This window comes from Artemia franciscana, chromosome 9, assembly GCF_032884065.1.
Source record: "Artemia franciscana chromosome 9, ASM3288406v1, whole genome shotgun sequence".
In the NCBI taxonomy this organism is placed as follows: domain Eukaryota; kingdom Metazoa; phylum Arthropoda; class Branchiopoda; order Anostraca; family Artemiidae; genus Artemia; species Artemia franciscana.
In genome coordinates this window covers 1,344,092-1,416,180 of record NC_088871.1, presented here as the reverse complement: position 1 = coordinate 1,416,180, position 72,089 = coordinate 1,344,092, and the positions used below count along the sequence as shown (strand labels likewise).

At 35.1% G+C, this 72,089-nt stretch overlaps 2 protein-coding genes across 2 annotated transcripts; one reads left to right on the top strand and one right to left on the bottom strand.

The window, feature by feature from the left end:
* Positions 1-13,326: 13,326 nt before the first annotated feature.
* On the bottom strand, positions 13,327-35,171 carry LOC136030862 (3-hydroxyanthranilate 3,4-dioxygenase-like). Its single transcript, XM_065709922.1, has 6 exons — positions 35,015-35,171; positions 22,555-22,717; positions 21,194-21,300; positions 17,543-17,658; positions 15,362-15,591; positions 13,327-13,578 (listed from the first exon to the last, which is right to left on the bottom strand). Exons 1-6 carry the CDS (start codon positions 35,113-35,115, stop codon positions 13,426-13,428), a joined length of 870 nt encoding a protein of 289 aa, XP_065565994.1. The 5' UTR covers positions 35,116-35,171; the 3' UTR covers positions 13,327-13,425.
* Positions 35,172-39,132: 3,961 nt separating this feature from the next.
* Positions 39,133-40,779, top strand: LOC136031540 (zinc finger MYM-type protein 1-like). The gene has a single exon (XM_065711209.1). The coding sequence runs from the start codon at positions 39,133-39,135 to the stop codon at positions 40,777-40,779; it is 1,647 nt and encodes a 548-aa protein (XP_065567281.1).
* The last annotated feature ends 31,310 nt before the right edge of the window (positions 40,780-72,089 follow it).

Here is a 72,089-nt window from a genome sequence, read left to right as displayed (position 1 = left end):
CCATTGCAGAGCTTTGGTAGGTTAATATTTCGCAACAGTATTATTGGTACGCCTATTTTTAGTTGTAGCTCATGGGGTGGAAACCCTGGGACATCCTAGGGAATTTAAAAATTCTGATGGATAGTTAACCACTTCATTTGATTCCAGAACTGTGTCGACTGACTTGTAAATGACTGCCTGGTCTTTACTCTTGATCAGAATAATATTGTTGATCTTTTGGAAGTCTTTGTTCTTGGCTGCCAGAGTCGCTCGTTCACTTAGCCATTTTCTATTTTTATAATTGGTTAGAATATTCGGAAATACCTTTTCAACCAAATCATTTTTTGAGGTCACTAAGTTACAGAATTTAGGAGGCAGTCGTATACGTCCTGAAATTGAGTGAACTGGGATCATTCCGCTTCGAATTGCCAGCAATTGATCTGAAAATGTTTCACCGTAGTGATCGTTTTGTAATCGAACACGCATATTTATAGTTTGAATTTTAATGTATATACGGGTGCCCATAAATAAGAGTTTTTCAGGCAATCACTGATTTCATCCACAGGTGTCGATCTAGGAACAAAGGGTAATTTTTGCCTGAAATTTCACGTAAGCAATATTAATGTGCTGGCAAAGAGTTTAGAATTACCTTGCAATAATCGCTCGAGAGCCCCGAGCGATTTTTTTGTGCCATTTTGCACACGTCAAAAAGTTTGCGTTGTTGCAATATTTTGCCCATCCCAGATGATTTGGAAATGTTGCACGTGGGAGTTTATGTAGATTGCATATTCAGAGGCAATTTCAAAGCGGAATGAGCAGTTCTCCCATCACGCAGCAATGTTGTGGCTATTCCGGACGACGCAAGGGCCAACGCTATGTCATTTTTGGATCGAATTGATGCAAGAAGCAATCTAATTAGAAACGTTTTACCAGTACCTCCTGGCGCATCCAAGAAGAAGATTTCTCCAATTTGGTTATCGTCACAATGCATTATCTGATCACAAATGCCTTTTTGTTCAGACATTTACATCGAAGTATTTGTTTGTACATGCGGCAATAAATCAATCGTGTTGTAACTTTGTTCCCGATCCAATTTGTACACATGTAGAAATAGCAGCAATACGATTAGGTGAAGGCATTCCCAAATGCTTGAGAAGTGTGCATGCCATAGATAAGCACAAACGTTCAATCATAACTAAAGTGCAGTTATAAATTTCTGTTGTGAAGTCCAAGGTCATATCTGACCTCTCTAGACGTATTCGATGGAGTTATATATGTAGAAATGTGCAGAAATGTGTAGAAATAGCAGCAATACGATTAGGTGAAGGCATTCCCAAATGCTTGAGAAGTGTGTACGCCATAGATAAGCACAAACTTTCAATCATAACTAAAGTACAGTTATAAATTCCTGTTGTGAAGTCCAAGGTCATATCTGACCTCTCTAGACGTATTCGATGGAGTATATCGTCGTCTATTTACGATTTGTATTTGTCCCATAACTCTGTAGGACATGAAGGAGAGCAAGTTGTCAATATGATTCCAAACAATGCACGAATTTGACTTGGAGTTGACTTTTCGCATGCGTCATTGATGCAATTATCCCAGTGTTGGTCGTTCTCCAATAAATTCAGAGCTTGGCATGCACTACGATGAGTGTCATGTATAGTCCCGTTTACAGTCCTGAAATGCTCAAAGGACGTTGGGCTTGGTACATTAGACAGAAGCAGGCGGAGAAAGAAGAATTCATCTTGATTGTGGTGAATGGTCTTGGTTCTTCTTTGAAGATTTTAGGCTGGCCGTCAACTGACTTACCCCGTTTTTGACGTTTAAATGACTTTTTATTAGCATTCCACGTGTAATATGTAGGCACTTTAGAATACAGCAGTTTTTTTTGCAAAAGAATCATTCTGACACAATGCGAAGAAAGCAGTTAAAATTGTATCCAGTGGATTCGGGGTTCTTTTTTACACGTTGGATTAAAAAAAAACACGTTTACCATTCTGTAAATGTACCGCTAAGTGAAAAACAGCTGGACTTCGTTCATGCATCGGAAATGAAAGAATTCGCTACACAGCTTCATTACTGCTTATGCATCTCCCTGCCTGATATTGTACGACTTCGTCGATATCACTGATTTCCGACTTCAAGGCAACAACTACCATGCCGCTGCCTTGATAACAAATTTACATAAGTATCTGATTGTCTTTACGGAATTACAATATTCCAGGTTTATGTGCGCATTGTATGATTTCGTTAATAAAGGTGAATATGGAACGACCCACTGGTTATCTACTTTGATGTAACGGTTACGTGACTTTATGATTGCTGATTTTCCGCCATCTTCGGTAGTCATTCTTCTATATACAGGGCCTCCATCATTGCTGGTAATTGTGTTAGGTACTAAAAGTCGAGGATATTGCTTTGTGCACCTTCCTCTGTCCGTGCATGGTGATTTTTCATTCAGTTCACCGCAAGGTCCATGTATTATACTTTTTACCACAATGTCATGTAAGCTCCTATCGACATCTACATCAGGTATTTCAGCGGAAATCACATCGTTCAGTAGAAGCAATTTTATCAAATAACCATATTAGTATATGTGCGTGTGACAATCCTCGCTTTTGCCATTCTACTGAATTGTTTTCTTATGAGTAAATATTTGATTGTCGATCCTATTCTTAGTATTGTTTTTTTCCTCAGGGGCCATCGTATAGACTCAATGGCCCTAGAATAATTAGAAAGGGAACATTCTAACCAAAATTAAAATCCTTAAGTGCCCTTTTCAAGTTTCCAATAATATTGACGGCTACTAGCTCCCCTCCTACGCCCCTTTTTTCTCCTAAGTCGTCCGATCAAAACTTTAAGATAGCCATATCGTTCAAAAATATTGAAAACTTCAATACCTTTGAGGATTAAATGACCCACCCCACCAGCTCAGGGGCTCATTTCCCAGGGGATGGAGGTATTTTCCACGGTGAAAATTTTCCATGGGACGGAGAGTTTCCGGGGATAAACTTTCCAGGGGAAATCTTACGCTTGGAAATTTTCCAGAATTCCTATACGATTTTTTTTGTCTTACTTTCTCTTTGCTGACCAAGCTTTACTTGTGGAAATGTTCCGGGGGAAATGTTCAGGATAACTTTTTAGCAGGGCTCTCCGTGAAAGTTACTCCCAAAAAGAAATTTCCCATGGAGAGTTTATCCCTCGGAAAATTGCCTCATGGAGAATTTCTCCTTCCCCATCCCCCCATCAAAAAATCTTCCAGACAGTTCCAACCCTGCAGAAAAGGCCCAGATTCATTTTAAAAAATGGAACTCTAAAGAGAGTCGATGAGCTTCGTCTACTGGGGATTTACTTTCCCACCGATCATCATTGGAGTTCTCTTGCGCATGAGAACTAGGAGCTACGCTTCGCTGCAAGAATCTTTTTCCATCTAGTTCAATAACACCACTTTACAAGTCCTTTATCAGACCCACAGCTGAATAGGGATACCCACCATGTGCTGGTGCCTCAAAACGCTGTTAGCACCACCTTAAAAGATCTAGAATAGGGTAAACAGGGCGGGCTGTGCCTTTACACATTACTCGCCCCAGCCTCTAAATGAAAGTTTTTAGGTAGCGTCGATGACTTTTTCTACAAGTATATTAATGCGAATCCTTCAAACAAGCTCTCTCATATTGCTCCCACCTTTGTCCAACCAAGAATGCAGCTTACTACACTACCAAATTGTTTAAGACCCCACAATGAATAAACGTGCTCGTTTTGCAATAATATTGTTTAGTGGATTAGCCCCCCCTCCTCCAGAAAAATTTTAAAGTCGTTGCGTTGAATTGTTTTTTTGTTTATCCAGGAAATTCAGTTTACATGGGCCTGATTCGTGTATGCCTAATTACAACTGACTAAAATGGGACTAGGTACGTAATTGTAAAATCTCTAGCTTCGACATTAATAGACTAAAACTCGTATCGAATAGACCAATCGAGGTAGAAAAAAAATATTTTAGATGGTAATCATAGCCCCATTTTGCAAAAAAAAGGACTGAACATGTTTAGGCATAACGGCACGGAATTTGCCCAGTTTTTCCGTATAGTGTTTGTTTTTGGGAAGCACACAGACAATTATTTTGTGGGGGGGGGATGGATTTTATGCTGGATAGATTACCAGGGGGACAGAAGTTCTTAAGGGTTTGACTTTCTGATTTTTTTACATGGGGAATTTTCCAAAATTCCTGTGCGAAATTCTTTTTATTTGCTTACTATCTCTTTGCCCATTTAATTGTACATGTCACGATATTAAGTGGAAATGTATGAAAGAGTTACTGAATTGGTATTGTTTAGGGACTCTTCCAGTGGAGGGTGGTATTTTTCCCAAGAAAAATTCTTCAAGGAGGTGGTTTTGCGGGATAAATTCACCATCGGCAATTTTCTGTGGGGGAGGGGGCATATTTGCTAGGAAAAATCCACGGAGGGGAGAGGTTTCCAGCATAATTTGAAAAACAATCAGAAATCATAATCTTTTTTTAAATGAAATTGTGCTAAGGAAATTTTTTCAGCCGTAATCATCCCCAATGAATTTTTGGTGGAGGAAGGGCTAATTTTCCGTGAAAAAAGAATTGTCTGGGGAATTTGCCGTGACAAGGAGGGGGTAGGATATTAAATATGAAAAGAATTTTCAATGGAGGGATTTTTCGCGGGGGAAGGAATTTTCCATGGAGGAAGAGCCGGATTTCCTTGCATCATTTTAAAATTCATAAGGCATAAAATAAAAAAAAATTATTTTTTCAACTGAAAGTAAGGAGCACCATCAAAACTTAAGACAAATAGAAATTATTAGGTCTATTTTTGTTAGTACCCTTCTTCTTAGCACATAAAGAACTTTCTATTCTAATTAATAGGCTCTTGTGTTGGAGGAGCCGTTGTTGAAACATTGGGACAAATAGTCAACCTTTAGCGTGAAAAGCAAGGTATTGAGATGAGGCGAAATTCCTTCATATTCAGAATCATTTCTGTTCGTTTTTAGTTTTAGGGTATTTCTCGGTTTTAGTTTTAGGGTTTTTAGTATTTCTGATCGATTTTCAAATTAATAACAGTAAATCTGGCTCATCCTCCATTGAAAAAATTCCCTTCTCCCCGAGAAATTCCTCCATGAAAAATTACTCCCACGTAAAATAAAACTCGTCATAGTAAAATTCCTTTCGAATGAATTCCCTCCTCGCTGAAATCTCCCTCGTAAAATTTCTTGTGGACAATTCACTGAAAAAATTTTCCTTAGCATACTTTCATTTAAAAAAGACTTTAATGTCTAATCATTTTCCCGGTCACTCCGGAAATACCCCCTTCCGTGAGAGTGTTTTCTGAAAATCCAAACACACTCGAAAGAGCCCTTGAAAAATTCCCCTGAACATCTCCACATGCAAAATTTGTGCTGGAAAAGATAAAGTAAGACAAATAAAAATAATCACGTGTAGGAATCCAAACGAATCCCTTCAGTGTCAATTTTCACCTGTAACTCCCTTCCCCAGAAATATTCCTCCCTAGGAGAATCTTTCCCTGAAAACCCACCCCTAGCACAAAATCCCCTGAAAAATATCTGTATACTACCCAAAAATAAATATTAATTGTAAACAATGGGTAGTTTTCATAACTGACAGGATTCTCCCCATGGGCTCTGAAGGGTTGGGCCAAGTTACCTCTAAAGGGATACTTATTGGATCTTTTAGCTATGCTGAGTAAAATGAATATCTCAATTTTGATCAGTCAATTTTGGGAAAAAAGGAGCGTGGGAGGTGGGTTAGTTGCTCCCCAAACTTTTAGGTCACTCAAAAAGGCTACTAGAGGTTTTAATTTCTATTCGAATGCACCTTTTCCCAACCTACTAGGACTATTTTTCGATATGATTACCATTGGGAAAAACGAAAAAAAATACCACAACAAAAACAAACATATACGCATCCTTTTTCTTTTTCTAGCAAAAAATGCAAAATATTGCATTGTCATATTTTGGAACTTGAAACTTGTGCAGTAGGAGTTGCTGATACACTGAATAGATGGTTTGATTTTCATTAAGATTCTTTGTGTATAAGTATGGTGTCTCCCCCCTTTTTCGAAAATCTGTCAAAAGTTCTCAAGCTACTAACTTTTGACGAGTAGTGTTAAACTTGATGAAGCTCATATATTTGCAATCAAACAATTCGTGGTAATAAACTATAGTAAGGAGCGACCCGGCTCAATAGGAAACGAAACTCGTAAATATTTCCTAAACTATTTCGCTCTTTGCGCTAAAGTTTGACTCTTTCTCTAAAATTTACTGTATAAAACAGTGAAAAACTTTAGAGTGAAAACTGGGGCGTTGAGAAGGGAACAGCCCTTTTCATATACGGAGCAATTTCTGTTCGTTTTAAGTTTTAACGTCACTCCTTTCTTTCAGTTAAAAATCTTGTTTTCTTAATTAGTTTCTGAACGTTTTTGAATTAAAGCGTGTTTTGATTTTGGCTCTTCGCACATGAATACTCAAAAACAAAATTTGTATTTCTTTTTTGGCTAAATGGCTTTTTTTTTTAGTTTTGATCGGACTATTTTGAGAAAAAAAGTGTGAGGGAGGAGGCTTAGTTGCCTTTCAATCTTTTGGCTACTCAAAAAGGCAACTAGAACTTTTAATTTCTTACGAATGTTTTTATTAATAAAAAAATATGCGTAACATCCAAATTAATCTTCATAACGAACTTCTATAATCGTATATTTTATTACGCATATGTAGGAGTTTCCCCTTCTATAATACCTTGATCTTTACACTAAAGCTTAAATTTTGTTCCAATTCTGTACACTTCTCAATAACCATTACTATATAAACTTTGACACTGTCAAAGTTTGTAACTTGTAGCCCCTCGCCCGGGGACCGTGAGGGAGTAAGTTGACCCCAAAGACATAGTTTTTCGACTATGTTGAACAAAATGGCTATCTCAGAATTTCGACCCGTTGACTTTGGGTAAAAATGAGCGTGGGAGGGGGTCTAGGTGCCCTACAATATTTCTAGTCACTTAAAAAATACGCTAGAACTTTTAATTCCCGTTAGAATGAACCCTCTTGCAACATTCTAGGACCACTGGATCGATACGGTCACCCTGGAAAAAACAAAACAAAAAACAAATAAACACGCGCTTGTGATTGGTCTTCTGGCAAAAAATACGAAATTCCACATTTTTGTAGATAAGAGCTTGGAAATTTTTGCTAATCGGTTCTCTAATACACTGAATGCGATGGTGTGATTTTCGTTAAGATTCTATGACTTTTAGAGGGTATTTTGCCCAATTTTCCAAAATAAGGCAAATTTTCTCAGGCTCGTAACTTTTGATAAGTAACACTAAATTTGATGAAATTTATATATTTGAAATCAGTATACAAATCCAATTCTTTTGAGGTATCTATTAGTATCAAAATCCCATTTTTTAAAGTTTTGTTTAGTATTGAGCCGGATTGCTCCTTACTACAGTCATTACCACGAACTGTTTAAAAATGAGATTGTGGCGTAGTATAGCATTTTGGCCTGTGGAACGCAATTTTTCGATGAACCGAAAAGTATAACGCTGTACAGCCAAAACTCAGATTCGAAATTCTTTTAAAAACAGTTATAATACTAATGAACATTTTGCCTTGAAAATAATTAAAAAAAAATTTCAAAAAAGGAGTTTTTCAGAGAATATCAAAGAGGTAAGTTAGATCAAAAGACATATATAAATAATAATTTTATAATTTCATCTTCAAACGAACAGAAACAACTGTAAGTGGAAAGATGAAACCCAAAACTAATCAAATTAAAATATATAATAGTAAGGATAACAGATGGATAAATGAGTGTTAAATGATCAGGAATTGAAATTAATATTTAAGCAAAATATTAAACAAATAGATACCACGAAAATCAAGAGTAGGGCTACCGTCATTAACCCTTATCAAGGATTGATAGACAATTATGCTTTTTAAAAACGTCCTGAATGTCGAGCAGTATGTTTTTTATTCGCCATAACGCCAAGTAGAAAGCAACAAGAAATAATTTTTCAAAGATACCCTAGGTTTACAAAAAAGACTTGGTCTACCTAGCCCCTCCCTTTCCTCCTTTTCAAACCCTTTAAGCAACATGAATACATATAAATTTTATCGAAGCAATTTTTAGTTCAAACAATGTAATTTTTGTTGTCAAAAAACCACCAAAACAACCAACAACAGTAACAACCATAAAAGAAAATCACAGTAATCATCAAAATTGCTGATTCATTGCTGATATTAATTTCTGCTCGATTTTGGATGGACTCGTTCTATATCAGGAACGGCTAAGGGTATTGAGCTGAAACTTTCTGGGATTGCTAAGGGGTATACAAAACTAAACCAGAAGGCACTATTTGCATACAGATCGACAGTAGGACATATCAACGTGTTTCAAGAAAGGCTAAGGGTGCTAAGTTGAAACTCTGAGGGCTAACATTACTATAGCTGCTGCTACCACAACTACTACTAAACATCCTCCTCCTCTTCCTTCTTTTACAACTACTACTACTACTACTACTACTACTACTACTACTACTACTACTACTACTACTACTACTACTACTACTACTACTACTACTACTACTACTACTACTACTACTACTACTACTACTACTACTACTACTACTACTACTACTACTACTACTACTACTACTACTACTACTACTACTACTATTACTACTACTAGTACTACTGCTACTACTACTAATACTACTACTACCGCTACTACTACTATTAATACTTATTTGAATGTTATGCACTATATTTATGCACAAAGGCACAACTATTTCTAAAATTTGAAATTTTGTCCAAAACATAAATATAAAGCCAAAATCTCAGTTTTTGTGATGAAAACGGAAAAAAATAGGAAATATTATCCTATATTAACCAATAAAAAGAATATATTAATTAAGTCACATAAACACCAATTAATAAATCTCCTTCAAGAATACAAATTTTCCAAAGAAAAGTGAAGAGTAACATCAGTCGAGAGCTACACTAGAGGAATGAGCTACACAATTAGCAAGCTTACAAAAACAAAAAAAAACGAGAAATTACGATATTTAACCAAGTCAAGCGTAAACCGAACAGCAATTACTACAAAGAGTTCTAAGGATAGCCCCCCTCATAGGTTCTGGCCTTCTAAAGACCAAAAACTCATCTAAGTTTTACTGAAAACGCACCTGGTTTTTCCTGTTTGTCGTTATTTCAGTTTGTTTTGGGTTTGATTTGGCTATCATTGTAAATTTTCTTTACTATGGGTCTTATATTTTTACTAATAGTGATTTATGGTTGTTTTATACTTGAAGTATTATTTGATTTTTTTTTGGTTTAATATATTCTTTGGTATTCTTTGGTTTAATATAGTTTTTTACCTTTTTGTGATGAACTTATTTGGTTCTTAAAAGACATTTTTTAAATAATAAATTTGTTTTAAGTAAAATACTAAGGACGCTCTAGCCTTTGGAAAGTTTGGGAAACTTCCTCACTTCTTTTTGGTGTAGTTTCAGTTCATTCTAATTTGATTATTCATTTTTCCTGCTATTTTCAATATCCTTCTATTTATCTATAATAGTATATGTTATTTTTATGTTTAGTCTTATCATTAATTTTATTATCCGTTCGTTCCAATTTGCCTTGTGTTTCGTCCCTTCAATCAGTTTGAAAATAATATTCAGGAGTTTCTTTATCTAGCGACCACTATACAAAAAAAAGTTTGAATTTTTTTTAATGCATCAACTTGTAATGCCCGGAAGTGTGTTCATTATGTTCTCTCTGATATGTTTCTAACTTATGAGGTATATAGACAAGGCTAAAAAACCTTAGTGACATATTTTCAAGATGAAATGCATTTATAAATCACACCTTAAACTTGACCAACAAGTGTTTACTCAGATTAGTTTATTTGGAATTTCAGTTAGGTCTTTAAATGTCAGATAAGGCGACAGAAAAGGTGTCAGGTTGCTGAAAACTTAGGGGCTGTATTTATTCTTGTTACCCCAAAGCGGATTAAAAAATATGTTTCCCCTAAATTTCGAAAAAAACTATGATTAAATTGATTCTTATTGCGCATAAATATATTCCATTGTTTACACTAATTTGATTTAGAATTTTGGGCCAATGATTCAAACTTTCGGGCCAAGGAAACGAACACCAAAATTTCATGACGCAGAAGCCTCAACTAAAACGAGAAAGTTTGAAAGGAAACCTGCTTGTAAAGATTATTTACCTCCTATTTTTTAATTCTTATTTTAATTAAGCCCAAAACAAAGCTCTTTTTAAACAACTGACGTAAATAAGGATTTATATATGAAAAGAAAAATGAATAAACTCTTTGAAAAAAAAATCAAATACGGAAAGTTTTTTTTAATAGTATGGTGTGGTTTAGTATGACTCGGTATTCAGGAGTCTATACAAAATGGGAATCAGGATTCAGCTCCACAAAAAATCATAATTTTTCAGATCATCAATCCGTCTCGGCAGTAATCTCCCTCCCCATGTAACCAAACCAGGCAAACGCAACTTAGAAACAATATAAGACTTTTTCCCAGACACTAGAATTCAATTCTTCGGCCCTATGTCCAAGGGCCGTCTTCAGAACTTAATTCTTAATATTATACTTAATTCCCCTTAGAATGAGCCCCTTTAGTTATTTGACGACCCTTAATTCATTATATTATCCCCTGGCAGAAAAACTAAACAGGGTCATCTTGGAAAAAGTCTGATTAAGTCTCTTGGAAGTGATGAAATAGACAGCACAATTCTAGTCAAAGTTGTTCCTTGTTTTTGTCCACTTTTTGAAAGTTTATGAAAATTTTTATGCGTCGAGTACTTTTACGTGGTATTCTAAAATTAACTGAATTTTGGATTCTTGGGGACACGGCAAAACCATATTCTTTTTAATTTATGAATTAATATCAAGTTCCAGTTATTTCGAATTTTTGTTACTATAAGCCAGCGTTTTCTAAACAGGGAGGCACACCTCCCTGAGGAGTCACGGACTAGTCTAAAAGGAGGTGCGAACACTAGCAAGGATGGACAAAAGATCAAATGAAATTAAAACCCCATAGTTGCACTAAATATCTTAACCCTTCCTTCATATTCTACATTACAAGTAGAAGAAGGAACTAATGTCGCTAAGACCACATATTTAATTGAAAGTTTTCCTTTGCTTTGAAGAAGCAAATAATGTAACTGAAGATATTTTTTTTTACAAAGTCATTCCTGGTAAAGCTAAATCCAGTAGGATCCGCACCAAATCTAGTATAAAAATATAAAAACTTAATTACCAATGTAGAAACTTATGAAAACATATTACTTAAATAATTATCCTAAGCTAACTAAATCAAGTTTTGTTTCTATTTACTTCCTTGTTTAAATTCATCATCTTCTTCGTCGGTAAATGGATCCTGTATTCACACATATTTTGTAAAATCAATATCATGAACATAATTTGACATATTTATTAACATGATCTAATAATATCTGATGATACAAAGAGAAAGCATCTGAAGCATCATCAAATGCATCTGATGATACAAAAAGACAGTGTGAAAGCATTCATAAAAACAATAGAGCTCTGTAAGGCAAATTTGGAAAAAAATAAGTTTGTGTATCCAAGATAACATAGAAGCAACATTTATTGAACACTTGGATACAATGTTAATAAATTTGTCAAATTATTTTCATGATCTTGATTTTAAAAATTATGTGTGAATACAGGATCCATATAACCACGAAGAAGATGATGAATTTAAATAAGGAAGTAATTAGAAACAAAACTTGATTTAGTTAGCTTAGGATAATTATTTAAACAGAATTTTTAGAGGGCAGGCCTACCTCTAATTCTATTTCGGCTAGATATTAAAATAAATATAATATCTTGTCAAAGAAAGCTTAAAGAGCATTGATACTGTTCACCAAATTTTATTTATACAAAAGGGGACTTTCTACATTAGGTGAAATGAAACCGAAATGAAATCCTGTTTTCCTTGTTTGTAAATAAGATAAAAATTTTTTAAGTGAGTCCTGGTAAAATGCAGTTTGAAAACCACTGCTATAAGCAGAGGCCCCTCCTTCAACAGGATTTGTGGACACGTAGTATTTGATATGTTTAAAAAAGAACATTAGCACGAAAATGTCTTCATGTACAGCGTACGTCAAATCAATCATCAACAATTCTTAAATCATTAAAAAGTAGAGATTTAATTCGCAATAAAAAAAACATGTAAATAGCTGGAATAATTTGTGTAAGTTGCAGAAATTTTTACTTTCAAGAACATATTCGAATATCACTAGCATCAGATTGATATGAGCCAAACACATTTGGGGAAATAAATTGCAAGCATGTTCTAAATCTTCTGAAAAGGTTGAAACGCAGCAAATGGTATAAGCCAATTCAAAGTACGGTTAAAAGACTCTCATGAGTTGAAAGTAAGGTCAAATTATTTGACCTTACTGTGCAAAACTATCTAGGTTTTATAGGCTTCATTTTAATATATGTAATAATTATATGTGCTTTCTGCCATTATAGTTCCGAAAGTGTCACCCCATTCAGCTGTCTGAAGCCAAAACTCATCCCTCATCCCACCTTGCTGGAAACACCCGAAATGAGAAATATAAGGTTTATTTACGTCTTAGATATTCACTTCAGAAACTCTTACATGGACTTTGTATATAAACCTATCTTCTCAATCTTTATTAGAGTTATTATCTAATTTAAAAAAAAGTTTCGTCTACTATTGAGCCGGGTTACTTCTTACTACAGTTCGTTACCACGAACTGTTTGAAATCCTCCTTAAGTTGTTTATTTTGCTCTCTACTTTGATTTAGTGCAATACATTGATTGGTCGATTGAATTACTTTCTATCTGTTCTAGGAATTTAGTAAAGCGTTGCTTCTATGACAATTTAACAGTGATTTGACGCTTGAGGTAACGGATTGAACTTGTTCAAACAGCCATCTGCCATGCTCATAAACCAGTGTTTAAATGTAGTATATTAAATACTAAGCCTCACAGGGTCTCTATGCGGAGGTTTTTTTTGGATTGGTTGAAAACTCTATTTTGACCTCTATTTTTACTCTATATTAAACTCTATTTTTTATTAAAATATTTTGACATATGAACAAGCCAATAAAACGTTTTAAAAAGTAGTACTGACTGTCTTAGCTTCGTCGGTTCGCAGTTTGCATCCAGTTTCACAGAGACGTAGTTCTCAAATATAACCCTTTCTACTATTAAGAATAAATTGTAATTTCTCTAAAATATTGGCACAGGTCCAAGCTAACTTTCTCACAACACAACAAATTCAAACCATTAATTTATTTTTTAAGGTTAACACCAATACCAACACCATAAGACAGTTACAGAAAAGGGAGGCACTGTTGCCTGTCTGCAGCATGTAATTTAGTTTTGCTCGTTAGGCATTACTATCTGCAAGACCCTGGCACCCTCTTCTCTAGTAATTTTGTAGCGATGACCTTTGCGAATGTAACCTGTATCGTCAGCTTCTAGAATACGAGTCGCTTCTCCAGCAACGTCAAGGATGGATAACCCACGCTAGAAAATTCATAAACATCAGAATTAGAAAGACTACTTCACTCTTATAGATTCCTGTGCCTAATATTTAATTTAGTAGTAAAAATGACCATTTCCTCCAATAAAAAGAATGGAATGAAAAGCTTTTCAGGCGTATACTCGTATGTGCAATCATACTATAGTATGTACAATTGTACGTACGCTTGTACAAGATTGTATGTACAATTGTATGCTAGTTTTTAGTGGGATATGGTTCTAATGAAAAGAAAGGGCAAAATAATTGCTAAGCAAAAAGTTTCTTCTGAGTGAAAACTTTGATTTCAAACAATGGAACTCTAGGCGAGCATGGAATTAGCACCTACGAATTCGGTATATGCGGCTTATATATCGTCTAATTTAAAGTCAAAAGACCTATCTAACATTTGGTATTTTTACAATGGACTAAAAATAAGATACTTGACATTTTTGCAGGAAACACTTTTCATTTGAATATTTAAGTAATGAAAAATCTATAAGACTACAGTGTGAAGTAAATAAAGTAGAATGAATAGTAGAATAATAGAATAATGGCAGAATAATAGTTAAAGTAAATTAAAGGTAGCGCCCAAGGGTTTAAAACGGCTTTTTCTGTTCATAGCCTTTACAAATGTATACTTTCAAGCGTATTACAAATATAAATATTCGTATATCAACCAATATTATCAATTATCAATAATATTGATATAATATTGATATTTGGCCGAGTCACGACGTAGGCAATAATGCTCCTAAGCCAATGAAAAAATTAACACAAATGAATTATTATTAGTTTCAGGTGATAAAATATGGCAATATAACTGAATAAGTGAAATTTAATAATATTTCCAAGTTCATGTACATTATATGCTGACACATAAACATAAGGAAAATGCACAATGCTAGTATATGTTTAAAAATATGTTTCACGCATATATAAGACGTAATCACCTAAGTATATATTTCACTGAAAAAAGTTAAAGTTTCACAAATAGTTTTATTTCGGCATAAATTTGCAGCGGATAATATTCGTAAGTTACTTGCTGAATTATAATTTGGTTTTCAGGGGCATGAACTAGTTGCCAGGAAAATACCAAAAGCAATTACTAGATGGAATCCAGAAGAGAAAGTGTAGGACTTTCTACAGGCAAATTCCTCCAAAAGTATTCTCTTCCCAACTCTATGGCTGGGTAAATGCTTTAACTTTATCCACTATAACAACTTTAAAAATGTATCTTGTAGTAGCCTCTATTATAATTTTCTTTTTATGGTTTTATGATATACCTTGGCTCAGTTATACCCGTATATCTAGCTTGAGCCTCCTTTTCTCTAATGGATCTTTATGAGTGGAGAAGTTTTATTTACTTTTTCCTTTTTTGAATGCTTCCTTACGAGCTGAAAATTCGTATAAATTTTGAAAATTGATTTGCATGGAATGAATTGCGACTGTCACAGATTCGTTTAAGCTAAAACCAAATGACCAAATGGGAGCTGGGTGATCCATTTGAATTTTGAACGAAAATTGAAATGTTTGGGAACATTTAAATTGAAACTATGACCAACTCCCTTATAATAATTTTTATGAATTTATTTACTGTGATTGAGAAAAACATTTTTTTTTTAATACTTTATCTCATAATACTGAGAATAGACCCTAAAATAGACCTCACTGAGGCCCCTATGGACGAGGTGAATATTTGTAATTTGCATTATTTGATGTGTTTTGTGCTGTTTTTTTTATGCGTTTTTCTCTTTATAAAAATGATATTAAAACAAAATTAGAACTTACAAGAGCCCATATAAAAGTGTCTGCGTCTTCGTTGACAACTTCATCCTCACCAGTTCCATATACAATCACACTGCTGTGATATTTTCCCTGGAACAAATCAAGCTTTCCATTTCTAAGCTTTTGACTGTTGCGATCTAGCCACTGGTCAAGTGAAAATGGCTCGTCGATGCTTACTTTCTCGTCAGGTTTAAAAGGAGCAGCCACTAGCTTAGAGTTCGCAGATGGAGCGCCTGAAGTAAGTTAAGAGAATTAGACAAGTAAGTCAATAAGAATATGTGAATATAATGATTGAATAATGATTGAATAATGAATTGTGAATAATGAAACAATTGAATATTGAATAATGAATAATGATTGAATAATGAATGATTGAATTGTGAATAAGAATATGTGAATATAATGTGTAAGTGAATATAGTGTGAAAATAAGAATATAAGTAAGTGAATAAGAATATGAATAAGAATAAGTAAGTGAATAAGAATAAGATAAGTAAGTGAAGTAAAAAGAAGTAAGTTAGCAGGTGGAGCGCCTGAAGCGCCTGTGAGTAAGAACTCACATTAATGAATAGTAAGTGTTTTAGAATAGTATATACAAATAGCACTAACTTACCTGTGAACATTTAATAATCGGACCTACTCAAGCTGGAATGTAACCTTGTTTCAATACAGCCACAATATAAAGACCCTTTGTTTAGAACAATAATTTCCTCTGTTGAGGCATAAAACTGTCCTGTTTGTCGTAGCTACGAAAATTTTTGGCTAAATGTTAAAATTTGTAAAACGCTTTTATCATAATCCAACATTTTAATCAATTAAAATTTATACTTATAATTTCAATATAATTTCAATTCAATCAATTACAAATTATACTTATTTATTTATACACACACACACACACACACACACACACACACACACACACACACACACACACACACACACACACACACACACACACACACACACACACACACACACACACACACACACACACACACACACACACACACACACACACACACACACACACACACACACACACACACACACACACACACACACACACACACACACACACACACACACACACACACACACACACACACACACACACACACACACACACACACACACACACACACACACACACACACACACACACACACACACACACACACACACACACACACACACACACACACACACACACACACACACACACACACACACACACACACACACACACACACACACACACACACACACACACACACACACACACACACACACACACACACACACACACACACACACACACACACACACACACACACATACACACACACACACATACACACACACACACACACACACACACATACACACACACGCACACACACAAACATATATATATATATATATATATATATATATATATATATATATATATATATACATATATATGTATATATATATATATATATATATATATATATATATATAATTTAACAGAAAGAAATAGGGGGTCCATGGGACCGGTAGTCCCCATCGCATCTTGGTTTGGCCTAAAAATCATTAGAAAAACTTTCAGAAATTTAATAAGAAAAAACTTTGTTTCAACTAAAAAGTAGTATCCAAGCTTTAAACGAACAAAAATCATTTAAATCTAAAATATCCTGATAATGCCTTTGTAGGCTGTATCTTAATATTAATTAAATAAAAAAAAGTTAAATGAAAGTAAGGAGCGACATTAAAACTTAAAACGACCAGAAATTACTTCATATATGAAAGAAGCTGTTCCCACCTCAACGTCCCGCTTTTTACGCTAAGGTTCTCTGATGCGCTGAATCCGATGGTGTGATTTTCGTTAGGAATCTATGAATTTCAAATATTCTCAGGCTTTTAACTTTTGATGGGTAAGACTAAACTTGATGAAACTTATATATTTAAAGTCATCATTAAAATGCGACTCTTTTCATGTAACTATTGGTATCAAAATTCCATTTTTTAAAATTTTGGTTACTATTGAGCCGGGTTGCTCCTTAATACAGTTCGGTACTACGAACTGTTTGAATAGTAAAAAAACCTCGGAATAGAACCATGGTGTTCTTTTTTGGGATCGCTTTTTGTAAAGAAGCTCAGTTGCAGATATTTTATTTCAAATGAAAATAAAAGGAAGTACCTGTTTTTGATTCCTCAGCATTATAAAAGTCGTCGATAACCAATTGAATCTGTTTTGGCTCTGTATATTTGAACCACCTCTCAAAAAGAACGCCAGAGTTGTCATTTGTGTAAAATCTGAAAGATTCTTAAGTTGTTGAACATGATTTTATTTTTGACATTGTATTTGTAAATCTCAAAAACCGCTAAAAAATATTCACTCGGATGTACTATTGCATGCATAAGGAAAGAAAGAAGACAAAAAGGTAGAGAGGGAGAGGGAGAAATTGGGGGTAAAGGGGGTCGAAGAGTGAGATAGAGGGAGATAGACAGAGAGAGAGAGAGAGAGAGAGAGAGGAACGGAGAGAGAGAGAACTGTTTTCAAGCAAAGCAATTTAGGGAAATAGTTTAGTCTCGATGGCAGAATTAAATGCATTTTGATATGAATTGGAATCGTATCCCGTATATTTCTTATGTTTAGTCCCGAAGGATTATTTGTTACAAATGATTTAGAAACATATTGGAAGAAAAAATTGATCTGGCTATAAGTCGTATTTTTTTAGATTTTTATTATACTATTGTATCAAGGGACCCAGCATGGACATTAGATCCTTATAATGTATGGATGATTTTATTTTTAATTTGGAAAAAAGTGAAACTTCTTCGGAAAAGCTATTTTGAAGTAAAATGATAAGCTATATAATACACAATTTTGCAAAACTGTAATTATAGAAATGAAGAAATGAAAAAAAAAATAGTAAATGCATAGTCATGTTTTACGCCAAATTCACATCTGACTATTAAGTCACTTATTAATAAGTATTTATAAATAAATTTTTACATACACAATATTTTATAAGTAAGTCTTTATTTTAGTTAAACTATAAAATACAATATATAAAAATGAAAAATAGAATGATAATTAAAAAGGCATATCGAAAAAATGGTGAATATATTTATTTTATTAAGGTAATTCTACTGTGTTTTGTATGCTAAAGATATTCAATTATTTTTATCCGTTCACTTTTGATAATTGTGTTTTCTCATCAGAGCCCTAATCTCAACATGGACACCCATAAGCTGAATTTTAGGATAGGGGGGCTTACCTGGTCTAATCAGTACTTCCAATGCTGTATATTAGAAATCTCAAAACTAAAATAGGAAAATATAAGGCAGCGTCATTCAGCCTTGGGGGGAGGGGCTAATGCCTCTCTCTGCCCTCCTTATGAGTACCCATGAATCTCAACTAAATGCCATTCTTGAATGTCGAATTTAGGTTTCTTTACACTTGTTCTATTGTGTCTTGAACAAACGACACATATCCACACCCGTTTCTGGAAAGCTTGAAAATTTGGCCTGAAGATTGTACGTGGCTAAAATTCACTTATTTACGGCAGAACTCCCTTCCACGTTCAGTCTCATGAACGCCATCTAATAGTCGCATCGCGCGTATCCAATACCGCATATTGTGGCTGATGTGTAAACAGTTCGTACACCTCGTACATTTATACCGTAAATCACTTTTCAAGTTTTGTCTGATTCAGTTTTTCATACCGTGTCATCTGGTTGTAACGAAAAAATTATATATCAAATACTTCTGTGACAAAAAAAAGAAGGAAAAGTCACCTCGTAGTATCATTGATAATTTTAGTCCGTAAATACAAGTTATATGCTGATGGACTTTGTAAGCTCTTTTTAATACGAGGTGTGGGCTTATTGCTATCTGGTAGTAACATTTGGTACATAGTGTGCATACATGATAATGCACAAATGAATGTGCAATATTTGTATTAGCAACATTAGCAACCTCAACCGAGTTAGCTATCTTAGCAACATTAAAACTCAAGACAAACAGCAACATTCCAGTCGTAAATACGTAAATACTCGGTGTGCTTCCGAATCGAGTATTCTCTGCGTTTTTTTTTACGAGTTGTGCCGGCTATCTTTTCATATAGTTTCATCAGTATCATCATCAAACAGTTCGTGGTAACTAACTGCAGTAAGGATCAAACAGTTCGTGGTAACGAACTGTAGTAAGGAGCGACCCGGCTCAATAGTAAGCGAAACTCTAAAAAATGAAAGAAACACATTTTAACGCTGATTTTAAACACATAAGTTTCAGTTATACCCATCAAAAGTTACGAGCCTGAGAAAATTTGCTTAATTTTAGAAAATAGGGGGAAATACCCCCTAAAAGTAATACAATCTTAACGAAAATCACACCATCAGATTCAGCATATCAGAGAACCTTATTGTAGAAATTTCAAACACCTATCTACAAAAATGTAGAATTTCGCATTTTTTGCCAGAAGACAGATCGCGGACGCGTGTTTATTTGTTTTTTTGTTTTTATGTTTTTTCCCCAGGGGCTATCGTATCGATTGAGTGGTCCTAGAATGTTGCGAAAGGGCTCATTCTAACGGAAATTAAAAGTTCTAGTGCCCTTTTTAAGTGACCTAAAGATCGGAGGGTACTTAGGCCCCCTCCCACGCTAATTTTTTCCCAAAACTTACCGGATCAAAATTCTGAGATATCTATTTTATTCATCATAATCGAAAAGCCTAATAACTCTGTTTTTAGAGACGACTTACTCCCCCACAGTCCCCATGGGAGGGGCTGCAAGCTACAAACTTTGACCTGTGTTTACATATAGTAATGGTAACTGGGAAGTGTACAGATATTTTCAGGGGAATTTGTTGGTTTAGGGGAGACAGTTGAGGGGGGATACGTGGGAGGATATTTCCATGGAGGAGTTTCTCATGGGGGAAGTGAATTTCAATGAAGGAAGTGCAGGAAGTTATGAAGTTGTTTGGGCATTAGGCATTTTCGTCAGTGTTGTCAAGTTAAACATTGAAATAAGTAAAAAACATAATCAACTAATTTAATAGAACTTTTTGTCGGTAAATAATAATAATAAAAATCAAAGTCAAGAAAAAAAGTTCAAATCTATTGATTCCTAAAAGAAAAGTCCTTCAAAAAAAGCTACAGCATAACAAGCTGTCTAGTGCTATTTGTTTTGGGTTTTTAACTGATTTTAACTGATTTTTCACTCGTGTCTCATTATTTAAATTTTACACCCGTGATTACCAAAAATTGTATAACTGAAAACGATGCTTTTTTTTAATTAAAGTTGAATTTCCAATACTTTCATTATATTTATGTAATATGATATATTGCATAACTATATGCTATATCAATGATATATTGATATATAGTGTTGCAGTTATGTAAAGCTCTACTTAACCAATCGGATGTTATTTTCGCTGTCTATAGCTTATTAAAGGAAGAGAAAAAATCTACGAAAGAGAGCAACATTTTTTTTTCAAGTGGCATTAAGGAACACCGTACACAGATGTATTGGTCTGAAGTAGTTTGAAGTTGTAATGAATCTTATAAAAATAATCTAACTATTGAAACGAGAAAATTTTCTGGTCTTTGAACTTGTGGTAGCCTGGAGACAGTAATACTTCAAAAGTGGACTAAAGGGTAGTGGTCAACATACTACCAACATACCATCAACATAATATTTAAAGGATGTAAGAAACATATTGGGAAGGAGCATGGAAATTTCTGAATATGTATGGATGAAAGAAGAGCATGTCAAGTATGTTGGTTTCTGGCAGTTTTGTGCTGCGAAGAGTCAAGTAAACAAACAAAATTAGAAAGATAATACCTAACACAGTCCATCTCCTGTCCAACTCTGCTTCTTTCTACACGAAGACCAATTGTGTTGGAGTAGCGCTGTGGAGATTGTGGAATCCTTGGCGGCAGAAGAAACACCTAAAGTGTAAAGGAGTTGAAAGCACTAAGAAAAGAATTTTGCATCCAATTGTACGTCAGAGCATTTTCTGTTTGAAAATAAATATTTAATTTGAAAACACGTATGCACATGGTTGTAGTTTATCTAATGGTTTCATCCGAACATTTGGTTCATAACTGCTTTTTTCTATTCATTTGGCCAAAACTTCTTTTACTGTTGTTTCCAATGTGACCTATTAACTTGTAACCGCACAAAAGTTGCTTTTCGCGGGAAATATTTCTAACTTTGGTGGATACAATAAGTCAAAAAAGTTCACAAACTCTGTAGGAGCCAAACTGGATAGAATAGGAAGGAGGGGGGATGTGAATAGTTCTTTTTTAGCCGTTTCATCTTATCCAATTGCAAATGAATGGAAGGCGAAGAGGTCTAGAATTAATTTTCAATCTTAAATTGTTTTATCAATGTATTAAAGGCTTCACCTTTAAAAGTAGAAAAATTGACAATTCTTCCCCCTCTCCCAACAAAAATATGACAACAGACCTGTACTTAAAGGTATCATACCTATATGCATTTGTTTAAAAATATTATAATCGATTCTTAACTGCTCGTTGTTCTTAATATTTTATTTATTGAAAGCAAAATCTTTTTTGGGGTTAGAATTAATGTGTAAGTTTGTCTGTCACTGGCTTGAAAACCAGATATAATGCTTAAAAAGGGTTTAAAATGACAGGGAAAACTTCGACCTATTGCGTTGATATTGTGAATTACTGGATGTAACACTAATTTTGAAACAAAATGACTCCTTTGCGAAGCACGTAATTGCGCGAATGTCAAAAGTCTAGGGTTTCAGTGTTTAAACGTTCTTTGGACGCTATGGATTAAGGTTCAGTCTAGTCTTAGACCCATTTTTTTAAAATATTACACCGTTGACAGCATCCTAAGAAAAATTTCCCCATAAAGTCATGGCTGAAAAATAATTGGTCCACTGAGTGGATTAAAACCGTAGTTATTTTCAATGCATTAAAACTTTAGGTGTAACCTCAACTTTTCCACACGGAATTGAGGTTATTTTTGTAGGAAGTAGGGAGAAATTATGCTTTATCCTCCATGTCAGACGTTTTACGATTTCAAAGTAATATTTATTCTGTATGATCTTTCCGTTTACTTGAACTTTTCTATCAAATTTGTTTTGATTAAAACGGTTATATTATTCTTTTTAAGTAGTCAAAGTAAAAATATATAAGAAACAGAAATAAAATTGTTTTCTCACTAACCTCTCCTTTTTTTATTGTTATTTTGCGGGGAATCCCTTTTTCCATAACATGTAAATCCATATCACCAGCTTTCATATAGAAGAATTGGTCACAATTGGTTATACGGTAGTCTCTACGAAGCCTTGGACCTCCAACTAGGTAGACTTTCAACTGTTTGTCATACCTGAGAAATGTTAGATTATAAGAAGAGGGTTTGGAATTAAATTACTTGATTAAGACGAACAAGAATAGAAAGTATTATAAATTTAAGGTTAGGTTACCCCTTAGCGTCCCATATTTTTTGTAGAGCAAAATTTACTTTTTGCTCACGAGCCTTGATAATTACACTTTTGGTGCTGCAGTGAGTTATTAGTAGTAGTAGTAGTAGTAGTAGTAGTAGTAGTAGTAGTAGTAGTAGTAGTTCAAAAACTAACTTTAAAGGCTCGGAGGAGGGATTGTGAGTCGCAGTTCTACTGGAAAACTATACAAAGTTAGTAATTTTTCAAAAAGCTGAAGCATTTATTCAATGATTTCTTGAAAAATCACATTAGGAATTTTTTTTTCTTCGCAGGATCTCTAGCTGGTCACTAATTTTTTTCAACTCTAAATGTATTTGTACGCTCCGAAATCATTTGTGACTAAATGAATGTTAACAAATCCGAACATCAATTTAATTTTGTTTTTACAAGTTTTTGATATTTTGCTTTTGTTTTAACACGGATCATAGCAAATTGATATATTAAAACCATCGTTTTACCTTAGTTTGTTCAATGCTTAAATTTATATAAAAATATTCTTTCCTGATATTATCATAATGCATAATTGACCATTAAAACGGTACAACCCCGACAGAGAGAAATTCTGACTCGAAAGTTAACAAAATTTGTTACTTTTGGTTTCCCAAAAAATATAGAAAAAATCGATATCGGAAGATATTCCACAGTGAAAATACCAAAGAGGCTGTTAGTGAGCCGTTAAGGCATCTAGACGATGTAAAGTTTTCAAAGGATAAGGCAACAACAGTTGTAATGGGTAATTGGTGTTTCCAAAATCTAGAGAAGGGGAAAATTTTGTAGTATCTTAAAATTTTCCATCGAGAATGCAGAAAAGAGGCATTTTTCAATGAGGATGCGAAATTAAAGTGTTTTTCAAAATCCAAGTGGAGGGGAAGAAAAATCTAATGGGGGATAAGACCTTCCATCTCCTCTCCAGCCGACGCCTGAGAGGCTTTTTTTTCAGTTTTTCTTTTCAGGTTTTCTTTTCCTAAATACGTTCATGTCAAAAATTCACTATTTTTGTGAACCGTATTCTTTACTTTCTTTGATATTCCAACAGAATCTCAAATGCTGATGTGCACCACCACTGCTATACTAACATCAAACCGACGGCCACGACTGTCAAATTGAGAAGACTGCGCTGGACCGGTCATGTCCTGAGGTGACACATTCATCAATCAAATGCTTTTAGCAGTTTCTTCGCCAGACTGGTGCAGGCGTCCTGGAGATCAATTGAAGAATTGGAGGGTAACTACCAAAAGGACCTTGACAGCTACTGGCTTCTGGTCCAGATGCTGGTTTTCTGATGAACTGGCATAAATTCGGGACAGATAGTAGCCATCCATACGGAGTCTTCTAGATGCCAGGTGAGGCATTAACGTCTGGTACCGCATAAAATATAAGTAAATTGTTTAAGGTACGCTAGTAAGTTTGGTTTAAACTATACACTGTTTCCAAAAATTTTCAGTAATGCAAGACCAGCCAAGTCCTGTGAACAAGGAGAAAATTAAAGTAAATAAGTAGTTACTCTATGTAGATGTTTTCAACCCAAACTTGCAGAAATGACTACTTAATTTACATTTTTACTTAAAATCCAGGGTCCTATTGTATCTGAATTTTTTTTTCAAAAAAAAAAAAAAATAAATAAAAAGTCTAATAGATCATCCCAAGAAAAGAGATTAAAAGAACTTAGAAATTATAAATTCCTAAAGTATTCAAGAAATCAGTGAAAGGATTGCTCTCAGTTTAAAAAAAAAACTTTTCACAACGTCACTACTCCTTAAACGGTAAAAAAAAAAACTTAATACTAATCGAGAAAACCCATTCAGGGGTGGAGTATAGATGAGTTTTATATGCACCACCTCACCCTACCGTGCAGTAGCACTTACGGGGAACCGTTAGATCGAATAAATACCCCGAATTCGCAGGTTGCAGCTGTAAATATTCTAAATTGATACTATATGACAATGAAATTATACAAACCAATATGACATATGACAATGGAATTGTCATTGTCATTAATAAAATAATATATGACAATGAAATTATACAAATCAAAACGTATAATTCAATTCAATAATAATTATACAATCTGTATGGTTTACCTTCGATGTTAAATAAACTGGATAATTATGGCACTTGGTTTATAATTTATTACTACAGTTTATAAGAGTGGCTTTCAAAAAATGAGTGTGGCAGCCACACTCATTTTTTACATCTAAACATACACTCAGCCGCACTCATCTAAACACCACATCACATCTAAACAGTGTATATACATCATAAAAATGTATGCACATCATAAATTTTACATCATAAAAATGAGATGTAAACTGCGGAGCAGATATAGTGACAGTCAGAGAATGAGGTCGCCTTTGAAGGGTGTGTCAAGATTAAGGGTTCTAAAACTGAATGAAGTTTATTATCTTTTTTATTAGATCATTTTTGATCATATAGGATACATTATTAATAAATTTCTTTTGTTAAAGTAAGACAGTTCAAAATAGGGATGAAACCTTTTTATTGACAGTGAACAGATATAAAATTTAACTGGATATTTTGAACACATATACAGTGTTCATCATCAGAAGTAAAACTAAAAGACATGAATAAAAACAAACAAAATTTATACCTAATAAACTAATTACATATAATTTATTGCTCTTATTTTTTTAATGCAACAGCGGAAGCAACTCTCTTTGACCTTTTCGGTTCCGATTCATTAGATTGATCTGGCATATAACGTGGACAGAGGTCATAGCTCTTATGTGAGGTAATATTTACTTTATTTGACCTCAGTAAATTATCATAAATTGAATTCAAACCAAATTCACCTGTATCTCTGTTTATGGAATTATTCTTGAAGAAAATTTGTTTTAATTTGGATTGTTTCCCTGAAAATTTGCTTTAAATCTTGGTCCAAAATCAAAGAAACATTTTCAAACAAAATAAAATGATTTGGGAAATTATATATATGTTCCAAGAGGGCCGACCTGAAATCTTCAGGTTTGGTATTTTGCTTTAAAAATGATGGAATAGAATTATGATGTTGTCGCAATCTCATTTTTAAATTCTGGTTAGTACGTTCCATATAAGAGGTTCCACAAGTACATGGTATTTTCTATTTCATCGTAATTAAAGCAAAATACCAAACCTGCTTCAAGTGCAGCCCTAAGGCTTTCGATTAGTTTTGTGCCAGGTAATGGCAGAACATGCCACTTTGCCGTGGGAAAATCTTCTGGACTAATTAAAAAGAGGAATAGAACTAAAAATTTCTGTTTGAAAGAGCCTTCTCTTAGATAGGGTATTTTCTAAGACTACTGGTTTGATACTATCATCCCTAAAAAAAGAAAAAACGAAAAAAAACGAAAAAAACAATAAAAACAAAGCAAACAAGCGAACCTGTACCCACGATCTCCGCTCTCAAAAATGTTCAAATTCCACATTTTTTAAGAAAGGAGTTTGCAAATTCGACGAGTAGCCTGATATGCTTAAATTTGTAGTTAAATTTCCATCGAGATCACATGGCATTATAGGGTTATTTTTCCATTTTTTGAAAATCAGGCAAGTTTTCTCTACTTTTGATAAGTAACTCTAAATTCTACGAATTTTATAGATTTGTTCTCGCAAGAGAGAGAAAGAGAGAGATAGAGAGAGAGAAAAAATACCACGAACCGTTCGATGAATCGTCTTCGTGAGCTATTAAATGAAATAAAAACAAGTTTTTTTTCTGCTGAAAGTAAGAACCATCATTAAAACTTAAAACGAGTAGAAATACTCCATATATCAGGGGGTTACCCCCTTTTTTTAAGCTTTCAAAAAAGGTTCTGCTTCTATTTACACGGCCCTTGTGTTTTAGGAATCGTTCTTATAGAATTGAGACAAAAGATCAAACTTTAATGTGAAGGAAGTGGTATCGAGGAGGGGTGATCCCCTCATATAAGGAGTAATTCTCTTCATTTTAAGTTTTAAGGCCGTGATTAAGTGAACTTGAAAACATCGAGCTTCAGAATTGAAGTAAGGTTACCCTTCTGTCTTTTAATTCTCTAGAGATCGTCGATTGTCAAAACTTCAAATAGCACCAATTATCAAGTCTTGTCAAAGGTTTTGATTGACAGATTCCTTTGGTGAGATGCTTCAGCCGAGAAATAATAATATATTTGACAGTGTCTTGCAAAGCTTGGTTACCGACCAAGGGAGATTAGAAAATGAGCAAAAGAGCACTATCATTCTCAAGTACAAAATGCCCATGTATATGCAACTGTGACGGCATGCATAGAATGCATTTTAAAATTTATTGTTTTTTCCACTTTATTTCCTAGGGATAGGCTATTTAAAATACCTCATTTCATTAATTCGAAACTAAACAGCGAACTTAGTTGAAAGCTTTCTTCGAGGATTCTTAGAAAACCAAAGTTTTCTTACAAATTAAATTAAAAAAAAATAAAACTGAAAGTAAGGAGTGACATTAAAACTTAAGACGAACAGAAATTACTTCGTATATGAAAGGGACTGCTTCCTCATGAACGCCCCGCTCTTTACGCTGAAGTTTTTTACTGTTTTAAAAAATAGAGTTAAGAGGAAGAGTCAGACTTTAGCGTGAAGACCGGGGCATTGATGAGGAGACAGCCGCTTTCATGTATGAAGTAATTTCTGTTCGTTTTATGTTTTAATGTCACTCCTTACTTTCAGTTAAAAACACTTGTTTTTATTTAATTTAATTTCTTAACGTTTTTTAATCAATGCATGTTTTGATTTATGCTCTCCACAGATGAATAATTAAAACGAAATTTGGGTATTTATTTTTTTGGCTAAATGGGTTTCTCATAGTTTTGACCAAACGATTTTGAGAAAAAAATAGGAGCGAGGAAGGAGGTATAGTTGCTCTCCGATTATTTGGTTACCTGAAAAGGCAACTAGAACTTTTAATTTCTTACGAATTTTTTTATTAGTAAAATTATTAGTAAAAATAAATTTTACTAGTTAAAGACATACGTAACCTACAAATTAGCTTACGTAAGGAACTTCTGTATTCTCACATTTTTATTACATATATGAGGGGGGCTCACCCCCTCAACAGTACCTCCCTCTTCACACTAGAGCTTAAATTTTGTCCCAATTTCTTAAGAATGACCCCTGAATTACAAAAGCCGTAGAATAAATAGTTGAAATTCTAAAAATACTTTAGCGTAGAGAGCGAGGTATTAGGAGGAGGTGAGCCCCTCATATGCGTAATAATTTCTGTTCCTTTTAAGTTTTAATGCTGCTCCTCACTTTCAGTTGAAAAAACTTTGTCATATTTATTTTTTCATTGTTTTTTTTTTAATAATAGTAGGAAATCCTGCGCTCCCTTCATGGAAATTTTCTTCCTCCATGAAAAGTTTCCCCAGCATATCCCTCTCTTCTCAACCCTGCCCCAGACCAAATGAAAACGCCCCTGAAGACGTCTGTACACTTATAAGGATTTAGTTATAAGGATTTCCGACTACGCTGAATAAAATGGCTATCTCAGAATTTTGATCCGGTTACTTTGGAAAAATAATTAGCGTGGGACGGGGGCCTAGGTGCCCTCCGAGATTTTGGTCACTTAAAAAAGGCACTAGAACTTTTCATTTCCGTTAGAATGAGCCCTTTTGCAGCATTCTAGGGCCACTGGGTTGATACGATCACCCCTGAAAAAAAAACAACAAATAAACACGCATCTGTGATCTGCCTTCTGACAAAAAATACAAAATTCCACATTTTGCAGATAGGAGCTTGAAATTTCTACAGTAGTGTTCTATGACTTTTAGGCAGATCACGGATGCGTGTTTATTTGTTTTTTTTTGTTTTGTTTTTTTTTCCAGGGGTGATCGTATCCACCAAATTGTCCTAGAATGTTGCGAGAGGGCTCATTCAAACGGAAATAAAAAGTTCTAGTGCCCTTTTTAAGCGACGAAAAAAATTGGAGGGCACCTAGGCCCCCTCCCACGCTAATTATTTTCCCAAAGTCAACGGATCAAAATTCTGAGATAGCCATTTTATTCAACGTAGTCGAAAAACCTTATAACTATGTCTTTGGAGACGACTTACTCCTCCATAGTCTCCGTGGGAGGGGTTACAAGTTAAAAACTTTGACCAGTGCTTACATATAGTAATGGTTATTGGGAAGTGTACAGGTGTTTTCAGGAGAATTTTTTGGTCGGGGAGAGGGGTCGAAAAGAGGGGGATATACTGGGGGAACTTTCCATCGAGGACTTGGTCATGGGGGAAGAAAATTTCCATGAAGGGAGCGCAGGATTTACTAACATTATTAAAAAAAAACAATGAAAAAATATATATGAAAAAGTTTTTTTTCAGCTGGAAGTAAGGAGCAGCATCAAAACTTAAAACGAACAGAAATTATTACCCATATGAGGGGCTCACCTCCTCCTAATACCTCGCTCTTTACGCTAAAGTATTTTTAGTAATGTCAACTATTTATTCTACGGCTTTTGTGATTCAGGGGTCATTCTTAATTAATTGGGCCAAAATTTAAGATTTAGTGTAAAGAGAGAGGTACTGACGACGGGGTGAACCCTCTCATATGTGTAATAAAAATATGAGAATAAAAAATTCTTCACGTAAGCTAGTTTATAAGTTACGTATATCTTTTACTTATAAAACCATTCGTAATAAATTAAATTTCTAGTTGCCTTTTTTTATTAACCAAAAAATTGGAGGGCAACTAGGCTTCCTCCCCCGCTCTTTTTTCCCAAAATCATTCGATCAAAATTATGAGTAAGCCATTCAGCAAAAAAAAAAAAAAAAAATTCAAATTTTGTTTCAATTATTACTCTGCGGAGAACCAAAATCAAAACATGCATTTATTCAAAAACATTCAGAAATTAAATAAAAAAACAAGTTTTTTCAACTTAAAGTAAGGAGCGACATTAAAACTTAAAACGGACACAAATTACTTCGTATATAAAAGGGGCTGCTTCCTCATCAACGCCCCGCTCTTTACGCTAAAGTTTTTCACTGTTTTAAAAAGAAGAGTTGGGAGAAAGAGTCAAGCTTTAGCGTAAAGAGCGGGGCGTTGATGAAGAAGCAGCCCCTTTTATATACGAAGTAATTTCTGTTCGTTTTAAGTTTTAATGTCGCTCCTTACTTTCAGTTGAAAAAACTTGTTTTTTTATTTAATATATTTAAAATCAGCATTAAAATGCGATTCTTTTGATGTAGCTATTGGTACCAAAATTCCATTTTTTAGAGTTTCGGTTACTATTGAGCCGGGTCGCTCTTTACTACAGTTCGTTACTACGAACTGTTTGATAAAGTTGGAGGACAAGCAATATAAACAAAGGTATTTTATTTCAAATGACAATACAATTAAGTATGTAACTACAAAGAAGGATAGAATGTAAGGAAAATGAATTTTCCTGTTACCGGTACTAGACGATTAATCTTATAAGTACGGCTCTTGTATTGGAACCCCCTGTGGAACTTTGGGATCAAAGCATCAATGAAGAATCCTTTCAGCTTGGGAAAAATCTTTTCGGTCCAAAAGCCTGGATTGCGGTCTATCTTTTCAATGTAGAAGTCTTTCTGGGTAAAAATCATGAAAAAGCAAGTATATAGCTGAGCACATTCAAGCTGACTGATTGTACTTGGTAAAAGTAGTCGTGGCCTCGTTTGGGGTTGACCAGTCCATTCTTTCCAACTTCCATGCAATAGTCCGCCTTAGACTCTTTTCGGTTCTTTATCCACTAGCCTATCCCCAAATTTCTCGCAGTTTCGCAGTTCCATACCTCGCTTTGATTTAATTTTCCCCATGATTTCGGCTTTGTGTGCATAACTTTCCTGAAGGCTCCTGACTATTTCTCATTTCTATGTTTCTTCATTGCATTGAAATAATTTATGAAAATTTCACACTATTAACAAGCAGCTGATTATTCCAGCTTGTCATTTTCGTCTCTAGGGGTTATTATCGGCGATCTGAAACGATTCTTTATGGCAACCGACTTGTAAAAATTTCAGGTAGCTGAAAATATTCTATGGGACTGTTAGAAAACAGGAAAATACATCAAAAAATGGTTCCAATCATCTTATAGGTTATTGTCTTCTGCACATGATAGTACCAATTTTGTTCCAAAAGCAATATCCTTCATAGAGTACACTTGTGAAAAATCCCTAGACATTTTCTAAGATTTCTAAGCAATTAGAGGAAATAGAACAAAATCCTTTCAAACATTTTGTAGCATCTTCAAGAAGCTATGGCCTGATATTAAAAGCGGCATCTTCCGCCAATGAATACTTGAGTACTTTTTAAATATAAATTTTCAATTTAACATGGGATTTTCGAGTTCCATCAGTTCACTTAATCACCCCCTTAAGGGGGTCTCTCTACTCTCAGCAGAAAAAGACTTGTTTTATGTAATTTTTGATCGCTTTTCAAATAATCCCAGGATATCTGCCCCACCCCCCTCCGTGGAAAATTTCTTGTGTGAAAATTCCACCAAAGAAGTTCCTCTAATTTAGGATGATTCTGCCCAAAAACTATCCCCGAGCAATTCCATCCTTGCTGCAAATTCCATTCCAAAAATTTCTTGCTTACGATTCCGCCGGGAAAATACTCCTTAGCATACTTTGATTTGAAGAAAGACTGTTTTTTAATTAATTTCTGATACCGTTTAAGCCCAGGGGGATCCTGACTGTGTGAAAAATATTTCCCAGAAATCCCCCCGACGGAAATTATCTCCCACAGAAAATTTCTTCGTGGAGAATTTCCCGTGGAAAATTTCTCTTGGTTATATTATTCCCATATAAACTTTCTTCCTTGGGAAACACGGTTCCCCAAGAACAATTTTGAGAATAAGAACGTGGGAGGGGGCCTAATTACCCTTGAATATGTTTGGTAATTTAAAAAGAACACTAATACTTTAAATTTCCGTTCGAATTAACCCTTTCTCGCTACTCTAGAACTATTGGTTCCAAACAATCACCCCTGATAAAAAACAAAAAACATTGATTTTGAAATATATATATATATATATATATATATATATATATATATATATATATATATATATATATATATATATACATATATATATATATATATATATATATATATATATATATATATATATATATATATATATATATATATATATATATATATATATATATATACGTTTTTTTCTCGGTGAAACTTTTGGTCATGTTTGAATGAAAAGACTGGATATGTGACACGTTCGGAAGGTGACTTCACTGGAAAAGTTTCCATAAAGATCCTATCCCTTTTGGGGGAAGGTTTGATTCTAATTTCTAAAATTATGACAAATTTAACTTGGAAATAACTCTGATGAGCAGCTTTAAAATTAATATAGGATGTATATTTGGACTCATGATAGATAATAGGTTTTATTACTGTATATGTTGTACCCAAAACATCGTTTCTTATGGTTACGGTTTCTGCTGGCAAGGGTTATTTTTACTTGTAATTTACTATTATGAACTGTTTAATCAAAGGGCTTTATTAAGCTTGAGGATGGCTACTATACCCTTCTTCACTCACCCCAGTTACTGACATAATATTTTAATGTTCGTACAATAACGGTTTAAGAATGATAATAAACCCTAAAATAGTGCGCCCCCCAATACACATTCAAAGAAAAGAGATATATAATATAAAGAGTTAACTAGAAGCTCATCAGTTCCATTTGCATGGTTTTCAAGATGATTTCCTTAAAGATAAAGTTTTTTTTCCATGGATGTGTCCAACGGACACTGACAGGGGAGGGGACGGAGGGCAATACCCTTCAGGAAACAAGAATACATAAAAAGTATATAAATGAGAAAGTGACAAATGTTCCGTTTGAACACTGATGCAAACATCTCCACCTTATATGCCAGGTTGCTAACGAATTTAACTTTTTATGTTATAACCTGTTTCTGCAATAACAAACGGTTTTGTTACAATTTTACAAATTAAATTGAGGATGGCTTTCTGCAATAATTTGTATATTCCCCCCCCCCCCCCACATCGCCCATGTTGCAGGATTAGTCCAAAATTTTCCTTGAAATGAAAGTAAATTATAGATTAGTTTTTACCCCCTCATCATCCCTTCCTAACCTCTTTCTATGTTTATCCGAAGACAGGTTTAGAAAAATTAAGCATAAAAGGGCACTTTTTGAGGCTGATACACCTCCCATGAACTGCAAAAAATCCATGTACCCTCCTAACTTATAAATTGTGCACAAAAATTTCAGTTTCCTTTATAATGAACCACTTTTCGTATTCTAAAGTCTATATTATTTATTCGGTATCATCACCCTCTGGAAAAAGACAAATTAACAGGCATATGTTATCAACCTTCCCTAATTCCTTCCCAATTCCGCTGAATTTAACACGTTGCTCTTTCCATTTTTATATCAAGATCCCTCAGATTTCAGGGATACCCTTCCCCTTTTTAGAACATCAAGTAAAGTGAAAATTGTTGGTGGGTAATGTAAGTTTCAGTTTGTTTTGAGCAACCGATTTGTAATTGTTTTATTCTCATTAACAGTGATCGCTGTGAACCGCAAAAAATGCATATAAAACTGCAACTAAAATTCGTAAAATTGAGGGTGGTATTTCAGAAGACAACATAAATCATTTTTTATAGTCTCCTCAGTGGCAAAAAGAAGAAATAAAACAAAACTGTCTCTGCTGTAAAAGCGAGGTATTACGAGGAGGTAAACCCCTCATATGCGCAATAATTTCGGCTCGTTTTAAGTTTTAATGCTGCTCCTCGATTTCAGTAGAAAAAACTTCTCATATATATTTTTTCATTGTTTTTTTTAAATAATGCTAAAAAATCCTGTGCCCCCTTTTTTTAAATAATGCTAAAAAAATCCTGTGCCCCCTTCATTGAAAGTCTCTGCCCCCATGAGAAGTTTTTCCATAGAAAGGTCCTCCCATGTCCCCTCCCCCACCTTAACTATCCCTCCCAAACCAAAAAAATCCCCCTGAAAACGTCCATACACTTTCCAGTAACCATTGCTATATGTAAACACATATCAAAGTTTATAACTTTAAACCCCTCCCATGGGGACTGCGGGGGATTAAGTTGTCCCCAAAGACATAGTCATTAGGTTTTTCGACTTCGGTGAAGAAATGGCTATCTCAGAATTTTGATCCGGTGACTTTGAGGAATAAATGAGCGTGGGAGGGGGCCTAGGTGCCCTCCAATTTTTTGGTCACTTAAAAAGGGCACTAAAACTTTTAACCTCCGTTAGAATGCGCCCTCTCGCGACATTCTAGGGCCACTGGGTCGATACGATCACCCCTGGGAAAAAAACAAAAGCAAAAAAAAAATAAAAATAAACACGCATCCGTGATTTGTATTCTGGAAAAAAAATGTGAAATTCTACATTTTTGTAGATAGGAGCTTGAAACTTCTACAATAAGGTTCTCTGATACGCTGAAACTGATGGTGTGATTTTGGTTTAAATTGTATGACTTTTAGGGGGTGTTTCCTCCTATTTTCTAAAGTGAGGTAAATTTTCTCAGGCTCGCAACTTTTGTTGCTAGGTAAGACTAATCTTGATGGAAGTTATTTATTTAAAATTAACATTAAAATGCCATTTTTATGACGTAACAATCGGTATCAAAATTCCTTATTTTAGAGTTTCGGTTACTATAGAGCTGGGTCGCTACTTACAACAGTTCGTTACCACGAACTGTTTGAAACATGCCTTGGCTGAGATCAAAGAACAATTATATGTTTCAAAAATATCCCGAGAATACATTATCCCAAAGAGGTCTGCTTTCAAAGCAAAATCATCTCTTATTTGTTTTTTTAACATTTAGTAGAATAGACACTATATTTTTTTATATTTTTTTTTCAGGAGTACCTTTGTAAATTTTTGAAAGATTAGATTTGAAACCTTAGGAAATCATGATATTTCTAATAGTTAGGAAATAAAATAGAAAAAATATTTTTTGTTATTTATCTAAATTTATTACATCACTTAGATATTTCGATAGCAAATATAGTTAAGTACAGAATAGGTATTTTTAGCTTCTAAATTTATTGTTTGTTTAAAATAAATATAAATTATTATTCCCTTCTCTCTGTTGCAACTCCCTCGCCTTTTCTCGGTGGTCCAAAAATTTCTCTAATTTACTATATGTTAATACCCATACAGCCCAACATCAAATGAAATGATATTGTTAATGTAAACTTAAAAAACCCACTTACATCATTTTTGTGCACCAAGCAGGTGACAAAACATCTTTGTTTTCTTTAACCACTTGGTTCAGGTTTTTCTTTCTTCCAGTAGTTTCCATATCAGTGATCATTCTTCTGGTGTTTCTTTTAAAAAAACAGAAGCTACACTGGTGCTTCCTAATGAATGTTGCAGTTTATATATGTATTAAAAAAAAGAAAAAAAAACTTGCTTTGCAACATATAGAAGTAATTACACAACTGGTTTAATTACAAATTAACCAGTATCACTCTAGTGGAAACTCCCGCATGAAACGAAATTGAAAAGACAAATGGATGGAGAAGAATACGTTTTTTATGGCGATTATTAAGTCTAATCTTACAGTGCTATAACAGGCCAAATATTGTTTCTAAGCACCTGAATTAAATGCCAGGTATTTGGTCGTACTACCATATTTCCAAGGTATTGTTAGATTTACATATATGGACCTCCCGCCCTTTCATCTTGGTAGGGTTAAAGTGCAATAGGATAAATTCTAATTGAGGGCTTTAAATGGATTTCCTATTTAAGTATAAATACAGATGTCCTTTATACGTACTAGCCAAGTGGTTATCGTGCTTTGCTTTAAATCCTGTGTGATTGAGGACAGGGGGTTTGAGTCCTAGTATCCCTGGTTATTTGGTTTGGACCAGAGTGCAATGGTGTGACTGAAAGTTTAACCAAGATTCGACCGATATTTTAATGGGTATCTGGAGAAATCTGCGAGAAGAACACGAAAATTATTGGATGAGTTGCCCAAAACCTAACTTAATTAATACTATATATTATGAATCAGCATAAAAAGCCAAGTCTTTTGCTGTATGTTTTGTCTAAAAATTCCATTTTTAGAGTTTTCGCTGCTATTGGGCCGAGCCACTTTTTAATCCAAGTTTGTTATCAAAAACTGCTTGATATATTGTTACCAAAACCACTTTATTGAATTACCCCTTATTGTGAACATTTTTATGTTCTATGTATATGAATTTAAAACACTGAATTTAAATGTATATGAATTTACTGTAAACCTAGCATGTGAATTTAAAACATTTTTCTGCAATAAGAGAGGAACTATTACCCCGTAGAACCTATGTTGAGGCTTAGTTAAAATGAAAACAAACAAATACACAGTAGAAACAATAGGGAAAATCTTTTCAAAAAGGTGGAAATCAGTTCTGTGAATATTTTGGCCCTATGTCTAAGGGCCGTCTTCAGCACAATACGAGAAAAAGAGAAAAATACGTATTTATAAATAAACTTAAAATAAATTGTGAGAATTAAAACTACATAATGTTATTTAGAAACTTTTTTTTAAACAGCCCTAGCATCCTTATTTCAACAAAGTTCAACCAGGACTGGCAAACAGTGGCGCCATTTGGGGGGGCAGGGGGGGCATGCCCCCCTGATTTCTGGAGGGGCCCAATTTCAACCACGTAATTCTTTGTTCATTCGTCCTTGTTCTACTTTTTTCTCTTTTTTTTTTACCGTATTTCTACTGTGAATTATTACTAAATAGCAAATTCAAGATACTCGACGATTATTGCATTTCAAGAAAGTATCCTGTTTTTGCCGTTCTCCCTAATTAATTTATGGTCATCCTTTTGGCAGGGGTTTGTAAAGTCCTTTCTGGGCTCGGAGTACTTCTGTGACATTGAAGTCTCTCCAGTGATTAATGAATCCCGTCAGTCGGGTATCCATTCCAGGGTGTCATTCCAGTTTTGTATTTAGTTTCTCGTTACCCTTCATCAAATAAAGAACCGTGAAACAGTGTTGAGTTGTGTTCAAGTTCAAATCGGATTATTGAAACATGAGTTCATCCGGTGCGAGTGGTGCAAAAAAAAAGGAAAATAAAAGCCCAAAGGAAAGAAGAAGAAATAAAGATGCAACGACGATTGGCTTCGTTTTTCAAACCGACTGTAAGTAAATCTACCACATTTTAAATTTTGTTTCGTCGACCAATCTTACTGAACGGACCAGAACAAGAGCTACGAGCTCATATGGCACTTGTTACGAGTAAGCAGTACAACAAAGGAGATGAGCCCGTCACAAACCACACCCGCCACCCCAAAAATGCGGTTCGGAGCTAGAAATAGAATATGCAGTTTCACTCAAGTCGGTGCATTTCTGGCATCGCCTCGGATCATCTGGAGCAGATGACTGTTATAACTTCCAAGTTTCAGCACAATAAACCTATTCGTTTAATCCCTAGACGTGCAACACGGTTTCCGGTACCTCCTTCCAGCTGCCCCTTTCACGGCCGAATCTGGCTCGGACACTCGTGAACGGATCATCTAGAGCATCTTGTCTCACCACCTATCAAGTTTCACTCGAATCTCAGCATTTTTCAATAAATCCCCCCCTCCCCGACCGTGGTCGGATCTGGTTCTAACAGTAAAATATGTCATCTAGGGCATATGCTTACTTTACATTACAAGTCTCATTTAAATCGCTGCACTCATTTGACCCATATGCGAGCCACACAATTTCCCGGCCCCCTACTGTGGCCGAACACGACTTGAAAAAATAAAAGTCACATCTTTGACATCTCCGGTTCCCGTCCATCAAGTTCGACTGGAATCGGAGCGTACCCTATCCAATCCCTCGACTACAAGTATTTCACGAGTTTCCCGGTGGGCGCCTCCACCCCCCCTACAAATATCGGATCAGATCCAGACTTGACATGGAACAACAAGAGCTAAGAGCTCATATGAAATCCGGACCCCCCCCCCAAGTCCCCCACAGTGCCCGGATCCGGTCCAGTTATGTTAATGACGTATCTAGGACTTATGACTCTTCTTCCGACCAAGTTTCACCCCGATCCCTCCAGTCTATAAGCGTTTCCCAATATTTCCGGTCCCCCCTCTAACTCCCCCGAAAGTCACCGGATCCGGTCTGGATTTGAAGTGGGATGTCTGAGACACGAGGTCTAGATATCAAGTTTCATTAAGATCCGATTACCCGTTCAAAAGTTGCAAATACCTCAAGATTCCGGATTCCCCCTCCCTCCACTCCCCCCACGATGCTCGGATCGGGGAAGTGACTATTTCCAACTTAATCATTTGGGGTCCCTGATATGCCTGCCAAGTTTCATCGTCCTAGCGTATGTGGAAGTGCCCGAACTAGCAAAACCTGGACAGACCGACGGACGGACAGAAATTGCGATCGCTATATGGCACTTGGCCGAAGGGCAAGTGCCATAGAAAAAGAATACTCAGCGACCTATTCTTTGATAATTCGAATAACTATCCCATCTGGATGAAACTTAATAATTTACCAGAGGACACATCCAAGTTGCAAATTTTGTCGAGTATTTAGTAAACTAGAAATATAACTATCGGTGAAGTACTGGTAAAATAAGTAACTGGGACATCACTTTTAATTTGTTTTTAATTAAAACTTGATTACTCTGTAGGATAGTGATGCTGGGACGTCAAGGGACAACCCATCGGCAACCGAAGTTTCATCGACAAACGAGCAGACCCTGGACGTGAGACACATTTCTGAGGAGACAAACCTGCGCGAACCACAAACGGAGGAAATAGCTTCCAGAACGATCAGTACCGATTTGTCCGTGAACCCGTATGATAACCCCTGCCAACCAGTTTTGACTGACTATCCCGCCACTACCATCGGGAATCGCACACGAAAATTTAACAGCTCCTATTTTTTGGCATACCCATGGCTCGAATATTCGAAAGAACAGGACTCGGTGTTCTGTTTCAATTGCCGACATTTCAGTGGATCCTCGCTAAGATCAGGCGAAAGGTATGGAGCTAGAGCATTCATTGACGTAGGATTTAGAAACTGGAAAGACATTTCTGAACTGATACGGCAGCACGAAAACAGCGACCGACACAAAGCATGTACCATTTCTTTGACTCAGTTTAAAGCTATTGAGACGGAGGTGGCCGAATCTGTTGCGTGATGCCTCTCCAAAGAACGCGAAAAGGAAATACTAGAGAATAGACAGTACGTAAAAGCTCTACTAAAAACTACAGCATTACTTGGACGGCAAGGTCTTGCGTTTCATGGCCATGATGAAGGGGAGTCTAGTGCCAATCAAGGGAATTTCGTATAGACAGTACATCTTTTAACAGAAATCAACCCGGACTTGATGAAAAACTCTCGTAAGGCCTATGGCCATTACATGTCACGCGAGTACCAAAACGACTACATTGAGGTCATAGGAAATGAAATCAAAAGTTCTATCGCGAAAGAAGTCAGAGAAGCAAAATATTTTGCCGTTCTTGCTGACGAGACAAAAGACCTCTCGAAAAAGGAACAACTCGCGATCTTAGTGCGCTATGTTCATGACCTGAAAATCAAAGAAAGGGCCATAGGTTGCTACCACATGCGCAAGGTTGACGCTGAGAGTTTGGCCGACTTCATTTACAACGAAATAAAGGGTATCGGCCTTGACTGGTCAAAGTGTGTTGGACAGTGCTATGACGGGGCCAGTGTAATGAGCGGACACTTTTCAGGAGTACAGGCCCGACTCTGGGAAAAAGCACCACAAGCGGTGTACACACACTGTCATTCCAATAGACTTAACCTTGTCATTGGCGATTGTATGCAGAAAATACAAAGAATTTCATCAGTATTTTCAATTTTGCAAACAGTTTACAGTTTCGTCTCCAACAGCAACACTCGATACCAGTTGTTCGTCGAAGCCCAGAAAACTGCCAATGTGCCTGTGCTAAAGCTTGAAAGGACAGTAGTGACACGTTGGTCTTACTGGTATAGATCAGTGGCTAAGATCCTGGTTAGATATGACTGCATACTCGCAGTTCTGTCAGTAGTTCAAGAATCTTCTGACAGGGAGGCAGCGGCAGAAGCTACGGGCCTTAAGAACCAGCTAGAGTCGTTTCCCTTCATATTCAGTTTGCATGTCATTCACGAAGTTCTTGCAGTGATAAACCCTCTTTCTGAACAACTACAGGCATCAGATCTGGTCATCTCAGAAGCTTGCACTTTAATCAGTGCAACAAAGAGCGAACTGAGGAAAATGCGTGATGACGAGTATTTTCGCGTCCTATACGACAAGTCTAAAGAGATGGCCATTAATGTCGGAGCTGATCTGTCGGAAACAAGTGCTCTCTCTTCAGCCATACCTGTTAAATCAAAAAGAGTTCAGAAGATATCCGGAAGACTAAGAGACTATTTGACGACAACAACAATTGGAAAGCACAACATTGGCTGCGAAAGCACAACAACGGAAGACAAAATGCGGAGAGAGTTCTACGAGGTTTTGGACAGAGTGTTAAATGAGTTTGAAGAGCGTTTTTCTGTCCAGCTGCCAGTGCTAGAAGCCACACGTTGCCTTAACCCCAAATCGAAAGATTTTATGGACTCAGATTTACTTCTTGTGATCGCGACATACTTCGATCAGGCGGGAATCGATACTATGCAGCTGAAGTGTCAAGCTTTAATAGCTCGTGCATTTGTGTCGCAGCTTCTACAGAAACCGGCAAGCGCTTTAGATGTCTTCGAACGCCTCGGAGGATTGAAAGAAGCTTATTCTGAGCTTCTTAAGGTCGTCAGGGTAGTCCTCACACTCCCGCTCACAACGTGCTCAAATGAACGTTTTTTCTCTGTGTTGACGTTTATGAAGGACTACCTCCGGACAACGATGGAAAACGAGCCACTTTCGCATTTGCTGCTTATATTCTCTGAGAAAGCTGCAGTGAAGGAGCTCAATTTTGAGAAGCTTGTCGACGACTTCGCAAAAATGAAGCAAAGGAGATATCCATTGCTGAAGTAACTGTACGTAAGTTTCTGATTTATACAGTAAATGTTCTATTTTGGTACTGTTTTTGATCCCTAAATAAGCTGCAAAATGCGAACCCCAAAGGTAGTACGGTACCCAAAGGCATGTTCGAAAATTTTAAAATTTTTAAGGCTGGATGGGGGCCCAAAATCGATTTTTGGCCCCCCCTAAGGTTTTTGAAATGGCGCCACTGCTGGCAAAAAGAATGAATTGAGAATATAAACTCATTAAAACTAAAGAGAACAAAGTGAATAAATGCAACTATTCAGAGTCAACCTTGCTTTTTTAGCAGCCTGTCTCAAAGGCCTTTTCGTAGCTGGTTCAGCACTATTATAATTCGGTTTAGTAAAATATTAAAAAAAAAACAAGTTTTTTCAACTGAAAGTGAGGAGCGACATTAAAACTTAAAACTAACAGAAATTACGTATATGAAAGGGGCTGCTTCCTCATCAATGCCCCACTCTTTACGCCAAAGTTTGACTCTTCCTCTCAATTCTACTTTTTAAAACAGTAACAAAGTTTAGCGTAAAGAGCGGGGCGTTGATGAGGAAGCAGACCCTTTCATATACGAAGTAATTTCTTTTCATTTTAAGTTTTAATGTCGCTCCTTACTTTCAGTTGAAAACACTTGTTTTTTTTATTTAATTTCTGAACGTTTTTGAATCAATGCATGTTTTGATTTTGGCTCTCCGCAGAGGAATAATTAAAACGAAATTTGTATATTTTTTATTTATTTTTTGGCTAAATGGCTTTCTCATAATATTGATCGAATGATTTTGATAAAAAAAGAGCAGGGGAGGACCCCTAGTTGCCCTCCAATTTTTTGGTTAATTAAAAAGGCAACTAGAACTTTTAATTTTTTACGAATATTTTTATTAGTAAAAGATATAATTTTGTCCCAATTCATTAAGAATGACCCCTGAATCACAAAAGCCGTAGAATAAATAGTTGACATTACTAAAATTACTTTAGCGTAAAGATCGAGGTATTAGGAGGAGATGAGCCCCCCATATGGGTAATAATTTCTGTTCGTTTTAAGTTTTAATGCTGCTCCTTACTTCCAGCTGAAAAAAAACTTTTTCATATTTATTTTTTCATTGTTTTTTTTTTAAGTAATGCTAGTAAATCCTGCGCTCCCTTCATGGAAATTTTCTTCCCCCATGACAAATTCCTCGATGGAAAGCTCCCCCAGCATACCCCCCTCTTTTCAACCCCTCCCCCGAACCATAAAATCGAACCATGAAAACGCCTGTACACTTCCCAATAACCATTACTATATGTAAGCACTGGTCAAAGTTTGTAACTTGTAGCCCCTCCCACGGGGACTGTGGGGGAGTAAGTCGTCCTCAAAGACAAAGTTATAAAGTTTTTTGACTACGCTGAATAAAATGGCTATCTCAGAGTTTTGATCCATTGACTTTGGGAAAATAATTAGCGTGGGAGGGGGCCTAGGTGCCCTCCAATTTTTTGGGTCACTTGAAAAGGGCACTAGAACTTTTTATTTCCGTTAGAATTAGCCCTCTTGCAACATTCTAGGACAACTGGGTCGGTACGATCACCCCTGGGAAAAAACAAACAAACAAACAAACAAATAAACACGCATCCGTGATCTGCCTTCTGGCAAAAAATACAAAATTCCACATTTGTGTAGATAGGAGCTTGAAACTTCTACAGTAGGGTTCTCTGATACGCTGAATTTGATGGTGTAATTTTCGTTAATATTCTATGACTTTTAGGGAGTGTTTCCCCCTATTTTCTAAAATAAGGTAATTTTTCTCAGGCTCGTAACTGTTGATGGGTAAGAATAAACTTGATGAAACTTATATATTTGAAACCAGAATGAAAATGCAATTCTTTTGATATAGCTATTGGTATCAAAATTCCACTTTTTAGAGTTTTGGTTACTATTGAGCCGGGTCGCTCCTGACTACAGTTCGTTACCACGAACTGTTTGATTTTGTTAGATCGTTTTTTTTTAATTTGAGTATAAAGAATTCAAATTTAATTTGAGTATAATATTTCATTTGAGTATAATTCTTCTCAAAGAATTTGAGATTAATTTCGATTGATTCTCGAACACTTGTTTTATCCCCAGATCATTTCTACTGAGTGAAGGTTTTCCAAAAAGTTTTGTGTGGGACGGATTATTAAATATATGAAATCCTAAAGCAGAATCAAAGGAGTTGTTGGAACTATTTGAAATTAATGCCTTGTCTTTTTCTTTTTTATGCTGTTGTAACTGTTCTGGTGGGTCCTGCCGAAATAGTAATTTCCACAATCATAGGGTATTTGATAGACCCTGGGTCTTATCTTTACTAGAATTTAAGAAATTAATGATTTTAAAATTATTAATAAAAACTACGTACAGATTATTTTTTGCACAAATATTTTCTTAATTTTGTTGTGATCTTTGGGCTAACGGAAGATAGACAATATTCGAGGGCTTATCAGTAGCCTCACATTGTGAAGTATCTTCTTCGATTTTACAAGAATGTCTTTTTATTCTACGGTTAATTATTTTATTGATAAAAGGAATGGGGTATCCATTACCAAAAAGAATATCTCTTATAAAGTTTACTTCTGCATCTATATACGGATCGGAGCAAATGTTCAGGGGACGATCAGTGAGTGACTTGTGGGAGGTGATTTGAATTAAAGTGAAGATATCTATTGTTTTGTGTTGGTTTTCGATAGATAGTAAAATCCAGCTTATCAGCATTACGAATAATTAACATATCTAAAAACGGTAGTTTATTTTCAATTTCAACTTCTAGGGTGAACTACAAATTGCGGTCATAAGTGTTAAATGATCTAAGAAGCCCCGAAGTTCAGCTTCCCCATAATTCCAAAGTGAAATTCCGTCATCCATATAACGACCCCAATTGACGTGTTTAAAAAAATAAGAATTTAACGCCCAATTTTCAAAGTTCTCGACATAAATATTTGCCAGTAGCCTGGATAAAGGTGCCCCCATGGGTAACCCATTTTTTGCCGATTAAAGGAATCGCGGAATTGAAAATAGACAGAAAATTTATTACAAATTTTAACCAGAGTCATTAAAACTTCAAAATCAATTCCCGTCGCTGAAGCAAGGTTGGCTCTGAGAAATTACATTTAATCACTTTGTTTCTTTAGTTTGAATTAAATAAAAAGAACAAGTTTTTTAAATGAAAGTAAGGAGCGACATTATAACTTAAAACGAACAGAAATTATTCCGTATATGAAAGGGGCTTTTTTTTCTCAACGCCCCACTCTTTACGCTAAAGTTTGACTCTTTCTCTTAACTCTACATTTTAAACCAGAAAAAAAACCTTTAGCGTAAAAAGCGGGGTGTTTTCCCCTATTTTCTAAAATAACGCAACTTTTCTCAGGCTCGTAACTTTTGATGGGTAAGACTAAACTTGATGAAACTTAAATATTTAAAATCAGCATTAAAATGCGATTCTTTTGATGTAGCTATTGGTACCAAATTCCATTTTTTAGACTTTTGGTTACTATTGAGCCGGGTCGCTCCTTACTACAGTTCGTTACCACAAAGTGTTTGATGAATTTATATTCTCACTTCATTCTTTTTATCAGTCCTGGTTGAACTTCGTTGAAGTAAGGAGGCTTAGGCTGTTTTTAAAAAGTTTTTAAATAAAATTATTTAGTTTTAATTCTCACAATTTAATGTAGGTTTATTTATATATACATATTTTCTCTCTTGTTTTCGTATTGTACTTAAGACAGCCCTTGGACATAGGGCCGAAATATTCACAGAACTGATTTCCACTGTCTTGAAAAGATTTTCCCTATTGTTTTTACTCTGCATTTGTTTGTTATATATATATATATATATATAATTATATATATATATATATATATATATATATATATATATATATATATATATATATATATATATATGTATATATATATTTATATATTATAGTATTTTTTGGAACAAGATTATGCCTAAGATAAAAATCCATTCTGTGGAATTATTTATAATACTTATAATACCAAGACAGGAGAACTCTTTTATTCTGGCTCTGAACTTTTAAAACTTAGTTTTAAGCTTAAAGGTTAGGTTCAAAATAAAAAGTAAATTTTTAGACCACTATTTTTCAATTTTTTCAAGGGAGGGAGTTTTTCGGCATAATCATTAATATGTTTGTTCTTTTAAGTGCATTTTAGAATGAACTTTGTCAAATTGATTTAGGATTTGGGGGCAATAAAGTCTCAACACCAGTTCAACAGTTATTTGTCGATCTTTGTCATTCCTTCCGTTTTCCAAGTTCAGAAACATCGTTTAAGTTTTAAAACAGAGAGGGTCGAAAATTGACAAAACCTTGTTTCTAGGGTTAAAAAATTGAATATGTCTGTTTTTTTAGTCTTATAATATTGTAATATATTATTGTTTTTTAATTTATGTTTGTTCATCACACAGTGATTGTCTCAGAGGGCAAGTTAGAGTTTGTTAGTTGGATGTTTCCATCATGTGTTGCACGCCATCCTGACGTAATTTTGACGGTTGTTGGATGTTAGGTGATGGTTATATATCTTTTTTGTATCTATTGCAATTAAAAAAAAAATCTTTTAATAGCTCCTCCTCTGCTATATTTCTCGATCAATCCTCTTATCACTGATTAATCCGGTATAAGTTCAATGAAAAACCCCGTTTGAACCGAATTGTGTTTGATGCCTTAAAATCACAATTAATACCCAAGCTTTCTATCTCTCGATGAACCTTCAGATAGAAACAGATGAAGATATGGAAGTAGATGGTAGAAATCGATATCTAACTTTCCTTTATCAGTTCTTCATCCGGTTTATCAGTTTATCACTGATAAACTGGATTTTACTATCCATCAAAAGCCACCACAAAAAAAATAGATATCTTCACTTTAATCCAAATCACCTCCCCCCCACAAGTTAAAAGAGCATGTGTAACTTCCCCCATCGATCGTGCCCTTTATATTTGCTCCGATTTGTATATAAAGGCAGAAATAAACTTTATCAGAGATATTCTTTTTGGTAATGCATACCCCATTCCTTTTGTCAATGAAATAATTAACCGTAGAATAAATAGTCATTCATGTAAAATCGAAGAAGATATTTCACAATGTGAGGCTACGGATAAGCCCTCAAATATTTTCTATCTTCCGTATACCCAAAAGATCACAACGAAATTAAAAAATATTTGCACAAAAAATAATCTGTACGTAGTTTTTATTAATAATTTTAAAATCATTAATTTCTTAAATTCTGGTAAAGATAAGACCCCAGTTAGTCGCCAAAGAGGGTTCTATAAAATACCCTGTGATTGTGGAAATTGCTATGTTGGCAGGACCCATCAGAATCTAGAAAAATGGTTACAACAGCATAAAAAAGACTTTAAAAAAGAATAAAAAGGCATAAAAAAGAAGAGGCGCTAATCAAACAGTTCGTGGCAACGAACTGTACCAAGGAGCAACCCTGCTCAAAAGTAACCAAAACTCTAAAAAATGGAATTTTGATACCAATAGCGACATCAAAAGAATTGCATTTTAATGCTGATTATAAATTTATAAGTTTCATGAAGTTTAGTCTTACGCATCAAAAGTTACGAGCCTGAGAACATTTGTGTTGTTTTAGAAAATAGGGGGAAACACCCCCTAAAAGTCATAGAATTTTAACGAAAATCACACCATCAGATTCAGCGTATCAGAGCAGGCTACTGTAGGAGTTTCAAGCTCTTATTTACAAAAATGAGGCATTTTGTATTTTTTGTCTGAAGGCAGATCACGGATGCTTGTTTATTTGTTTGTTTTGTTTTTTTTCCCAGGGGTGATCGTATCAACCCAGCCGTTCTAAAATGTTGCAAGAGGGCTCATTCTAACGAAAATAAAAAGCTCTAGTGCCTTTTTTAAGTGACCAAAAAAATTGGAGGGCACCTAGGCCCCCTCCCACGCTAATTGTTTTCCCAAAGTCAACGGATCAAAATTCTGAGATAACCATTTTATTCAACGTAGTCGAAACACCTTATAACTTTGTTTTTGGGGACGACTTACTCCCCCAAAGCCCCCGTGGGAGGGGCTACAAGTTACAAAGTTTGACCAGTGCTTACATATAGTAATGGTTATTGGGAAGTGTACAGGTGTTTTCAGGAGGATTTTTTGGTTGGGGAGAGGGGTTGAGAAGAGGGAGATATGCTGGAGGGACTTTCCATCGAAGAATTTGTCATGGAGGAAGAAAATTTCTATGAAGGGAGCTCAGGATTTACTAGCATTATTTAAAAAAAAGAATGAAAAAATAATTATAAAACAGTTTTTTTAGCTGGAATTAAGGAGCAGCATTAAAAATTTAAACGATCAGAAATTATTACCCATATGAGGGGCTCACCTCCTCCTAATACCTCGCTCTTTACGCTAAAGTGTTTTTATTAATCTCAACTATTTATTCTACGGCTTTTGTGATTCAGGGGTCATTCTTAATGAATTGAGACAAAATTTAATCTTTAGTGTGGAGAAGGAGGTACTGACGAGGGGGGAAACCCCCTCATATATGTAATAAAACTATGAGAATACAAAAGTTTTTTACGTAAGCTAATTTATAAGTTACGTATATCTTTTACTAACGATAAGATTCGTAAGAAATTAAAAGTGCTAATTGCCTTTTTAAGTAATCAAAGAAATCGGAGGGCAGCTACGCTTCCTCCCTCGCTTTTTTTCTCAAAATCATTCGATCAAAATTATGAGAAAGCCATTTATTTTAATTATTCCTCTGCGGAGAGCGAAAATCAAAACATGCATTGATACAAAAACGTTCAGAAATTAAATAAGAAAAACAAGTTTTTTTTTTAACTGAAAGTAAGAAGCGACAATAAAACTTAAAACAAACAGAAATTACTTCGTATATGAAATGGGCTGCTTCCTCATCAACGCCCCGCTCTTTACACTAAAGTTTTTTATTGAAAAGAAGAGCTGAGAGAAAGAGTCAAACTTTAGCGCAAAGACCGGGGTTTTGATGAGGAAGCAGCCCCTTTCATATACGAAGTAATTTCTGTTCGTTTTAAGTTTTAATTTCGCTCCTTACTTTCAATTAAAAAACTTGTTTTTTTTATTTAATTTCAAATAGTTCCAACAACTACTTTGATTCTGCTTTAGGTTGGCATATATTCAATAATCCGTCCCACGCGATACTTTTTGAAAAATCGTCACTCATTAGTAATGATTTGGGGATAAAACAGGTGGTTCGAGAATCAATCGAAATTAATCTCAAAATAAATAATAATATTTCTTGAACAGGGACTTAACGGAATACTCACTAAATTCTTTATACTCACAATTAATTAAAAACAATCTACCAAAATATTTTACTAAACCGATTTATAATAGTATTAAATAAAAAAAAGTTTTTTAAATGAAAGTAAGGACAACATTAAAACTTAAAACGAACAGAAATTACTCCGTATGAAAGGGGCTTTTCCTCCTCAACGCTCCGCTCTTTAAGCTAAAGTTTGCTACTGTTTAAAATGTAGAGTTAAGAGAAAGAGTCAAACTTTAGCGTAATTAAATAAAAAAAACAAGTTTTTTCAACTGAAAGTAAGGAGTGACATCAAAACTTAAAACGCACAGAAATTACTTCGTATATGAAAGAGGCTGCTTCCTCATCAACGCCCCGCTCTTTACGCTAAAGTTTGACTCTTTCTCTCAATTCTTCTTTCTAAAACAGTAAAAAACTTTAGCGTAAAGAAAGGGGTGTTGATGAGGAAGCAGCCTCTTTCATATACGAAGTAATTTCTGTGCGTTTTAAGTTTTGATGTCACTCCTTACTTTCAGTTGAAAAAACTTGTTGTTTTTATTTAATTTCTGAACGTTTTTGAATCAAAGCATGTTTTGATTTTGGCTCTCCGCAGAGGAATAATCAAAATGAAATTTGCATATTTTTTTTTTGGCTCAATGGCTTTCCCATAATTTTAATCGAATGATTTTGAGATAAAAAGAGCGGGGGACGAAGCCTAGTTGCCCCCCGATTTTTTGGTTAATTAAAAAGGCAACAAGAACTTTTAATTTTTTACGAATCTTTTTTTTGGTAAAAGATTTACGTAACTTATAGATTAGCTTACGTAAAGAACTTTTGTATTCTCATGTTTTTATTACATATATGAGGGGATTCGCCCCATCGTCAGTACCTCGCTCTTTACACTAAAGCTTAAATTTTATCCCAATTCATAAAGAATGACCCCCTGAATCACAAAAGCCGTAGAATAAGTAGTTGAAATTACCGAAAATACTTTAGCGTAAAGAGTCAGGTATTAGAAGGAGGTGAGCCCCTCATATGGGTAATAATTTCTGTTTGTTTTAAGTTTTATTGCTGTTCCTTACTTCCAGCTGAAAAAGCTTTTTCACTTTTATTTTTTACTTGTTTTTTTTTTTAATAATGCTAGTAAATCCTGCTCTCCCTTCATGGAAATTTTCTTCTCCCATTACAAATTCTCGAAGGAAAGTTCCCCCAGCATATCCCCCTCTTCTCAACCCCTCCCCCAAACCAAAAAAATCCTCCTGAAAACGCCTGTATACTTCCCAATAACCATTACTATATGTAAGCACAGGTCAAAGTTTGTAACTTGTTGCCCCTCCCACGGGGACTGTGGGGGAGTAAGTCGTCCCCGAAGACATAGTTATAAGGTTTTTCGACTACGCTGAATAAAATGGCTATCTCAGAATTTTGATCCGTTGACTTTGGGAAAATAATTAGCGTGGGAGGGGGCCTAGGTGCCCTCCAATTTTTTTGGTCGCTTAAAAAGGGCACTAGAACTTTTCATTTCCGTTAGAATGAGCCCTCTTGCAAAATTCTAGGACAACTGGGCTGATACGATCACCCCTGGGAAAAAAAAAAACAAAAAAACAAAAAAACAAATAAACACGCATCCGTGATCTGCCTTCTGGCAAAAAATGCAAAATTCCACATTTTTGTAGATAGGAGCTCGAAACTTCTACAATAGGGTTCTCTGATACGCTGAATCTGATGGTGTGATTTTCGTTAAGATTCTTTGACTTTTAGGGGGCGTTTCTCCCTATTTTCTAAAATAACGCAAATTTTCTCAGGCTCGTAACTTTTGATGGGTAAGACTAAACTTGATGAAACTTATATATTTAAAACCAGCATTAAAATACGATTCTTTTGATGTAGCTATTGGTATCAAAATTCCATTTTTTAGAGTTTTGGTTACTATTGAGCCGGGTCGCTCCTTACTACAGTTCGTTACCACGAACTGTTTGAAAAGCTTTAGCGTAAAACATTAGCCGTTCCGTCGTATTGATGGTTCCGATAACATTAAACTCAACAAAATTACCATATTTAGAATTGGGATAAAAATAATATTTTTTTGTGTATCTGGAAGTTAGAAGCCATCCTTGGAAATTTTATACTGTATCCACATTTGGTTTTAAATTGGTCAAACTACAATTTCACAATCATCAATCAGCCTCATCATTGACCTTGAAAGAGAAACATTCCTTGGCTAAGGTCAAGGAGACAATGCAATGTTTCAAAAATGTCCCGAGAATGCATTATCCCGAAGAGGTCTGATTTCAGAGCCAAGTCGTGTTAGTAGAACAGGCAAAATAATTTTTATATATTTTTTATGAGTAATTCTGTAAATTTTTGAAACTTTAGACTTGAATTTTTAAGCCTTTGTTTTGAATCTCGTGATTACCGTCTCAGAAAAAAGTCTTGATTTTAAATGTCCGACAATTATCGACTAGACATAGACCGCAGATCCCGATTTACTAAAGAAAAATCACTATTGCACTCTGCAGAACAAATCGAAGAAGACATGCATCTATAATTAAAATTCTTGACGAATAAAAATTTTGAGGGGAGTTTAACTACTCTATAAAGATCAAGTTTTTTGTTGCTAACTGCCATTTCTAGCTCATTACCTAAATAAAAACATCTATAAATTTTGAGACAAGATTAGATGTTATATAAAAATCAGGTTTACGTTGTAAAATGCCATTTTTAGTACATTGCAAAAATAATTATATCTGGAATTTCTTATGCAAGATAAACTCTGATGTAAAAGTCAGGTTTAGGTTGTATGTTGTCAGGTTGAAATTTGCCAAAATCAAAACGTCTTGAATTTCAACCTTTTTAGGTAATCGTTAAACAATCCCTTTTTGGGTTTTGACAATCCACACTGAAGTTTCATCCAGAGAAGAATGACCTATAATAACTCTTATCCAAGGATTTAATACTGGGATACACACAATAAGTTGTTGGCATAGCCTTGAGGGGGGGAGACGGGAATGTTTCCTTCTTGTAAACTTGTTGTTTTCATTAAATTATCAAAAGTAAAGCCAAGTTCTAATAAAAAGAAAACATTAAATTTGCACCTTCTGCCTAGAGGGCTTCTTTTCTCTTCCATCAGGTAGAATAATAAACAGCACAATAAGATGCAAACAAGAATTTCTATGGGATATTCAAGATGGAATTCCTATAGAAAAAAACTAAATTGGTAATCAGGGACATACATAGTGTAAAATTTCAATAAAAATCGTGTTGCTTATTCTAAATGAGGCACAGCAGTTTCATTTACTTTTCAATGCGTCAATGCCTGAAAAAATGAAAATATCGCTTTCCTGATCTGTTCTGAAACCTTTTAGCTATTTCAGGGACACAGTGGTGCAAAAACTTCGGGGATATTCCATCCCCTTTTTTAGTAACAGACGTTCTCACGATTAAACAAAAAAAGAACAAGTTTTTTCAACTGCAGGTAAGGAACAACCTTTAAACTTAAAAACAAATAGAATTGATTCCGAATATGGGGAGAGGGATGGTTGGCTACTTCTTCAATACCTCGTTCTTCAAGCTAAAGCATTGTAGAACGTTTGAAAGGGCAGTTTAGTGCTGTAGTTCCAAATTCTGTTGCACAAGGTATTTTCGTTTAAATCTTTTATGTCTGAATACGGGTAATTTACAATTTTTAAACTTATGGTTAGTCATAATAACCCTCTTGTAAGAATTCCAACGCAAGACACTCACCAATTAACAGAAACAACAGACAGTATATTGGTTAGGCTCTAAGCATTTGCTACTGCTTATGCTGATATAAAATTAATCAGTTTTCCGACCAATTTCTGGTTGTGGTGGTGAATTCATTATTATTTACAAAACAAAAGAAAAGAAACGACAACTGAAAAAAAAGAACATTATAGACATAAACTTAGTGCTGTTTCGTAGCATAGAGTCAACGAGAATATAAAAGTTCATCCTTAGTGTTTGATAAAATTATGAATACTCGTCAACGGATATGTTCGACCCAGCATATAAACTCATGATTGTAAATTTGAACAATTGATTCCAAGAAAGCCTTTGAACAACATGAGCTTTTTTATGTTGAAAAGGAATGGTTGTGTACGATTAATTTGAATTCAGAATCATAGGAAGGCCTTACTGAATTTCAAAACTATGCAGAGATATACAGATAGATATTAATGGCGAAACAAGCCACATGGGCACGACATCATACGAAATATTGCTCTTAACCCATAAATTAGAAATTTAAATATAAAATCGATAAAAAAAACAACACATACATCAATATATTACCCCCTTCCCTCTACCTTTGCACACCCCTCTTTACGCCCTTACAGAAAGAATTATGTGTGTATTATTCCAATTTAATGTATTTGATTTATTATTTTAAATATTTTGCTTTATTTATTTATTATTTAAGAATTAACGACGTTTCTTGACTACTAAGATCCCTGCGTCGGCCCTGCAGTGCATTCCTGCAGCGTGATTCGATCTCTGGGTTCCGTATTACCAAGCTAAGGTCAAATCCACTGCACCACCACAGGACTTTAACAGGCTTTTTAATTGCCAGAATATTATTTGAAACTAAATAGTACATTTGACCCCACCTAATTAGAGAATTAATCTCTCCTTAGATCCTGTAATTCGAGATTTAATGAAATTAACATTACACTCTAATTATTTCCTTTTATCTCCAAGTGCTATGAAACTACCTCTCCCTCAATATATCATTTAATTTCATCCCTGTTCAAACAAACTTTAAAATAAATATCATTAGTCCCTCAACCCCAACCCGTATCTGATCTGAAGTAAGGAGCGCTCAATAGTAGACAAAACTCTAAAAAAATTTTGATGATAATAGATACATCAAAAGAATTAGATTCTTATGCACATTTAAATATTAAGTTTCATCGAATTTAGTCTTTACCATCAAAAGTTACGAGCCTGAGAAAATTTGTTTTATTTTGGAAAATAATAGAGGAGAAAATCCCCTAAGAATCATTGAATCTTAATGAAAATTACACCATCATAATTGGCGTATCAGAGAACCCTACTGTAGAAGTTTCAAGCTCCTATCTGCAAAAATATGGAATTTCGTATTTTTTGCCAGAAGATCGATCACGGGTGCGTGTTTATTTATTTTTGTTTTTTTTTTTTTTTTTTTTTTTAGGAATGATCGTATCGAACCAGTTCAGGAGATTTTTTTGGTTGAGAGGGGGGTGTTGAGAGGAGGTGTTTATGTGAGAGGATATCTCCATGGAGGAATTTCTCACGGGGAAGAGAATTTCCATGAAGAGGGCAAAGGATTTTCTAATATTATTTAATACAAAAACAATGAATTAGGAAATATGAAAAAGTTTTTTCAACTGAAAGTAAGGAGCAAAATTAAAACTTAAAACGAACAGAAATAATCAAGCATATGAGGGGTTCATCTCCTCCTAAAAATTTCGCTCTTTACGCTAGAGTATTTTTAATAATTTCAACTGTTTATTCTACGGCCTTTGTGATTCAGGGGTCATACTTAAAGAATTGGGACAAAATTTGAGCTTAAGTGTAAAGAGAGAGCTAGTAACAGGGGGGGGGGGAACCCCGTCATATACGTAATAAAAATATACGAAAATAGAAGTTCGTTACGTAAGTTAATTCGTAAGCTACGTGTATTTTTTACTAAGAAAATGTTTCTACGAAAATAAAAGTTCCAGTTGCCTTTTTAAATAACCAAGAGATTGGAGGGTAAATAAGCCTCCTCCCCTACCTCTTTTTTCTCGAAATTGTCGGATCAAAACCAAAAGAAAGCCATTTAGCCAATATCATTTTAATTATTCATGTGTTGAGAGCCAAAATCAAAATATGCAAAACTTCAAAAACGTTCAGAAATTTAATAAAAAAAAATTTTTAACTGAAAGTAAGGAGCGACACTAAAACTGAAAACGAACTGATATTACACGTATATGAAACGTGTATAAATAACGTATATGAAACGGGCTGTTCCCTCCTCAACGCCCCACTCTTTATGCTAAAGTTTTTTACTGTTTTAAAAAGCAGAGCTGAGAGAAATAGTTAAAGTTTGATAGCGTCAAGAGTGGGGTGTTGAGGAGGGTATAGCTCCTTTCATATACGGAGTAATTTTTTTTCGTTTTAAGTTTTAATGTCACTCCTTACTTTCAGTTAAAAACTTGTTTTTTTTATATTTAATCAAACAGTTCATGGTAACGAATCAAACAGTTCGTGGTAACGAACTGTAGTAAGGAGCGACCCGGCTCAATAGTAACCAAAACTCTAAAAAATGGAATTTTGATACCAATAGCTATATCAAAAGAATCGCATTTTAATGCTGGTTTTAAATATATAAGTTTCATCAAGTTTAGTCTTACCCATCAAAAGTTACGAGCCTGAGAAAATTTGCATTATTTTAGAAAATAGGGGGAAACGCCCCCTAAAAGTCATAGAATCTTAACGAAAATCACACCATCAGATTCAGCGTATCAGAGAACCCTATTGTAGAAGTTTCGAGCTCCTATCTACAAAAATGTGGAATTTTGCATTTTTTGCCAGAAGGCAGATCACGGATGCGTGTTTATTTGTTTTTTTGTTTGTTTTTTTTTCCCCAGGGGTGATCGTATCGACCCAGTTGTCCTAGAATGTTGCAAGAGGGCTCATTCTAACGGAAATGAAAAGTTCTAGTGCCCTTTTTAAGTGACCAAAAAAATTGGAGGGCACCTAGGCCCCCTCCCACGCTAATTATTTTCCCAAAGTCAACGGTCTTTACGCTAAAGTTTGACTCTGCCACAATTCTACTTTTTAAAACAATTTAAAGCTTTAGCGTAAAGAGCGAGGGATTGCGGAGGGGACAACTCATTTCATATACGGAGTAATTTCTGTTCGTTTTGAGTTTTAATGTCGCTCCTTACTTTCAGCTAAAAAAATTAGTTTTTTTTATTTAATTGTAGTAAGGAGCGACGCGGCTCAATAGTAACCGAAACTCTAAAAAAATGGAATTTTGATATCAATAGTTACATAAAAAGAATTGCATTTTAATGCTGAATCTAAATATATAATCAAGTTTAATCTTTGATTTTAAATAAATAAGTTTCATTAAGACCAGTCTTACCCATCAAAGGTTACGAGCCTGAGAAAATTTGCCTCATTTTAGGAAATAGGGGGAAACAACCCCTAAAAGTCATATAATTTAGCGAAAATCACACCATCAGATTCAACGTATCAGAAAACCCTATTGTAGACGTTTCAAGCTCCTATCTATAAAAATGTGGAATTTCGCATTATTTGCCAGAAGACAGATCACGGATGCTTATTTATTTGTTTTTGTTTTTTTGTTGTTTTTTTCTCCCTGGGGTTATCATATCAACTGAGTGATCCTAAAATGTTGCAAGAGAGCTCATTCTAATGGAAATTAAAAGTTCTAGTACCTTTTTAAGTGACCAAGAAAATTGGTGGGTACCTAGGCCCCCTCCCACCCTCATTTTTTTCCAAAAGTCACTGGATCAAAATTCTGAGATAGCCATTTTATTCATCATAATCGAAAAACGTAATAATTAAGTCGTTAGGGACGACTTACTCTCCAGCAGTTCCTGTGGGAGGGGATGCAAATTACACACTTTGACCTGTGTTTACATATAGTAATGGTTACTGGGAAGTGTACAGACGTTTTCAGGGGGATTTTTCGGCTGAAGGAGAGAGTTGAGGGGGGAGGGTAAGTGGGACGATATTTCCATGGAGGAACTTCTTATGGGGGAAGAGGATTTCAATGGGGGAAGAGTTTTTCTAGCATTATTTGAAAAAGCAATGAAAACAAATATAAAAAGTTTTTTCTACTGAAAGTAAGGAGCAGCATTAAAACTTAAAACGAGCAAAATTATTACGCATATGAAGGGTTTACCTCTTCGTAATACCTCACTCTTTACGCTAAAGTGTTTTTAGTAATTTCAACTATTTATTCTACGGGTCATTCTCAAGGAATTGGGACAAAATCTAAGCTTTAGTGTAAAGAGCGAGGTATCGACGAAGATCGAACCCCCTCATATACGCAATGAAAACATATGAATATAGAAGTTCGTTACGTAGATTAATTCGTCAGCTACTTTTTTTTTACCAATAAAAACGTTCGTAAAAATTAAAAGTTCTAGTTGCCTTTTTAAGTAACCAAAAAACTGGAGGGCAACTAAGGCTCCTCCTTCACTCCATTTCTCAAAATCTCTCCATTAATTGCAATAAATTAATATGGAAATTTTGTTTGATTTATTTATATGCGAAGAGTCAAGATCAAAACATGTATTAATTCAAAAATGTCCAGAAATTAAATAATAAAAAAAAAAACAAGTTTTTTTAAATGAAAGTAAGGAGCAACTTAAGAAGCAACAAAAATTATTCCGTATACGAACGGGGCTATTCCTCCTCAACGCCCCGCTCTTTACGCTGAAGTTTCTTACTGTTTTAAAAGGTGGAGTTATGAGAAAGAGTCAAATTTTAGAGTAAAGAGCGAGGCGTTGAGGAGGAAAAGCCCCTTCATATACGGAATAATTTCTGTTCGTTTTAAGTTGAAATGTTGGTCCTTACTTTCATTTAAAAAAAATAAAAAATTTTAAGATAAGACTCCAGTTACTCGCCAAAGAGGGGTCTTTCAAATAACATACTACTGTGGCAAATTTTACGTAGGGAGAACCCACCAGAACTTCGAGAAATGCCTACAACAACATAAAGATGATCAAACAGTTCGTGGTAACGAACTGCAGTAAGAAGCAACCCGGCTCAATAGTAAAAGAAACTCTAAAAACCGGAACTTCCATGCTGAAGGATACATCACAAGAGTTGGATTTTTATGCTGATCTTAAATATATAAGTTTCATCAATTCTACCCTTTGTCATCAAAAGATACGACCCTGAGAAAATTTGCCTTATTTTGGAAAATAGCGTGAAACACCCCCTAAAAGTCATAGGATCTTAACAAAAATCACACCACCGAATTCAGCGTATCAGAGAACCCAGTAGAAAAAATTTCAAGATCCAATGTAACAAAAAAGTGGAATTTCGTATTTTTAGCCTGAAGACAGATCACGGGTGCCTGTTTATTTGTTTGTTTGTTTGTTTTTTTGTTGTTTTTTTTCCAGGGCTCATCGTATCGACCAATTGGTCCTAGAGTGTTGTAAGAGGGCTCATTCTAACGGAAATTAAAAGTTCTAGTGTGCTTTTACACTGACCAAAAAAGTTGGAGGGCACCTAGGCCCCCTACCACTCTCATTTTTTCCCAAAGTCAATGGATCAAAATTTTGAGATAGCCATTTTGTTTCAAATAGTCGAAAACTATAATAACTATGTCTTTGGAGATGACTTATTACCCAATAGTTCCTGGGGGAGGGGCTGCAAGCTACAAACTTCGGCCAATGTTTACATAAAGTAATGGTTATTGGGAAGTGTACCGACGTTTTCAGGGGGATTTTCAGGGTTTGGGTGTGGGGTTGAGGGGAGGGGGCTATGTGGGAGGATCTTTCCTTGGAGGAATATTTCATGGGGGAAGAGATATTCAATGAAAAGGGCGCAGGATTTTCTAGCACTATAATTTAAAAAAATAATGGAAATATAAACATGAAAAGTTTTTTTTTCAATTGAAAGTAAGGAGCCGCATTAAAACTTAAAACGAACTGAGATTATTACGCATATGAGGGGCTCTAAAAATGCTTTAGCATAAAGAGCGAGGTTTTCAAGAGGAGATAAATACTTTGCTCTTTAATGCTAAAGTATTTTAGGAATTTCAACTATTTATTCTACGCCCTTGCTGATTCAGGGGTCATTCTTAAAGAATTGGGACAAAACTTAAGATTTAATGTGAAGAGCGAGATATTAACGATTTGAAAAACCCCTTCATATATATCATTAAAAGTACCAGAATATAAGAGTTTGTTACGTTAGTTAATTCTTAAGTTACGTATACTTTTTACTAATACAAACGTTCGTTAAAAATTAAAAGTTCTAGTTGCCTTTTTAAGTAACCAAAAAATTGGAGGGTAACTAGGCCTCCTTACCCACCCCTTATTTCTCAAAATCGTCAGATCAAAAATAAGAGAAATCCATTTAGCCAAGAAAAAAAGAATCAATATGCAAACTTCATTTTAATAATTTATGTACGGAGAGTCAAAATCAAACATGCATTAATTCAAAAACATTCAGAAATTAAATTAAAAAAAGTTTTCAACTGAAAGTAAGGAGTGATATTAAAACTTAAAACGAACAGAAATTATTCCGTATATGAAATGGGTTGTCCCCTCCGCAATCCCTCGCTCTTTACGCTAAAATTTGACTCTTTGCCACAATTCTACTTTTTAAAACAATTAAATCCTTTAGCATAAAGAGCGAGGGATTGTGGAGGGGACAACCCATTTCAATATGGAGTAATTTCTGTTCGTTTTAAGTTTTAATGTCTCTCCTTACTTTCAATTAAAAAAACTAATTTCTTTTATTTAATATATATTAAGGTCGTAACACGTTAATGGTCAGGATGGATTCGGCCTAATAAAAGCCAAAAAATTATGCATAGGCCTATTTCCAATTCTTTGTAATAATGCTCTCACCTAAGCATCCAGCAAAATTCTACAACGAAAATATTATTTAATTTATTACAAATTTTTTCCAAAATTTGAAGAGTTAGCCAAAATCTCACGCCGTGACCAGAAAAACTGGAGTAAAATTTCAAATATTCATTTTACAAACCATTGTCTCATTTGAAACTGAAAAAAATTAGTTTTTTTTCTGGAAACTTTTTTTCCACTATAGAATTTTTCAAAGAAAACGAAAGAGCTCGACTAAACCAAAGACGATTCGAAACAAAGTCTTTTAACAGTTCAAACTTAAAACAAATAAAAATTATTATCAGTGAATAAATGCGCCCCAAACTTAGCAGGAAATACAATGAATAACTAAGTCAAGTGTAAAATGAATAGAAATTACCAAAAACAAGAGCATGGCTAACGACCCCTTTGCCCCTTAAAAACAAGATTGTCGTTTTTTTTTATAGAAAACAAATGTTACTGTGTATTCTTTTTCTATTCGTCAAAGAATAAAAAAATAATAATAACTCAACGGCAAACAATGTTTACAACTAACGTTAGTGGTACCTGTCATCTTCTTTCCCCTCAAAACTTCTAAGCCCCTTGAAACTCATTTGAATTTTATTGAAGACTATATTATTTTGAACTTTTTTTTTTTTTCTCGAAGAGCCAATATTAATAAAAAGAAAGAAAATCAACTTAATAACCCAGGATTTCCAGAAGGAATTAATGAAAAAAAAGACTGATTGTTCATTATTTAATTATATTCATTCCTACATGTCTCTGAAATCTTCATTTATTAATGCTAGAAAAAAGAAAATATCTACAATGTATATTCTTTTCAGCAAATTGCAAATAACATTACCGTTAATTACGACAATATAATAATTATTGACCCTCTTTAATATTTTGAACAATGGTACTATCTCAAAATTTTGATTGGACGTCTTTGGGAAGGTGTTACAGTGATGCCAAGTAGAAAAGAAAGCTTGCGGAGGAGCTGGTTGTGGCCCAGCCCATTTAGACTCTTTACAAACGCACTGAACTTTCAATTTACCATTAAATGAGTGCCCTCTGAAACTTCTGTCTCATCCCCCGATAAGGAGTGGCAAAAAAATAATATATTTTATCCTTATGGCTCTTTACTACTGATGACGCTACACTGCTGTTTCTTTCTGACTCAGTATTTAGCTAATTTTCAACCGATTGTGATCTTGGCTTATTTTGCCACATATTAGGTCTTTTTTTTTAGCTCTGCCTTACAGTGTGTCATTCTTGAGCTTAGATTTAGCCTGTTTTGGTACTGTCTCTGGACTAAGACTTTGCTTGTGTTTTTAGGACTTTGCAAGTGTCATAGAAATTCATCTGCTTGGGTTTAATTTAAGCCAAATAAGTTTGTAGCTAAGACTCGAATCAATGTTGTGTTGGGATTGGACTCACCCCTTATATGGACGTTACTAGCAAAACTTCACAGCCTAAACGCAAATTTCGGCGGCAGAACTTTCATAGGCTCCTTAAAAAAAATGTTTCATTTGGTTGGATCGTCTTTTGGACCCTGCCCAAACAGTTTGTTTTGATTTAGTTCAACTTCCCCCTCAGTATTTCCTGGAACTTTGACCTTTGTAGTAAGAGTATTAGTAGTAGTGCTAGTAGTGCCAGTAGCAATAGTAGGAATAGTAGTAGTACAAAAGTAAAACAGTTCAAAATAGGGATGATACCTTTTTATTGACAGTGAAATATAAAATTATTTAACTGGATATTTCGAACACATATACAGTGTTCATCATCAGCAGCAATCATCAGCAGTAACTGCTTATGATGAACACAGTATATTTGTTCGAAATATCCAGTTAAATAATTTTATATTTCACTGTCAATAAAAAGGTATCATCCCTATTTTGAACTGTTTTACTTTCGTCATGGAAAGGCAGTGTGGTCTTCGAAGTTATCTACGTAGTAGTACAAACAGTAGCTGTAGTTGTGTTAGAAGCACAAGTTGTAAGTGCATATTGCCTTTTGGTCAGTTGGATATCCCACTTATAATACCCTAGAAGTTTCAACTTATGCTCTAAGCCTTTCCTAAAATATTGCTGATGTGCCCTTTGGAAAACCTGTATGGCCATAGTCTCTTTTAATTCAATTTAACCTCCCCCTAAAAATATCCTTTTCACGTTAATGCTCTTATCCTTGGTAATAGTTGCCACAGAAGTAGTAAATTGGGTAAAAGTAGTAGCATTAATAGTAGTAGTAGTAGTAGTAGCAGTAGTAGTTCTAGTAGTTCATTAGCAGTAGTAGCATTAATAGTAGCAGTAGTATTAGTTACAGTAATAGCATGCATATAATTGCCTTTTCGTCAGTTGTAACATCCCTCTTATCATATACTTGAAGTTTCAGCTTGATAATCTACCCCGTTCCTAAGACATTGACGCTATACCCTTTTGACAATCTTTTTGAACATGGTTTTCTTTTATTTAGTTTGACTTTCTCATCAATATTTCTCGACATTGTCACCTTAACATCCTCAGCCTTAGTAGTAGTCACAATAGAAGCAGTAGTTGTGGCAGAATTAGTAGCAGTGGTGGTGATAGCAGAAGTATTGGCAGTAGTAGTAGTAGTATGAACAATTTCTATTTTGATGAATTGATCATCTCCTTCATTGCTTAACGAAAGTTCTAACTTAATACCCTAATCCGCTCCTGAGACATGCCCATTTGACAACCTGCATGCACATAGCGTGATTTGATTAGGTCAGCCCTTCAGAATTCTCTGAAAGCTCCACCCAAATTCCCTTGGCCTTTTTGGACACCAAGGTTCAAACACGCTCCTCTTTCCCAATACTACTACTACTACTGACAACTCACCGCAGCACCAAGCCACCTTAGGCCAACACAGCTACATATGCTTCACTTCCAACCAAATCTATTCAAAGGCTCCCTCTTTACTCCCTCCCAGGAAGTTCTCATTTCCTTCAAATCTTTCTTTATGACATCCTCCAGCACTAATCGTGGACGACTTACTTTCCGTTTAGCCCTAGGTAATTCGCCGAAAAGGACAATCTTTGGCAATCTATTATCCTTCATTCGCAGACCATTCCCTAGCCATCAAAACCTTTAAATCGTTATAGGCTTTAAAAGCAGGATTGAACTACACTTTTCATACAGCCTACTCTTTGAAATACCGTCAGTCAGTCGGGTACCCAGAACTTTCCGTGGGCAATTTCTCTGGAAAACATCAAGAAAATCTTCATCTGCTTTTCAGAGTGCCTATGCTTCAGATCCATACTTGACAACTGTCATCACTCGAGCTTCCGATATTCCAATCTTTGTTTGAACAGTTATCTTCCTAATCTTCTAAACTTTTATTTAACTGTGAATGACCACCCTGAACCTTGGCTATTCTACTTTAAATATCTTCACTGCTCCCATCGTCTTTACTAATAATACTACCAAGGTAAGTGAAGCTGCCCACCTGATCAATCATTTCGTTGTCCAATGTACCTTTTTATCTTCACTTCTTCCTAGCCATAGTGACTTAGTCCTCTTAACATTTATTTTCGAGCCTATTCTAGCATCCTGAACTTGCAAAACCTCTAAAATTTCATCCATTTTGCTCACATTTTCATCTAGGATGCTTAAATCGTCAGCATAATCTCAGTCTAGAAGAGTCCCCCCCCCGTTTGATTCCTTGGTCTCCCATTGCCTTTCCTGTGCTTTTGAGATAAAATCCGATCAAAATGGTCACAATGAAGCATATAAAGGGAGATTAAACACAACCCTGCTCCTGGAAATTTTCACCTGTTCCAGAAAATTCAACTGGTCCTGGAAATTTTTTCTCAAATTCTTATCCTGGAGTCTACCAATCTCATAATTTTCCGGGAGGTAGTTACCATTCCAAAATTTCAACTTTAAATTTACCCTAGACACTACCAGACGGTGGTATTTACTTTTAAAATCAATAACAGTATACCATAGTATTTTGTATTGATCCTGCCATTCTTCGGTTTACTTTCTCAAAATCAAATACTATATGCAAGCAGTAGACAAATTCCATAGCTTACATCCCTTTCCCCAGGGGCTCTAAAGTATCTCAAAATTTTGATTGGATGTCTTCGGGGGAAAAACATGATTGGGAGAGAGACTGGTTGTCCTCCAATCACTTTTGACTTTTGAAAAGGGTACTAGAAATTTCAATTTCCTATTGAATGAGCTCCTTCCGAATTTTCTACGACAGCTCCTTTCGCTCAAAGTGCCTTGGTGAAAACAAAAAAGAACAAATTGAGCCCACTTCGCTCTTTACTTAGGCAGCGCTACTGCAATGCCTATGATTATCAGTTCGGAAATCAAGAAGAACAATAAATCTTTGTGAAATTTTGTTTGGAAACGCTTAGAAATTTTCAACTAATATTGGATTTTAATTAGATTATTGAAAACAATTTGGTCATTTATCTTACGAACAGCAGTCATGTCAACGAGTTGGAAGTAGCTTAATATTTTATCAAAATTCCGAATCCAGAAAATATAATTCTTTTTAAAGATTAATGTAAATTTTAAAGGTATTTAAGATTTTTTAGAAAGGTGAATTGGAACACAGTATGTTAGTAATTCTAATTCTGAAACTTATTAAATACATTCAACAGGAATAGTGCGCGTGGCAACGTTGCGTCTCTTCAAATACTCTTTTCTAAATTTTTAGGTATTATATTTTATGCATAAGAATTAATTCTACAACATTGAAATATTAAAAGACATTCTTAAATTTACACCAATGTTGTTCTAAGTTAAACCTTATGTTTAATAGGTTTTCCATTTCCCATTTTTTTGAGAATATCAACTTAACATGTCTGTATGAACTTTTGATAACCTGTCTTTGAATATTGCTTCCAAGAAAAATTAAATGAAACATATATTTCTTAGTCAAAATTCTGCATAACCAGTCCTGATGTATTTTCTGTTGTTGTTAAGAAAGTCAACACTTTGATCATCTAGTCAGGGCCGTATCCAGGATTTTGTTTGGGATGAGGGAGGGGGATTTACGAGAGTTATTTTTAAAAAAAAAGCGCATAAAAATGTGTTATTATGGATATTTATTTCGTTTTTACGAGTTGGACAAACATTTCAGGGGAGGGGAGGGGGCCAAACCCCCTAAAACCAACCCCAAATATGGCGTTCGATCTAGTTGATAAGACAAGTTATCCCCTTCACCAGTCTTAAAGAATAAAAAAAATTACCTATATGATTCAAGAAAGTTACCTTAGTAAACCTTAGTGGCTTCTGGCTTTGTTATCGATGACCTCTTGTTTCTTAAGATAATTCAGGCCTGAGTGGAGTAAGGTTTTTAATAGACCAATGAGCCACAGCACTCTAGGAATGAGGGCTGGTTTTATCGATTCTTGCGAAAATGAAAGTCAAATGTAAATGGGAACCAGGTTTCCAGAGGAAAAAGAAATGATTCTTAATGTTCTCAAGCTGTCAAATGCAATTTTACAGCAATTCTAAAGTTACCGAGGATAAACAATCTCAAGAATAAATCTGTGTACGAATAGATATACCTTTGTTATTTATTATTTAAGAATTAACGACGCTTCTTGACTACTTAGGTCCCTGCGTCGGCCCTGCAGTGCATTCCTGCAGCGTGATTCGATCTCTGGGTCCCGTATTACCAAGCTAAGGTGAAATCCACTGCACCACCACAGGACAATATACCTTTGTAAAAATATGCATATTCAAATAATTTCATAATTTACAATGATTATGATCCACGACTTCCAATCCTTCATTATATTAAATAAAAAAAAGAATTTTTTTTTTCTGAAAGTAAGGATCGACATTAAAGACTTAAGACGAACAGAAATTATTAGAAAGGGATTGTCCTTTCCTCAACGCCCCGCTCTTTACGCAAAACTGTTTTTATTGTTTTAAGAAGTAGAGTTGTGAGAAAGAGTCAGTCAAACTTCAGCGTAAAGAGTGGGGCGCTGAGGAGGGGACAGTCCCTTTCATATACGGAATAATTTCTGTCCGTTTTAAGTTTTAATGTCGCTCCTTACTTTCACTTAAAAAAAAACTTGTTTTTTTTATTTAATTTCTGAACGTTTTTGAATTAATGCAGGTGTTGATTTTAGATCACCATACATGAATAATTAAGGCAAAATTTGCATTCACTTTCCTTTTTTAGGGCTAAATGGCTTTCTCAAAGCTTTGTTCGCACGATTTTGAGAAAAAAGGGGCTGGGAGGGAGCCTAGTTGCCCTCCAATTTTTTGGTTACTTAAGAAGGCCACCAGAAATTTAACTTTATTTACAAACGTTTTTATTAGTAATAAATACGCAACGAACTTCTATATTCGTATATTTCGATTACGTATCTGGGGGGGGGGAGGTGTGAGGGTTCGTCCACTCATCAATAACTCGCTCTTTACACTGAAATTCAAGTTTTGTTCCGATTTTGTAAGAATGACCCCGGAACCACAAAGGCCGTTTGATCAAACAGTTCGTGGTAACGAACTGTAGTAAGGAGCAACCCGGCTCAATAGTAACCAAAACTCTAAAAGATGAGATTTTGATATCAATACCTACATCAAAAGAATCGAATTTTAATGTTGATTTTAAATATATAAGTTTCATCAAGTTTAGTCTTACCCATCAAAAGTTACGAGCCTGTGAAAATTTGCGTTATTTTAGAAAATAGGGGAAACGCCCCCTAAAAGTCATAGAATCTTAACGAAAATCACACCATCAGATTCAGCGTATCAGAGAACCCTGCTGTAGAAGTTTCAAGCTCCTATCTACAAAAATGTGGAATTTTGTATTTTTTGCCAAAAGGCAGATCACGGATGCGTGTTTATTTTTTTTTTTTTTTTTTTTTTTTTTTTTTTTCAGGAGTGATCGTATCGACCCAGTTGTCCTAGAATGTTGCAAGAGGGCTCATTCTAACGAAAATGAAAAGTTCAAGTGCCATTTTTAAGTGACCAAAAAAATTGGAGGGCACCTAGGCCCCCCTCCCACGCTAATTATTTTACCAAATTCAACGGATCAAAATTCTAAGATAGCCATTTTATTCAGCGTAGTAGAAAAACTTTATAACTATGTCTTTGGGGACGACTTACTCCCCCACAGTCCCCATGGGAGGGGCAACAAGTTACAAACTTTGACCAATGCTTACATATAGTAATGGTTATTGGGATGTGTACAGGCGTTTTCAGGAGGATTTTTATGGTTGGAGGATTGGTTGACAAGAGGGAGATATGCTGGGGGAACTTTCCATCGATAATTTGTCATGGGGAAGAAAATCTCCATGAAGGGAGCGCAGGATTTACTAGTATTCTTTAAAAAAGAATGAAAAAATAAATATGAAAAAGTTCTTCCAGCTGGAAGTAAGGAACAACATTAAAACTTAAAACAAACAGAAATTATTACCCATTTGAGGGGCTCACCTCCTCCTAGTACCTCGCTCTTTACGCTAAAGTATTTTTAGTAATTTCAACTATTTATTCTACGGCTTTTGTGATTCTGGGGTCATTCTTAATGAATTGGGACAGAATTTAAGCTTTAGTGTAAAGAGCGAGGATCTGACAAGGAGGCGAACCCCCTCATATGTGTAATAAAAATATGAGAACACAAAAGTTCTTTACGTAAGCTAATTTGTAAGTTACGTAAATCTTTACTAATAAAAATATTCGTAAAAAATTAAAAGTACTAGTTGCCTTTTTAATTAACCAAAAAATCGGAGGGCAACTAGGCTTCCTCCCCGCTCTTTTTTTCTCAAAATCATTCGATCAAAATTATGAGAAAGCCATTTAGCCAAAAAAAAAAAAATGCAAATTTCGTTTTAATTATTCCTCTGTGGAGAGCCAAAATCAAAACATGCATTGATTCAAAAACGTTCAGAAATTAAATAAAAAAATAAGTTTTTTTAACTTAAAGTAAGGAGCGACATTAAAACTTAAAACGAACAGAAATTACTTCGTATATGAAAGAGGCTCCTTCCTCATCAACACCCCGTCCTTTACGCTAAAGTTTTTTACTGTTTTAAAAAGAAGAATTGAGAGACAGAGTCAAACTTTAGCTTAAAGAGCGGGGCGTTGATGAGGAAGCAGCCTCTTTCATATACGAAGTAATTTCTGTTCGTTTTAAGTTTTAATGTCGCTCCTTACTTTCAGTTAAAAAAACTTGTTTTTTTATTTAATTAGAATAAATAGATCTTTTGAAATTGCTAAAAATACTTTCAAACAGCCGGCTCAACATTAAACAGAAACTCTGAAAAACGGAATTTTCATATTAATAGATACATCAAAAGAATCTAATTTTTATGCTGATTTTAAATCTTTAAATGTCATAATTAACCTTAACAATGAAAAGTTACGGGCCTGAGAAAATTTACTTATTATTGAAAATAGGGGGAAACACTCCTAAAAGTCATAGAATCTTAACGAAAATCCCACCATCGCATTCAGCGTATAATAGAACCCTATTGTAATAGTTTCAAGGTCCTATCTACAAAAATGTGGAACTTCGTATTTTTTGCCAGAAGACCGATCACGGGTGCGTGTTTATTTGTTTTGTTTTTTTCCCAGGGTTGATCACATCGACCCTGTGGTCCTGAAATGTCGCAAGAGGGTTCATTCTAACGGAAACTGAAATTTCTAGTGCCCTTTTTAAGTGACCATAAAAGGGGAGGGCACCTAGGCCCCCTCCCACGCTCATTTTTCCCAAAGTCAACGGATCAAAATTTTGAGATAGCGATTTTGTTCAGCATAGTCGAAAAACCTAATAACTATGTCTTTAAGGACGACTTAATCCCCCGCAGTCCCCGGGGGAAGGGCTGAAAGTTACAAACTTTGACCAGTGTTTACATACATTAATGGTTATTGGGAAGCGTACAAACGATTTTCAGGGGGATTTTTTCGGGGGGAGGGGTTGAGGAGAGGGGGCTACCTGGGAGGATCTTTACTTGGAGAAATTTGTCATGGGGGAAGATAAATTCCATGAAGGGGGCGCAGGATTTTCCAGCATTATTTAAAAGAATGAAAAAATAAATATGAAAAGGTTTTTTCAACTGAAAGTAAGGAGCAGCATTAAAACTTAAAACGAACAGAAATTATTACACATGTGAGGGGTTCATCTCCTCCTAAATAACTTGCTTCTTACATTAAAGTATTTTCAGTAATATCAACTATTTATTCTACGGCGTTTGTGATTCAGGGGTTATTCTTAAAGAATTGGGAATTTTTTAAACTTAATCTTAACAAAAATCACAACATCATGGTCAGCATATCAGAGAGCCCTGCTGTGGATGCTTCAAGTTCCTATCTAAAAAATATGGAATTTCTGATTTTTTGGGGGGGAAGAAATTTTACAGTTAGGTTATTGTTAGTTGTTTTTTTTTTCAGGGGTGATCTTATAGAATCAATTGTCCTAGAAAATGGAGAGGAAGCTAATCCAAACAGATTTCAAAAGTCATAATGCTCTTTCAAGCGACCAAAAAGATTGAAGGACACCTAGCCCCCCTTCCCTGGCCATTATTCCCCAAAGACATACCATAAAAATTTTAAAATAGCCATTTAGCTCAGCATTGTTGCAAGGTCCAATAACTCTGCTTTTTGTGATGGTATGACCCTCCACAGTCCCTGGGGAATTGGCCGTAAGATACGGAATTTGTCCTTATAGCTGACACATAGTATTTGTTATTGGGAAAGATACTAAAATTTTCAGGGTGATTTTGTGCAGCCCCACATACAGTGAACCATTTATGTTCGTTTTAAATTTCAATGCTGTTCCTTGCTTTTAATGTTGCCCTGGTTCAGAGGTATTACTAGCTATTCTATTTTAAGTGATACATCCTTGTGGACAATCATATCCAAAAATAGAATGCTGCGAGATCGCATTAAAAGGTTATGCTCAGAGGTATTTCGGTTTTGGTAATGTGCTAAGAATTGTAGTTGGAAAAAAAAATGGATTTTCGCGGGTCAGTTAATCTTGTAAATTAATTTTTACTCGTCTTAAAATAAGCATATCGACATAATATTTATTGTATTACGTTACTCTTTTCATTATTACTAATTGGGATCATCAGTCCAAATTATTTTCTCGTGGCAACCATGAAATGCATAATGAAAACCATGCTTAAATTTGGAGAACTAAGTATAAATTTTCAGTAGAAAATAGAAATCATGTTTGCTAGTCTATTGAAAATAACATTTAGGTATATTTTCGAAGACCATACTACCTTTCTATGATGAACAAATAAAAGTTCAAGTAGGGATATGTCCTTGATACAAAAAGTTCTGAATATTTCTATCATATGTACAGTGATTGTCATCAGCAGATAAACTAAGCTTTTACAATCAAAACAAAAGATATTTACACTGAAAAAATGCTAATTGGTTCCAGATCAAAAATGAACTGGAAACCATTTGTGGCCCGGAAGTAATTAATTTTTTTTTTAATGTCAGTATCTTTTGTTTTAATTGCAACTCTTTGGTGTATCTGCTGATGACTACTATTGATCCGATCGATATATCCAGAAATTATTTTTCTATTTCACTGTATAATAGAGGAAGAAGCAGAACTCATCCCTATTTGAACTTTTATTTGTTCAAAATAAGAGGTCCGTTTCAGCTTCAAAACTAGACTTCTTAGGAAAACTATAATGTCAAATTCCGTTGGGACACCAAATTATCTCTGTCACTCCAGTAGTCAAAAACTTTATTTTGTGATTCGACTGACTACATAAGGCCTATCAAAGAAACTAAACTTGCAATTTGAAAACGTTTTGAAAACCAAATACCGGTGACTTTCAATCGTTTCGTATAGAAGGCAATGCCATATAAACTTGGAAGCTGGCTCATCCTGTCTAAGGTTCAAGTTTGTAGTGTTCTTCTAAATGACTGAAACTGTCGGAGGGCGAAAAGTCCTGTACGGACCCCTATTTTCCCTCGATTATCTCTGTAGCCACATGTTGCATCTGATACGCATTTTGAGATATTAATTAAATAAAAATAACTAGTTTTTTTTTAACAGAAAGTAAGAAGCAACATTAAAGCTTAAAACGAATAGAAATTACTCCCTGTATGAAAGGGGCTGTTCCCTTCTCAACGCCCCGCTCTTTACGCTAAAGTTTGACTCTTTCTCTCAATTCTACTTTGTTAAACAGTAAAAATTGCTAGGAGTCATCAGAAAAAACGCTAATGGGGTTTTTGTCATTAAGGATAAATGATCAACTCTAGTTTAAACGAAAAATTTTGCGGGAAAATGCCTGGCAAAATTTCACATGTGTGAAAAAGACTATTAGTAAAAATGCGCTAAGAGCCACCCCAGTATTATCTGATAACATCCTCTAAAGAATTACAAAACAAGCAGGTGTACTTCAAATGTAACCAAATCTCAGCGATCAATTTTCCACCCTGCATTTCAGTTATTGCCGTCAAATGGGAACACGCAATTCATTTAATCATTCCAGTATGCACGAACAGGGGATTCTTATAGCGTGCAACAGGTAATTTCATAGAATCTATTTTCCGAATCAAAATATTAGAAAGGGTTTCATTGTACAGATGTTTAAGGCTCCATTACATTGAGAAAAAACCTGAAGAAAAAAACACCTTGAAATAAAATGAAATCCATAAAAAAAAATCTCTCAAAGTATTATGCAACATCCCAAGTGAAATCGTTATTACGTAGCAGCACGTGTGTACTGTAATTGCGTAATACCCCACGTGTATGCCTCCCCCTCAGTTACGACCGGGGATTCCCCATTTGACTAGCGGACTCTAATAAGTCCTATTGCGTAACACCCAACAGTAAACAAAACTCACTCCGTAATAAGTGCCTGATGGGCCGAATTCCTCACTAGAGGGCCCTCTAAGTCTAGAAGGATTTAATTAGAGTTTTCCTACAACTGCTGGGTCCTTTGAAAAATTTTATTCATAATTTTCAGTAACTTATCTCTAACTTCATAACTACCATATTTAAAAGGCTAATTTAAACCCCTATCAGCACCTGGGGCCTTATTATTTTTTTATGGCTTTTAGTACTCTCACTAATTTTTCCTCACAAGATAAATCTTTTACCACATTCAAAGTGCCATAAACTTATTCTTTCTATTTTAGATCTTTTCAAGTAGCTCTATCCCAGCTTAGGACATTCTCAAAATATTCTACCCACTCTTTAATTCTTTCCTTATAAATAATTATGGCCCCATTCTTATCTTCAAATTGGCCAAGTTCAAATTGACTTTCGCTACTACTACTGCTGCTACTACCACCACTAATACAACTAAGGCTGAGGTTAGAAGGGTAATAGTATCAGAGAATATTGAGGTGGTTTTTTGACTAAATCTAAAGACGCTGTAGGCCGTCAACAGGGTAAATCAGCAATATCTCAAGAGCAGAAAAGGACATTAAGTTGATTGGGACATTAAAATTACAAAAAAGTACTTTGTGCATACCAAAAGTACTCTTTTCGAAAGAATTTCTGAACTCCTCTCTACATTCCCGCTAACTCTAACAAAGGATGGCATCAATAATCTTGTGAAGAGTATCTCGCGGGTTATATCCGATGTAGCCCAGTCTACCCTGGAACTCTAAAAAATAGATCAAAAGCCTTGGATCACAGATGAGATAAACTCACTATGTGAAGACAAAGTCAACCACACTATTAAACTAGATAGCGAATGTCAGGATATGTACAAACGATTGAAACTTGTGGTAGAGAAAGCCACTCACCACTTTTATATAAGGAAGCAATATGAGCAATGCGAAATGGCATTCAAGAAAGGTGACATTCACTTTATGTACAGGCAAGTGCAGGAACTAACCAAAACAACGGACCGAAGGCTTGTACACATCCTCGATGAAAACGGTAACTAGATCCAAACTACAGACGGGATCCGAACCAGATGGAAAGAACACCTTGAGCGTAAATTAAACTCAAACGATCGTCCCAGACACATCGTCGCTTAACAGCCTTCCCGTAATCACCACAGACCCAAGTCCACCCCTACTTCGTTCTGAGATAGAGTCGGCTATCAAGAGCTTAAGGACAAGCAAAGGTGCATGCCTAGATGGAATCCAACCGGAGTTACTAACGTGACTCGATCGTGACTCGGCCGAGTTACGACTTAGGCAATAATGCTCCTAATGCTCATCAATAATGCTGCTCAATAATAACAATATAATAATAAATAAATAATAAATGCTCAATAATGCTCCTAAAGCTCCTAACACTAAATTGTAATCCTCTTGTTGACCTATACCTAAAAATTGCTAATGATGCTTGAGAACAAGGACACTTCCCCTCCTCATGGTGTGAAGCCACGATAGTTCCTCTCCATAAGAAAGGCTCAAAAGCAATCTAAATAACTACCGGTCTATAAGCCCTACGAGCCATGGTACTAAAATACTCACTAGACTAATGCTGGAGCATATAAGAGCTATAGCTCCCATCTGTTATTCCAGACTATCAGGCCCG

Coding starts and splice junctions, on each gene's coding strand:
- LOC136030862 (XM_065709922.1), bottom strand. CDS start 35,115: ATGATCACTGATATGGAAACTACTGGAAGAAAGAAAAACCTGAACCAA. Junction 17,659..21,193: donor CAGGAGATGGACTGTGTTAG/GTATTATCTTTC, acceptor AGAATCTTTCAG/ATTTTACACAAATGACAACT. Junction 13,579..15,361: donor ACACTTTTATATGGGCTCTT/GTAAGTTCTAAT, acceptor TGAATTTTCTAG/CGTGGGTTATCCATCCTTGA.
- LOC136031540 (XM_065711209.1), top strand. CDS start 39,133: ATGAAAAACTCTCGTAAGGCCTATGGCCATTACATGTCACGCGAGTAC.